The sequence below is a fragment of the Musca vetustissima genome, unplaced genomic scaffold (genome assembly GCF_032173495.1).
Source record: "Musca vetustissima isolate MV318-11 ecotype Yass unplaced genomic scaffold, APGP_CSIRO_Mvet_v1 utg25509, whole genome shotgun sequence".
NCBI lineage: Eukaryota > Metazoa > Arthropoda > Insecta > Diptera > Muscidae > Musca > Musca vetustissima.
This window is the reverse complement of record NW_026885149.1, coordinates 52,403-124,491: the sequence shown is the minus strand read 5'-3', so window position 1 is coordinate 124,491 and position 72,089 is coordinate 52,403. Positions and strand designations below refer to the sequence as shown.

Genomic DNA, 72,089 nt, shown 5'->3' with positions numbered 1-72,089 from the left:
ATTTATAAAGGAATAATAATCATTTAGTAATATTTTTGTTGTGACTTTGAAACTGATTAACACTGTCTTCGGTGTGTTTGTGGTCCAACTTATCGAGTAAGCCAGCTCTGATGTACGAGCTTCAAGAGCATTTATTCCCTACTCGACGATCGAGATAAGCAGCCCAGCTAAATGCAGTCTTCATAAGGAAAACGTTTCACTTATAAAATAATCAAGATAAGTGGACCATTTCAATAACACCTCAGTCACTCTTCAATTTGGATGGCAGGCATCTCTTTGTTCATTGTTCTTAAGCAGAATTAAAAATGAATCACCAATCAGAACCAAAAATTTGTCAAAATTTCCATAACAAAAATAAATATTTGTTTTTATAATAATTGCTGCTATTGAAGAATATGTTGTGAAAAAAATATTTGTTTTCCAAACCAAAAAACTAAATTATCAAAGCCAAAAGCCGTTATCGACAAATTGTTTATCGATTTGTTGGGAGGAATTCATTTACTTTTTTTGTTTTTGTAAACACGAGAGACATACATTGTCATCGCCACCATCATCAACTTTAGTCGTCGTCATTATTATTCAAATCAGGTGCGAAAATTATCATAAGAGAATTGCCGGCAATTTCAACTTGGTTTGTACGACAACTTGTAAACGAAAATAGGAAAGTAGTCGCGAAGCAAAACATTGAAAAAAATAAGGCTCACCACCTAATCTATTTCTACCTACACGAACGAAAATGGCAGATTACTGGTTTAGGTATTTATGGGGAATTGATTGGACGCTGTAGAGATGTCGATTACAAGTGGATTTGAAATTGGTGATATTCCTACGATTTAATAGTGGAACGAACCCAGACTTAAAAATCAAATCCATTGTAGTTATTAGGAACACAAATATACCCATTATAATCTGGGATTTCCGGCAGGATTTCATATAATTGCAAATCTAGTGTAATATAATGTGTATATTATCAACCACATCGAAGCCACAGTCCAATTTGGAAAATATGGGAACGGATAAACATATTGTAATCATTTTATGGATATAGAACAACTGTACTATTCCGACTCCGGTCGAAGGCAGACGTAGATGAAGGTATAAAAGTATAGAATATAGCTGTATTGTCATCCTAGTGCTAAATTAATAATTTTAATTATTTAGTGATGGGTAGACCTCGGATTTTGCATATTTGCATATTTTTTAATAATGAAGATATCGAAATTCTGATTGGACACAAATTCGTTTCAAAGGATTTAGAATTATTTGAAGGGTTCATATTTTTTAATTTTTTGCATATTTGCATATTTTGCATATGCACGAGATATGCAAAAAATATGCAAAATATGCAAAAAATATGCAAAATATGCAAAAAATATGCAAAATATGCAAAATATATGCAAAATATGCAAAAAATATGCAAAATATGCAAAATATATGCAAAATATGCAAAAAATATGCAAAATATGCTAGGTCGATATGCAATAAATATGCAAAATATATGCATAAAATATGCAAAATATAGGCCAAATATGCAACAATATGCAAAATATATGCTAAAATATGCAAAAATATGCAAAATATGCAAAAAATATGCAAAGTATGCAAACATATGCAAAATATGCAAACCTATGCAAAATATGCAAAAATATGCATAATATGCAAAAATATGCAAACATATGCAAAATATGCAAAATATATGCAAAATATGCAAAATATATGCAAAATATGCAAAAAATATGCAAAATATGCAAAAAATATGCAAAATATGCAAAATATGCAAAAAATATGCAAAATATGCTAGGTCGATATGCAATAAATATGCAAAATATATGCATAAAATATGCAAAATATAGGCCAAATATGCAAAAATATGCAAAATATATGCTAAAATATGCAAAAAATATGCAAAATATGCAAAATATATGCACAATATGCAAACATATGCAAAATATGCAAAAATATGCAAAATATGCAAAAATATGCATAATATGCAAAAATATGCAAACATATGCAAAATATGCAAAATATATGCAAAATATGCAAAATATATGCAAAATATGCAAAAAATATGCAAAATATGCAAAAAATATGCAAAATATGCAAATTATGCAAAAAATATGCAAAATATGCTAGGTCGATATGCAATAAATATGCAAAATATATGCATAAAATATGCAAAATATAGGCCAAATATGCAAAATATATGCTAAAATATGCAAAAATATGCAAAATATGCAAAAAATATGCGAAATATGCAAACATATGCAAAATATGCAAAAATATGCAAAATATATGCACAATATGCAAACATATGCAAAATATGCAAAAATATGCAAAATATGCAAAAATGTGCATAATATGCAAAAATATGCAAACATATGCAAAATATATGCAAAATATGCAAAATATATGCAAAATATATGCAAAATATGCAAACATATGCAAACATATGCAAAATATGCAAAAATATGCAAAATATGCAAAATATGCAAACATATGCAAAAATATGCAAAATATGCAAAATATATGCACAATATGCAAACATATGCAAAATATATGCAAAATATATGCAAAATATGCAAAATATATGCAAAATATGCTAGGTCGATATGCAATAAATATGCAAAATATATGCAAAATATGCAAAAAAATATGCACGGTGTGCTAGGTCGATATGCGAGAAATATGCAAAAAATATGAAAAATATTGGCAAAAATATGCAAAATATGAGCAACATATTTCACATATGCAATTATTTTAATCAAAAAAAAAAAAAAAAAAAAAAAAAAAAAAAAAAAAAAAAAAAAAATTTTTCATGGTAGTTTTCGAATTTGTATGCTTTCTTTATTTTTAACCTATAGAAATCTAATTGTGTATGTATGCGTTTCATGGTTCAACTGTTAGATTTTTGGGGCATTATGAAAAATTTGCTAAATATATGTATAAAACATGCAAACATATTTAACCGTTATATGGCGATATACTAAAACGTGGACCGATATATCCCATTTCCAATACCAAACATCCTAGGAGTAATAATAATATATGTGCAAAATTTCAAAGTTCTATCTTTAATAGTGCGACCTAGCATACCGTGCATATTTTTGCATATTTTGCATATGTTTGCATATTTTGCATATGTTTGCATATGTTTGCATATTTTGCATATGTTTGCATATTTTTGCATATTTTGCATATGTTTGCATATTTTTGCATATGTTTGCATATTTTTGCATATTTTGCATATGTTTGCATATTTTGCATATTTTGCATATATTTTGCATATTTTTGCATATTTTGCATATGTTTTGCATATTTTGCATATGTTTTGCATATTTTGCATATATTTTGCATATTTTTGCATATTTTGCATATATTTTGCATATTTTTGCATATTTTTGCATATTTTGCATATTTTGCATATTTTGCATATGTTTGCATATTTTTGCATATTTTGCATATGTTTGCATATGTTTGCATATTTTTGCATATTTTGCATATTTTTGCATATTTTGCATATTTTTGCATATTTTGCATATTTTGCATATATTTTGCATATTTTTGCATATTTTGCATATGTTTTGCATATGTTTTGCATATGTTTTGCATATGTTTTGCATATTTTGCATATGTTTTGCATATTTTGCATATATTTTGCATATTTTTGCATATTTTGCATATATTTTGCATATTTTTGCATATTTTTGCATATTTTGCATATTTTTGCATATTTTGCATATTTTGCATATGTTTGCATATTTTTGCATATTTTTGCATATTTTTGCATATTTTGCATATGTTTGCATATTTTGCATATTTTTGCACATTTTGCATATTTTGCATATTTTTGCATATTTTGCATATGTTTGCATATTGTGCATATATTTTGCATATTTTTGCATATTTTGCATATTTTGCATATTTTTTGCATATTTTGCATATTTTGCATATTTTTTGCATATTTTGCATATTTTGCATATTTTGCATATTTTTGCATATTTTGCATATTTTTGCATATTTTGCATATTTTTGCATATTTTGCATATTTTTGCATATATTTTGCATATTTTTGCATATTTTGCATATATTTTGCATATTTTTGCATATTATGCATATTTTGCATATTTTGCATATTTTGCATATGTTTTGCATATTTTGCATATGTTTTGCATATTTTGCATATATTTTGCATATTTTTGCATATTTTGCATATATTTTGCATATTTTTGCATATTTTTGCATATTTTGCATATTTTTGCATATTTTGCATATTTTGCATATGTTTGCATATTTTTGCATATTTTGCATATGTTTGCATATGTTTGCATATTTTTGCATATTTTGCATATATTTTGCATATTTTTGCATATTTTTGCATATTTTGCATATTTTTGCATATTTTGCATATATTTTGCATATTTTGCATATTTTTGCATATTTTTGCATATTTTGCATATGTTTGCATATTTTTGCATAGTTTTGCATATTTTTCATATTTTTGCATATCGGCAATGCATATTTTGTATATTTTTTGCATATATTTAAGGCATATCGACCTAGCATACCGTGCATATTTTTTGCATATTTTTGAATATTTTGCATATTTTTTGCATATTTTGCATATTTTTTGCATATTTTGCATATTTTTTGCATATTTTGCATATTTTTTGCATATTTTGCATATTTTTTGCATATTTTGCATATTTTTTGCATATATTTTGCATATTTTTTGCATATATTTTGCATATTTTTTGCATATTTTTTGCATATTTTTGACATGACCCCAAATATCGATCAATTAAAGCATGAAACGCCTAAATACAAAATTTGAGTCCAATCGGATAAAGCATAAAAAATATGCAAAAATCCGAGGTCTAGTGATGGGTCATCGAAATCAAAGCGGGGTACACGCTATCACTTTTAAATGACACTCTTATCCAAATGTTGCTTGCTTGGTAGTATGGCCTCATATGTTCGCCTCTATGAGGCAACCACGAACATATTTGAGGTCTTTGGACAGTCAGTAATCAATAAAAAAGTTGACAGTCCAAAATGATAGTGTGTATTCGTATTTATGGATTGGGATTAGGGTATCATTTTTCTTTTGTTTTTTTTTTTCAAAATAATCATGCCCAATACCCAAGACGAATTTCTGAACCCAAATGCAAAATGTGTAATAAACCCGGTCACTTTATATCCATATTTCAATATCCCAGGGGGACGTGATTATTTAGTCCTCGGAAATCCTTTTTTTAAATTTCAATTTTATCTCCTCATTGATATTGATGATATTATATGAAATTTTTCTTAACAGTCCCGGTAATTCCACTTCCATAGTTGAAATTCATACTGGTGAACGACTCCGTAGATAGGAGAATATTATAGCAGTTATTCTTGGAAAACAATTATCGATTCGTTATCTGCCCGCATTTCCGATACGTACGATCGATTTTGAATTCTAACAACTTTTCTAAAGAATGTCATTGCCAATCTGGTATCGCTATTCCTAATTCCAAAACAAGAAATGTTAACAATATTACATACATGCAGCTAACATGTATCGATCGGTATCTGATGTTATTAACTCGATCTGTAATTAAGACACACCTTCCAGTCATGTTAAGGAATCTCGCTTCACTGTTGGTGTTCTTGCAACAACGCAGGGAAGAAGTGCCCTTACAAAGAATAAAGAACAGAAATGTTTCTTTATTCTTTGTAGAGAATTATCGGAATTATCCTTATAATGGAAAATTTCTATATGACTGTAAAAACCATATATAAATAATTTTAAAGCATTTTTTCAATATAGACATCAATTCATGATTCAGAGTACGGAGGAAGTGATCTATTGTATCCCCTTCTCGTAATCTCCTTTACAATGACTTTACTTCTTAATCTTTTCGCTGAAATGAATTTATTGTGAAATATGTATTTTCGTGTTATTTGCAGTCAGTCACCAATAAAAAAATGCCATAAGGGGAATTTCACAAATTTACACAATACTTATGTAGCAGCTAGTATTTTTGGTAGCATGTTTATTGGGAACCTTTAGGCTAGCGGATATTATCAACCATAAACACGAACATAGCTTGTGCTAACTATAGAATTTGCTGTTGGATTTATTGTCGAGTCATCATTGTGTCATCATTGGTGATCGATGATCTGCGAGTGTTTGTGTGTGTGCAAAATGAGCGAATAGCAAAAAATGAAGCTCTTAAGCGTGTCTAGATTCCAAAATGATCATCAACTGCTGTAGCGGCAACAACAACAACGACATAAGCAATAGACGTGTCATTGTTTCCTACACTCAATTCACGAATAGGCTTTCTGATAGGGAATCCAGTAAGAATTATGGCCCCCTTGGCATGTAAATTGTTAAGCAAACAATGAGGGCCCATTCTGACACGGATACTAGGGTTGGGCCGAACAGAACGAATACACGAAGTGCATTCATGGATGGCCGCATTAACATCAAATAATATTTCATTACGTTGTGGTGGCGATAACAATAATGGCATTCCTTTATCTTTGCAGGACAATAAATTGCTGAATAGCTCATTAAGGATGGCGGAGGAGAAGTCATCGCTAACAGAACCCAACAATACGATTGTCTACAAGGAGACAACAAAACCGAAGAAACCAAAGAGACGAGACAAAAGTGATTTGGGACCGGATTTTGTGGCCCCAGATGGTGGTTGGGGATGGGTGGTGTGTTTGGCAGCAGGTTTCAGCAATGTAAGTATTCTTTGCGGTCCATAAAGTGATGTATTAAATGATCGCCTCTCCCATTTTGAACAGTTCTCGTTATTTCCGCCTCTGCAACAATATGGTCTGATCTACAGGCAACGTATGGCGTCCTTTGACTTTGATGCCAAACAGACCACCACCATTGTCAATGCCGTTATGGCCATATCGTCACTTGTTGGTCTAGTTAATGGTGCCATGTTCCGCAGATTCACATTCAGACAGGTCGCCTTGGCCGGCAGTCTTCTTGGATTTGTGGGTATCTTCCTTTCGGCTTTCAGCAGAACTTTTGTTCAGTATTTGATAAGCTTCTCCTGCATTTATGGTAAGTTTGGCATCGATTTGCCCTCTGTATTCATAATTGATGTGTATTTGTCTCATTTCTTCTCATTTAGGCATTGGTTTGGGCTTCTGCATGGCTGCCAGTTCACTGGCTGTGAATACATATTTCAAAAACAAACGGAGAAAGGCCACAGGATTTTCATGGACCATTACAGGTCTGGGTCCGATCATTTTCCCACACATTTCTACACTGCTACTGGGTTACTACGGAGCCCAAGGTTCGATATTAATTTACTCGGCAATCTCCTTGAATGCCTTCCTGTGTGCCATCACATTCCAACCCGTGCTGTGGCATTCACCCAAACCGGAGCAGGATAAATTACAAGAAGCCAATGGCAATACCATACAAAATGGTGCGATTCCTTCGAAGGACCCTGCAGATCATTTTGAATGCAAATATTGTCAGTACCAAAAGAAGGAGAAGCGAAGTATTTTCTCCTCACAATATCTCTTCAATGATGACGATCCAGAGAAACCGGGATATGAGATCATTGAACCTGGTACTCCAATGATGGCTCGTGCCAATGATGGCTGGTATGGCTCAAAGCTGTCGTTGGCAGAGAAGAAAGGTGCCCGATACAGATCTACAAAGGGCCTCAAATACATAGACAGCTGTGAAGAGGGCAACGAACAGGAAGATCATCAAGAGAATGCTCTCTACAAGCCGAACTATTTCAATCGAGAACGTGAAGAATTGGATCGTTATGCAAGTAAATTGAGTATCTATTCCAAACCTGGCACCGAAGGATTCCATTGCACATGTGCCGAAGAGAAAACGTTATTGCAAAATAAATCTGAAGCCGCAAAGAAACAGGAGGAGGCTTTAAGAGAAGCCCAGCTGGAAGAGGAGGAACGAATCAAGAGCCGTATGACAGTGTGGCAACGAATTGTTACTTTCTTCGACTTGGATCTGCTAAAGGACTTTACGTTTGTCAATCTGACAGCTGGCATGACAATGATGATGTTCGGTGAAATGAATTTCTCAGTTCTAACGCCGTTCATTCTGAACAGTTTCGGTTATTCGGATAAACAAATCTCCTTGGCCATGTCATTGCTGGGTGGCATGGACATAGCTGTACGTTTCTTGGCACCCTTCGCTTTGGAAAAGGTCAAACTGGACAATCGGGTGCTATTTGCCTTCGGCATCATTTCGATATCTATAGGGCGTCTTATTGTCACACTAACGGATTCGTACAACGTAGTCTTGGTGGTGTTCCTATTAATTGGATTTGGCAAAGGGTTCCGTACGATATTTTCACCCTTAATTATACCCAGCTATGTGCCGCTAAATCGTTTGCCAGCTGCCTCGGGTATACAATTGATATTCAATTCCATATTTTCCTTTGCTTTGGGCCCACTCTTAGGTAAGTCACCATAATATTTTGAATATCCCAAAATAGTTTCTAACACTGCATTACGAATTTCAGGTCTAATTACCGATGCTTATGGCTATGCGGCGACAATCCACTGCATCAACAGCCTGACATGTATGGCTCTGCTGTTTTGGCTGCTCGAATCCACGATCAGAAAAGCCTTTTGCAAAAAGTCGCCCACGCCTGCAACTTAACTACCTACCAACCCACCCACCGAACTTTAGGCTGTTAGTCAACCTACCGAAAATTGTAAATAAAATATTTAGTTTAAACCTAGTTTAGTGATGACAAATATGTCCTCAAGGGGAGTAATCAGTGACTGGGCTGCTGCTTGGCATTTTAAGGCCTGTATTACTTATTCGTAGATAAAACAAAATGTATTGTAAAGTTTTACAGCTATAATTTATTTGTTTAAATCTTTAAACAGCTTCCTCATAAACTACTTAGTTAGAATTGTAGTTAGTGTGTAGTTTATAGTGGATATGAAATTTAATAGAATTTACTTAGTAGTAATTTAGTAGATGATAAGCGAATGGAAAAGCAGAATGGACAAAAATATTGTAATTGTAGAAGTTCATTCACAAACTGCTGGACAATAATAACGATTGCAATTCAATGAAAAGACCTATTGTGTAGAGAAATGCAATAATAAAAACACAAAGAATAAGCGGAAATAAATTAAGAAATAATTTCAATTGTCGTTTGTTTTATTTTTTGGTTATCTGAAATATTTTTGTCGAATTTTTGGAATCGTCGCACGGGGGAGGGGGTGAAACGTTGCACCAAACTCAAAAAGTCAAAATCGCGTTTTATTTAATTTATTTAGGTTGTCAGTAACATGACAACCATCGCAAACTGCCTGGGCTTAATAAATTCGGCACACCATCTAATTGAACTTAGCGATACTGAGAGTAAAAAAGTACATGTTTTGAAAATTAAATAATTTTTAAAAAAATGTATATTTTATGATATTTTCCGAGGAATACAAGCTCATCAAATGTCATAACATGTTCTGCATTTTAACCATTTAATAGCGGCGCTACATCGTTTTTGGTTTTGATCGAAAGTTCAAAAAGCTCTATAAGAAATGTATAATTTTATAAGCATAAACCTCATTACTAATATCATATATGTAGGGAATAATTTCCACATTTGTGATTTATAATTTTATTTATTAATTTGTAGGCAGATCCAAATCTGGTATTTATATTTGCTCTTGACTCATTTTTATCAAAAGATTTATTTTCATAAATTCAAATCGCTATAATTATACCCTCAGCCTTATAGCTAATGAGGGTATATACACTTTGATACAGCAAAAATGTGTCTCGTCCAAATTGGGCCAATTCGTTTCAGACAATTTGGAGTCGATTTACAAATGTCCGTCCGCCCGTCTGTCTGGCCGGTTGGTGCGCACAATAACTCTCGAAGGGAGTAACCGAATTCATCCAAACTTTGGAAATCGTAAAATTTCTATCAAACTTAGTTAAAGTTCGAAGATGGGGAATATCGGCACAGCCCTTCTGGTATCTCATCTTTAATCACGCAAACGGACTATCCGATTTTAAACTTTAAACTTTGTACAACGTATTATCTTTATCAAGCCTAGATCTAGTCCGAAGATGAGGCCCTTTTTGGTATCTCCCAATTTGTCCCTACCTTATGGTACCTCCCACACAAAGAGTCAATATTTTATAAACTCGTAAATTTAATTTGAAGCGATTTGATCAACATTTAATCGGACACCTCTTTGATAATAACATATATCTTATAAAAAACTGTTAATAAAACCTGTGTGTAATTCCGAAAATATCGACAAACTATAGGCTGAGGGTATATATATATCTGTCTGCAACATTTGGAGGCGGTTCCAAATTTAATATTTATATTTGTCTTTTGACACATTTTTGCGTCTTTACTCCTCCAACTAGTCCACTTTCTATTTAGTACAGAAGGACCATATATCATGCGTAGACAAAGTCTAAAAATCAATAAGTTGATATTTTGTGACTTGATAGGTTATCCGTATACGAAGAATTTCGTCTGATTTGATAAACACGTGTTAGTTAAGCGAAGGCTTAAAAAATCACCATTTTGTAAATTTGTTTTAATTGTGTCCTTCTTGTGAGCCATCCGAAGACGAACTATGACACTTTATATTTCATAAAATCAACCCTTTATATTTTTTCCATAATTGCATCCTAAAAGTAGGCTATATTTCATATTTTTAAACCAGCCATGATTTAACAGTTATATTTACTTCTATTTGAAAAATCAAACTACTAGAATCTCTCAAGTTTATTCAATAAAGTAATTTCAATATTTTACTGAATTGAAATTCTATTACATATTATTTACAAAACTTGACCGCAAATTGTTATTGTGTGCGCAGGTTACATTTATCGCAGAAAACACAGCTTTCTCTTTCGAAAACAACAAGTGTTTTTCGTCTTTTCTGTTTTCGTAAGAGAGTCACTTTACAAAGAGCAGCTCTCTTCTGCCATTCGGTATCGGTGTTTTGCAAATTTGATTTACAATTCCCACAGAACATACGCCACAGTATTAACAACAAACAATCGATTCTCTGCCTTAACTATATAATGAATACGCTGAGAATTAGTCGGTAAATAGTTTTGGCCCGATTAACATGTTCGAACTGCAAGTCGTCGGCGTTTTCTGATACAGTTCGCTGTGGTGCAATATTGTCGATGTGAAGACATTAAAGAAAATTGAATTCATTCATAGATTTTCTTCGGTTTACATAAGAATTATATCGTTGTGGGGATTTATACTAACGTTTGGGGTTTTTAATAACATTTTATTCAAGACAAGGCATGTGATACGCGAATATTTTCTGTGATAAAGTGCAACAATTATCGACTTCTAATAATATATATGGTAATGAAATACATTTTCCTTTTTTTAATTTAATATGCAAAAAAAAAACGAAACCTTGAACTTGTACGTCATTCGAAGAGCATCCCGCCAACATTGGGTGGTAATGGTGGTGGTGGCGAACAACAAACCAAAACAAATTATTCAACAAGTGTGGACCGACAAAAAGAAAAGAAAAAAGTGAAAAAATAGTGAATGTGATTGGCATAGAATGGCAAATAGAAGGCGGACATATGACGTTCTAACAATGAACGCAAACAATGACAAATGTAATATCCTTCATTTTCCTCCTCCCGCTGTCTTGTCATTATAGTGTTTGAATATGTGTGTGTGATAATAAAATAAAATATTTTTTTTTTTTTGTAAAATGTAAATAAACAAATACCTGCATAGAAGCACGTAAATGAAATTTCGCGTGAGAACAGCTGATTTTTGTTGAAAATATAATTAGTCGAAATATTAAATATTTCACAATTAAAAAAACTATTTAAGTATTGTATTAAAGAACATTGCCCCGACAGACAGATAAGGCTATACAATAAGTGGTAAAAGTATACATATCCTAACAACTATGACATACTGCAAATAAGATTAAGAGCTTCGATAAGTATAAAATGGAACTTTTCAATATCGAACTTCTTTCATCTCTATATTCCTTTGCTAATCGAAAAAGTGTTTTCACAACTGGCGCATACTATTATAAAATTGTATATACATATATATATATATATATATGCGGCTGCAAATATATATATATACAAATAAATACATTTCAAAGGTCCCATGTTTTTTTATTATTATATTCGTGTCATTCGGAAGACTAAATTTGATTCAGAAGTCTATTCAATATTTTGTGTCAATAGGGCAAAGGTAGAGCACTTGCTGCATCATTTACATGAAATTGGACATATATATATACATATATAAATCTGAAAAAAATTAAAACTAACTTTTCAATCAATTTTTAAACGGAATTTGTTCTTGTTCGATTTCCCCTTTCTTTTTATATTTTTTATGAGGTTTGAATTATATGCGAATATTGTGCTTATATTGGTAGCAATTGTTGTAGTAATGAGTTATCATTTGTCAATATCAGTAATCACAACTGATACCAATTTTCACAAGTGGTAAGCCTTTATCGGGGTATTTATTGATAGACGCCCTGCTTTTTTTGTTGTTGTTGTAATTGTTAAAACCCCAATAACATGATCTAAATGCCAACAATAGTGTTTTTATAAAAATAAAATATTATCATTAACCCATTCAGTGACACAATCATGTTGTGTTCTCATTTGTAACTGGTCAATATTGCAAAGTCATCATTTTAAGGTTTACCAACAAAAAAAAATATTGCCGATAAACACATTTAAATGGTTCAATGTCCCCCCGGCACTCTCGCCGAACTTGTTAACAAGCCTTTAGTTACTATTTATTTAAACTGTTTTTATTTGAGCAACAATGTAAGATGAGAACCATGGCCATGCGCCAAGTGGATGGATTTTAATTCTACCACAGGCCATACAATCGGTATGAATGACACACCAACACTCGAGCGTGGCGTGGTAAATCAAGGCGCCACTGTTGATAAACGATTGGAAACAAATAAATCCACTTGATTAGAAAGCTTTTTGCCGATTTTTAAGCACATTTCCAAAAAAAAAAATAAATAAATTATAGGAGACGTTGTTTAACGTTCACTATTGTGTTGAATGAAATTTATATATTTTATGTTGGCAAATATTGTGAATTGTACGACCTACCTCACAGATCAGTGATTTGGATCAAAAATATATAATATATAACATACATAGATAAGTAAATGAAATTATTAAATAAGGAAACAATCAGGCATGTCACAGATTCGGATCAGAATGGTTCCGATCGTTTTTGTTTTATCTTCTCCAGATTCCGATCGATTTGATGAATTCCGAAAACTGAATGTTACTAAAATTACTCTATTCAAAACAAAAACTATACAAGATTCATATAATTAATTGCTTTGGTATATCATTCTTAATTCCAGATTATAAAATTCTTTAAAATTATTAATTTTAGTTTGAAGAAAGAAGCGGCAACATTTTGATTGAAAAACAATTAAAATATTAATTTAAATGCGAATTTATTAATAAGTGACTTTCAAGTGTTTTTAAGTGAAATTTTCTGAAAAAAAATCAATTCCACCTACAAAATCAAAAGTGGTTCATTCTGGGAAACAAATTCCGTTTTCTGAAGAAGCTATATACGGAATTAATTCCCCTTTCGATCGGAATTATTTTCTGTGACATGTCTGAATATTTCTCATTTTTAATCTTTAATGATTTTAATAGTCTGGCAAAATAATTATCTGTTTTAATTATCTTTTTTGGTGGCACATGCGATTTCCACTCACTGGAACAACAAGGGAAATCCGGTGAGCGGAGCAGTATAGTCGAATGGGACCGACCATATGATACCCTATACACAACTACCACGAAAATTATACTTTATGCGGTTCTATATTCTCAGCCTAGGTAATATTTCGCAATATTTGCACCCTCTTCACCGATTATAGGTCAACAGCTCCATTTTCTAATCCTGGTATTTTTTGCAATTCTTTTTTTCCCGAGGTGAATATTTACGTTATAAAATAAATATTTGGTCACTTTAGGTTTTGGTTAATATGTAATGTTCTGCATATAATAAAGAACACTAGAGCGACAAGAAAATCTGACAAATATTTATTTTTCGGTTCATTGCTCCCCTAAATATCATCTCAATATCACCGAAAATTATGGGCGTCATCATTGACCATAAATAAATTTCCTACTCATCAGCTCTAGTGTGGTACTGGTGATACTAAACAGTATCAGAATACGTAGTGCCCCTAAAATATTTACGTATAACTCCCACATTCGAGTACGTACAACAACATAATCGTATCAACTTAAAGGTCAACCACTCCTCTAGGATATAATATCAACTTCACTTATCTATGTCCTTCAGAAGTAAATATATATGCCCAGAATTTCATTTCTCACACATTTCCCATTTGAACCGCTAAATATTGACCTATCTTCATCAAAACAGTCATGTATATTCTCAGGCCCGATTCCCTTCCTGGGGTAAAATTTCGACTTTTTATGTCATTGTCAGGAAATTTAAAAATAGCAAATGTTGAGCGGGACCTATGTATGTGTTCAATATAGGCAAATGTTTCGACATATATAATCCCATATATGATTTTCTGGAGAGAAGTATTTTCCTTATTATCAACCAGCAACGCCACATTACAGACTTTTCGGTTCGACAATTCGGCTACAACTTTCAAATTGCGGAAAATATTGCAGGACCTTTATATGGGGATGTCAATACATGGACCAATAATGATGATTTTCTACACAAAATTCCGAAATGCCAAATGGGAGCCCTTTTCGTTTTGGAAAATGTGGCAACAACCTAAAAAATACTGAAAATTGTTCGGAATCGTTATATTGGGTCTATGTCAAAGCATGGACCTATAATGACCATTTTTCGCATAGATGTATGTCAGCCTCAAAAAACTCTGTATGCCAAATTACAGTTTGAAAATGTACATAAAACTTTTAAAATAGCGAAAATTTGGTGATATCGTTATATGGGTCGATATACCCCACTTGCAATACCCAACACCTTAGAAGTAATTGCAGTGTCAGTGAATAATTTCAAATGGTATACATATATTGTGTAAGATAATTCTATGTAAAATGGGAAAAGTCAAAACATGGACTTCCATTAAAAAGACAGTATTTTACCTTCCAAGAATTCGGATTGTCATTTTACAGTTGCTTTGATTTCAAATTGCGTTTATCAAAACACTTAACATGTGGCGGGACTTTTATAGTCCAATAGAGTGTCAATAGAGTGTCAAGGCATTTATTTTAAAATTTTTCTTTGGCACAGTAAACTCTCCAAATCAAATGCAATTCTTCACAAATCCTCCCATGTTTTTCTCTCTTCAAGTTGACGATAAAATATTGTGAGAAACAGGTGAGCAAAGGACTACATGTTGTTCGCACCCAATTCGCTTCTCAATATGAAACAAAGCAACAAACTATAATAAGCGACTTAACGGAATATTCATTGAAACATCGAATTCCAATAAAAATCACGTCCAACCAAACGTGTAGTGTATTGACAAATAACCTGCCGATACCGTTCTTTATAATTAGGTGTCACAAAAAAACTCGTATATTAGAAAAACCAATCATATAAACAAATACCAAATTTAAAGAGTACACAATTTTAAATAGATTAGGCTTTTATCTTTCAGCCAATTTGATTACATGTCTTTGTCAATGAGTTTATAACAATGAATGTATATACATATATGCGTATGTCTGGTTGAATTTTTAGTTTCACGTCGTGGCCTTATCCATTGAATTTGTAGCTGATTTATGAGTTCATGGACAAATCGAAAAGAAATCCCTATGCTTCAGTTTATCAAGCCACCACTGTGCCGCTCAAGGTCAAAACCAAGAAACCGAAGAGGCGCGATAAAAGTGATTTGGGAGAGGATTTTATAGCGCCCGATGGCGGTTGGGCATGGCTGGTGTGCATTGCAGCGGGAGTATCGAATGTAGGTGTACGGCATGGCAGAACTTTTAATTTAGGTTAATTTATGCGCCATTCCTCTTTTGCAGCTTTCCATTTATCCCTGCGTCCAACAATTTGGTTTCATTTTTAGAGAACGTTTGTTGGGACTGGGTCTTAGCAGTTCGGAAATTACGACAATAATCAACACAAATCCAGCGGTTTCAGCATGCACGGGTATGTTATGTTATTTTTCAAACTACTTACGCATAAGGAATTCGTATAACAATAAACTTTTATCGCCATCTTAGGTCTTTTAAATGGACCCATGTTCAGACGTTTCACCTTTCGCCAAGTGGCCATGGCTGGGTCACTGCTGATATTCTTCGGCATTATTTTGACGGCTTTTTGTGAAACATTCATTGGATACATGATCGCTTATGCCTTACTTTTTGGTAGGTAAGAACAAAACACATTTTAAGAGAGACTAAAACACAATTCCGTTTTTCTTTGTAGGTTTTGGCATGGGTATCAGTGTATCCGCCTCCTCGCTGGCCATCAACACATATTTCAAAAATAAACGTAGAAAAGCAGCGGGATTTTCGTGGACAATAACTGGAGTGGGTCCAATTGTTCTACCCCACTTGGTTACGTTTCTGCTATCTGTGTACGGCGTGCAGGGCACGGTATTCATATTTGCCGCCCTTTCGTTGCACACCTTTATGTGTGCCCTCATCTACCAACCTGTTCGATATCATGCCCCGAAAAGTAATGTCACCGACACACAGCCAATATCTGTGCTGGAGGACAATACCCAGCATCTCTGCAAGTACTGCGAAATGCAGCTGAAAAAGCAGAAGGGCATATTTTCTTCGCAATATCTCTATCAGGATGATGACGAAGACAAGCCGGGCTTCGAAATCATTGAACCCGGTACACCGATGTTGTCACGCGCCAATGACGGATGGTATGGCTCCCGCATGTCCTTGGCATCTGGCAAACACCGTTTACGCACAATTCCCAGCACCAAAGACATTGAATCGTCCCATCGTTTCAGTCGCATGATTAGCCAAGAGGAAGAACTCAAGCAAAAATCAGTTCTAAAGCCCAACAATTTCAAGAGGGAGAGAGATAGCGCCCTTAACCAGGGTATTTTGAACTCAAAATATGGTGGGGCTGCATTGAAGTGTACGTGTGCCGAGGAAAGAGCTCTACTGGAACTGAATAAAATTAACGCTTTCGACGATGATGCGGGTGAGCGCAAAGACAATGACCAAGACAAGAATTCTGATGATTCGGAAATAAGCGCTTCAGATATGACATTTCTGCAAAAAGTAGTGGCCTTCTTTGATTTGGGTCTATTGCGCGACTTTACATTTGTGAATTTGGTTATTGGTTTGACCATCATTAACTTTGGCGAACTGAATTTTTCAATTCTGACACCATTCATTCTGAATGATTTCGGTTTGGAGATTTCCCAAATAACCCTCTCCATCTCAGTACTGGGAGGTATGGACTTGGCAACGCGTTTTCTTCTACCCTTCCTGACCGAAAAAGTGCCATGGGATAATCGGGTATTTTTCCTTATTGGAGTAGTGGGAATCGCTTTGGGTCGCACAGTTATCGCCTGTACTCGCTCATTTCCTGTGATCATCAGCACATTCGCCGTCACTGGCATATTTAAGGGAGTACGCACAATTTTCTGGCCACTAATTATTCCCAGCTGTGTTCCATTAAAAAGACTGCCAGCAGCATCGGGGCTACAGCTCCTAATTTCGGGGCTATTTACACTGGCGGCTGGACCCTTTGTTGGTAGGATCATATAAATATATTTACATTTAACTTTGTATAATAAAACTGAATTCATTTGCAGGTCTTATTCGAGATCGTTACAACTATGCCATAGCATTGCACTGTCTCAACATAATGACATTTGTTGCAGCCATCTCATGGACGGTCGAAGCTTTAGTTCGACGTTATTTACAAAAGCCAAGTACATTAAATTGTGATTGAATAACAATTTTAGGTACAAGACATGCACAACTTTGTATATTTTCATTGTAAAAACATGAAATAAATTTCAATATTTTTTATGTACACACATTTATATTATAATAATGTAGAAAAGGGTGGACTTTTCGTCATTCCAATTTTGGATATTAGGACAGTGATGCGCAAAACTTCCCAAATTAATCGTGAGCGTAAATGGTTAAAACGTAATCTCATTTGTTCTCTTTTCCTCAGTCATTTTTGGTGATGAATTCTCACTAACACTCAATTTAGGTCTGCACAACATTGTATTTGGGGAAGGATTGTTTTCCAAAAGAAAAAAGGTTTTTCCCATTGAGTTCACTCAATGTATGAGTGTGAGTCACTGCATGTATAACAATTATGATTTGTGTACAGTACCATACAACGTTATTTATTGCATACTTTTAGGATGACTATTTTATTGACTTGCTAAAACGTAAAGGGTTGCCAAGCCAGTATTTATTTGTTTTTCAATTCACTGTTATCCCAAAAAAATTCATTATTAAATATTGGAAATTGTTCTCATTAATAATTTTGAGCCATTCTGTTAAAATGTGTGTTTTTTTTTTTGTTCTTCACGAAAACAATGATATATGAGTTGTTAGGGTCGTACCTAATTTATTGCGCTCCGTACAAAAATAATCACCTTCTCACCTTTATAGGGTTTTTTAGACGTCCGTATTACCCAAATGCGCAAGGACTTTATTTGCATCTGTGCCAATTGAAAACGGCGAAAATGTATGAAAATATTATTTTAATTGGTCGAAAAATGTTTACATGTATAGAAAAACTAATTTTTCAATGACTGAAATTCTATTTTCAAAAAAAAAACAATGTTGAAAATTTTCAACTTTATATTTTGATACGCAATGCGTATTTGGGAAACATTCATGGAAATACATGTATTTAACTTTTGAGGTGAATAAATTCGTACGCATACGCATGAATTTAGGTACGACCCTCATATATCATTGTTTTGAAAATACATAGGGTTTGGGGTTGGGAATTCTCGTTGTCGGGATTTCCCGACATTATTTCCCGGGAAAAGGGGAAGTAACATATCTAAATATATACACTTTTTACCAAATTATAGTTCCGTTCCAGAATCTTAAAGAATGTACTAATTTTACAAGTTTTGCACTTTTCACTCGAAACCCGTCCAATGTTTTACCACAAAACTGGTAAAACATTGAACCAAATTTAATAGTACACAAAACAAAATGGCGTTCTCTTTGTAAACTTTTTACTCGAAAAATTTGTCCGAGTAGAAATGGTAAACAGGAATGCCTACTTCTGATTGGCTTTTATGTTGATTTTGAAGCATTGCTATTTAATTTTTGGTAAGAAGCTTTGATTACATGCCAGATGGCGGCGTATTTTGGTAAGAACTTGCTCAGAATACCATTGAATTTATTAACAATTTATTTTAGTAGCCTAAGCAGAATTTTCTAAATAAATTTGAAATCTCAATCGAAAGAGACTCGGCGTCGCCCATTTATCAAGAAAATGTAAATGTGTATGTACGTATGTATGTTATCAAATTAATATGTCAAAAATTAATCTAAAATTTATGAAATCGACATTTTTACGCTAAAATCATAACATAAAATATTTCTTGGAAGCACCGTAATCAAATAATTGATTTCAAGGAAAGAAAAAAAACAATTTATGATGCTCTTAGGCCCATTTATTTTTTGCACGACATTTACAGGTGGTGGGTTTTATTTAATGTATATCAGGAATGTGATTATTTTCATGAAGCATTCCTTAATTTAGAAAATCACAGTGGTTTAAAAAAAAAGAATTGTCAAATATTGACATATTAAACGTATGAATTCCCTAGCCTCTTAAAACTCAAAATAATGCATTATAGTAAATTGAATCCCGTCGAAATTGATAAGAATCTATTCAAATTTATTTACAATGCTGTACTAAATACGTTATGCCTGTCTCTAAATTTGTTAGAATAAAGAGAAGTGGATGGACCTTACAAAAATATTACTGAAATTTCTATAATAGTGTGTGAACGAATCAAAGTGAATCACAGATCCAAGTAAGGAAAAACGCTGTCGTTGTATAGGATTCTTGAAAAGTCCACTATAAATGGAAGGCAATGATATTTCATATTTCGAACACTAGCTTAAAGATTTAAGTGAATTCCCCTTTAGCACGTACAAACAATTTTTACTGGTCAAATCAAATGTGAATAGCACTAAATAAGGGGAAATCCCTTTTTTTCTGGAACCAATCTACCGTGTAAAAACAGACTTAGGTGTATATTGAAAGTTGTCATGAACACTATTCGGATTTTTGTTGCATAACCTCACATGAAATCTCAATGAAAACGGTTTATTGAGAAATACTCCTAGCGTTATTATAACTATTAACTACCTTTTATTGAAATTCCATAAAGCTGACCAGATTATTGCTATTTTGAAGTTTTTTTATGTAGTGTTACAAAAAACTGTATCCATATTTACTTACATTTCACAACATTTCTATGTGTACGAATAACATATTCAAAAACTCTAACGATAAATAGATTTTCGATCGATCAATTAATATTCCTGATGATGGCATAGTATTAAAATGTCTTAAAAAATATGTCCAGATATTTTCATATTTTTTGGTTGTGGAGCCACTATATGAATATTTTTTATATGAATCATTCTGAATAATCACAATTTCGATAAGATAAGAAGCTAACATCAAAAAATTAATCTATACCTAAAGAAATGGGCTATAAATTTATTTAAAAAAATGTATAAAATTTAGGTAAATCTTGTGGGATTAACTCAGGCACTCAGGCACAATATTTTAAAATAAATAACACATACAATAACTTTATTGTATGTGTAATTACATTCAACATATGTTGGCAACAATTTTGAACTCTATCTCTATCTATCTATCTCAGAAAACTAATCGACTGTTTTATTTTGAGGTATTAAAAAAGAAAATTTTTCTCATTTCACAGCACCAAACAAAACACAATTGTTCAACACTCTTTTGCGAACTAGCAATCGGCAAATCTAAAGAAATATGTTTATCGGCCAAATGGCGGTCTTAGGCCTCGATTACCCCCAACAAAATCAACGTCAAAAGGTGATAAAAATGCCAATGCCCAAGCACATTGGGTAATCAGCAGCGCCACTACAGCCAGTGCCAGCCATCACCTACAGTTCGGATGAAAACAGGGCGCGCATGATTGTTTGGTATGATCAACAGCAGCAACGCAACTGAATTTTAAAGACTTTGGTTTGGCCTAATGGAAATTTATCGGCGCTGTTTGTTGGCCTAACCAAAAATATGATCAGTAACTACGAAGATATGACAATAAAATAAGTCAAAGAAAAATTGTGGCCAGATGGTAGAGGCAAACCCCATGTAGACCAAGTAGATGTGTTGTCCGCAGATTTCTGTTGGATGTTGATTTAACCTCTGCCCGAAACTACGGTAACACCGGGCACAACCTTTAAATTGAATTACCACGCACTTGACATTGTCATCACGTTCAAATGCCACATAAAAATGCTCTGCTCTCGTTGATTACGTAGTTGGCAGTGGCAACAGCAGCAGCAATAATACTGAGCGATTAAGTAATAGCTACTCGAACTCAGACTCGGCTTATGCTGTGTGCTTTTCTTCCAATGGACACATTTTACCAATGGTCGTAATAGTCGAATACTCTCCGAGGCAGTACGGCACGAGTTGCGGAGCTATGTGAACGTGTTTAGACTGCACTTAGGTGAGGACTACGCCGTAGCAGAGGATCGTTTTGCTTGGTTTTTGCATTTTAATAGAACTCCATTAACTGAACAATTTTTTGGGCAGTTTCTGGCATTTATGCCGGCCGAAGAGTCATTTGTTTGCTTGTTTATCTAGTTTGGACTAATTCGACGAAGATTGTGTTGCCCCGACGTTTTGTTTATGCAACCTCCAACAATTGCCGTTAGGATTTGTCAAATTGTCTGCCATCGTCATTTGTCGTTTTGTTATGCGATGATGGCTTTCTCCGATTACGGTACCATTTGCGAATCATCTATTTTTACAGATATGTATTTGTGATCTGTTATTGATGTCGATTGTATAATCGCAGTGATTGGATTCGATATGAACAATACCTTTGGAATAGAAATTAGATCGATTGCGGTATGAAGACAGGATTAGTTAGATTGTATCATCGCAGCCCAAAAATTGCTCTAATTCCATATTAATAGCTAATAAGAGTATATTAACCATATTGTTAGTTAGTATGCATAATCAGTGTTTGCTGCTGTAAAATTGCAAAAGTATCGATATTTGGTATTTTTGACAAAACAACTATTGTGCCAATATTATAAATTGATGTTGGAGTAAGATATCAGTGATATCCACATCGACATAATTATTTTCTATTATATATCGAGCATTTGCTGCAAGATTGGCATAAACACAAATTTGATTTTGCAGAAACTGCGTTTTAAGTTCTCACCAGGAACTTATACCGCTTCTCTATCAGAATGCGTAAGAGATATTCATCTGATTTTTATACTAAACTGATATAGCAAACAATTCTGCATCATTAACTTAAAAATCACGATTTTTTTATTTATGTCGGTCTTACAGCAAAATCATAGTCACAAAAATTAACCAACTGTATTTTCAATTGGTTCCAATTGTAATCGCATGCCATAAAGTACCATACCATAGCACACAATTTTCTATGAATATACAATTGGTTAATTTTTGAGACTTTGACTTTGTGGTACTATAACGATGTGAGAAAATCATCCATTCCTAACAGGGGGTTTTATAATAGATGTTTGTTTTTCCTTGACTATGTTCCTGTTTTATATTGTTGGTCGAATTAATAGCGAGTTCTAAACTCAGAACGAAAAATCATGAAAAAAGCTTCGTAAATGTGTGTTTTTACCGTTGTGCCATATTGAGTATGATGTTGGTTTTTAGATTTTATTTCAAAGCAAAATTTTTAGATCTTATTAAGGGGTGAAACATTGCTGAAGAGTGGAAATCAATTTTTTTAAGTAGTTCACGTGATAAGCGGTATGTATTGTTTGAAAATCCACCCAAGTTGAAAAAAACCCAGCTATGGCTTTTCTTCTACCATAATAGGCTTTCAGATTTTAGCGGTCCCGGTTGGTTCAACATTTACAAGTTGAAAAATGTGTCACAGTGTAATTGGCAGGGATGGCCCGTGTGACGAATTTTTAGGTTTTCGACTGTCAAAAAGTTATAAACGTCGAAAACGTCATATACCTGTATAAAATGTAATAAATGTAGTAAACGTCATTTATTTCAATATTATAAGCATATACAGCTATTTTCAAGAATATATATTATTTTTACATATATCTGACTATTTCTTAATAGAACTGATAAAAAATTCTAAATTTTTTTTGGAAGAAAATTTTGAAATTTTTTATTAATTTGAGTAAAGCATCCAAATTGATTAATGGAAATAGCTATTTTGTCAAAAACCTAATGGATTTGGGTAGGTTTCCGACGTTTTTGACGTATGTATTATACGTCGGAAATGTATGTCATTTACGTCACTGTTTCTTACAGGCCATCTCTGGTAATTGGTATTGAACAGACGAATAGAGTTACAATATTAAAATTGTACTGATTTGTGATCGCTAGTTTTGGCTTTGGAAATTCCAAAAAATAATGATAGATACTTGGGCTTTGCTTTAAGCTAAAATCTTGAAATTTGGTATGAGAATTGCTGTATATAGATGAAGTAAACAGTTGGTTTTGGAAGTTAGTACTTTAAGTGTATCAACAGTTTTTAAAGAATCTTGGTTTTGTGTAGAAAAATGTACAATAATCGTACGAAAAATTTTAAATGCTAAAATAGAAACGAGCAAATTTTGTGTACGAATCTGCAGCATGTGTTTGGTATCTCTATTATTGTGTACATTTGATATAATGAGGTGATTTTTAATAATCACTCTCAACGTTTACGAAAAGCAACAACTTCTAAATGTTATACAATATGCTAAATTATATACCATGGTTTATCATCGATGGAACAGAGCTGAAATTTTTAAATTTTATATGGTACGAGTTTACTTGATCAATGAAAAATTCTAAACGGAACGATGTAAAAATAATTGTTTGCTCCTCTTTCTTAGAAATTAACGTTAGGAACGATAGTTCACGATTTCCATAGGATCGGTTGTAATTTTCTCAAAACGGTATTAAGATAAATAAGGAAAGATGTTCTCAACCTATATACAATTCTTGTTAATTTAATAAATATCCATTTTATTAACTTCTTCAACTTAACTGTCAACTGCATATATACATATACAGATATGCGTACATATCGTAACTTAATTCCTTGAGCTAAATAATTAATTATAATAACAAGTATTCTTCGCAAAATATGATTATAAACACATTAGCATGTAAACAATACACATTTACACGTATGTCACTTTATAACAGTTTACTCGCCCAAGTGGGTGGCTGAGGGTGCCTAAGTCTACGAATTGTGTTGTTTTGTTTGTTTACATTCGTAAATCTGCAATTGCTGTGAGTTGCATACTCTCGCTCTCATTACTGTTTTCTCAGCCTTTCTTTGGCCAAACGAACAACACACATTTTACCTGGAGTTAGGCGGCAGTGATAATCCAACAGTAACATCAATTGTTTTGGTATTTGTCGTTCGTTCGTTTGTTTGTCTGGCTGGCTGGTTGGCTAGTAGTAGTTACTGTGGCTAGGCTAGATACCTGTAACAAATCCCTCGAACGCTTCAGTGTAGATGCGCATGCGCGCTTGAACGGTTCATTTTCATCGGTGGAAGTAGCAAAAACGAGAAAATACGTGCGAAATAGTTTTGGCCAACATTCGAAACGAGTGACAAAAAAGGAAAAAATATGTGCAAAAAATAAACTCGAAATAAAATAAATATTCGATCAATTGTAATAAATAATATCTTGTTTTTCGTATCATTGGATTATTGTGTATAGAGAATTTGACAAAGAATAACCCAAAGGATTACGCTGAAAAAGAAATCTAACTATAGAAATGGTAAGCACGATTTATGTGCCTGCAATTGGTGCTAATTTGTCCTTGGATTTCCCCTGTCATTCAATGAACACCTTGTGTGCCTAGATGAAACGGAACTGAAATGGTGATCCGCGGATAAACCCACAATTAATATTTCAAGGACACTGACATGTGTTTAAACAAAGTGTGCAGTGTGTGATTAACGAAAGCAAGGATTCATACAAGACAAATCTATATTTCAAAGAGCAATACGAATAAACGTGATATAAATGCAAACATGAAGTTAAAAAAGGACACTTTATTGTTAATTAGCACAATTCAATGGAAAGTAAAAGTTGAGAATATTTCTCAATTAAAAAAAAAATATGAAAAAATAATGTTTTCAATTCAGTCTTGATATAGTTAGAACAGAATATAGTTTCGCTGAAAACAAATAATTATAGGAACAAAATACGTATATTTGGTGTTATAATTTTCATTAATAGTGACAAATGAAATATTATCTCCTGTTTTTAAAAATGGAAAAATAAAATGACGCTGAGGCATATTTGTAATAAAATAAATAATATTAACAGTTATAAAAATATTTTTATATTAAGAAACAAATGTTGAAATGCATTCATATGAACTAAAAATGCATGTATATACAGAAAAAAAAATAATAATTTCGCATTTTTGTTAATCCAATGAGAGGTGACAATTTCCCTGGCTGACATCGAAGCTCATTATTTGTTTATTTAAATATTGTTGTTAAAATGTTCAATTGCAAATGTTGAACTTATTTTTTTGTGTAAGTCCAATATGACATCTTCACTGTTGCAAAAATTCCGAGGTGACCTGGACCCCGTTCATGCATACGTTCCTGATTCTATGAATAGAAAATCTCCCCATAAAAGAAGTCTTTAATTTTGCATTTCGGGTTCTTGGGGAATGAAGAAATCTTTGAAGATTAATGTCAATATAGGTGGCCTATGTTTTGGCATATAATCCTATTTGATTTGTGATCGCTAGTTTTGGCTTTGGAAATTCCAAAAAATAGTGATAGATACTTGGGCTTTGCTTTAAGCTAAAATCTTGAAATTTGGTATGAGAATTGCTGTATATAGATGAAGTAAACAGTTGGTTTTGGAAGTTAGTACTTTAAGTGTATCAACAGTTTTTAAAGAATCTTGGATTTGTGTAGAAAAATGTACAATAATCGTACGAAAAATTTTAAATGCTAAAATACAAACGAGCAAATTTTGTGTACGAATCTGCAACATGTGTTTGGTATCTCTATTATTGTGTACATTTGATGAAGAAATCTTTGAAGATTAATGTCAATATAGGTGGCCTATGTTTTGGCTATAATCCTATTTGTCAAAACACTTTTGAAGCAATTTGGTTCTAAGCCTCCAGTCGAAGTGACGGTAATTTGGCCTTTTTTGTTGGTAAAAAACCTAGGGTTGTCAGATTCCGTTCCACAAAAAGCTAGAAATTGTGGTTTAAAAGGCTGGACACAAAACAAAAATCTGGACAAAAAAATAAACAAGTCAAATGTCCCGAAAATTGATCGGGCACATTTTTGTTAGTAGGATTCGACACCTAATGAAGGTACCGTATATTGGCGCTACCCAAAATTACAGCAGATGAAAAACATAACAAAAACACCGACTATTTGGTAATACCAAAAAGGGGGATCGATATATCCCCTTTTCATTGCCGTCATTCTGTCGGTGGTAGTTACAATGTATATTTAAAATTTCAAAACATAAAGGCCAATTGGTCTATACAGGGACCGATGGAAAGTGTATAAAGACGGGTCTGAAGAGACCAAATGAGAACATAGGTCTGCGAAGAAACCACAAGTCTGTATAAATACCAATTAGTCTGTATAGAGGACATAGTGGTTTATATGAAGCAATTAGTCCGGTCTTTAAAAATTCCAGATTATTATTAAAGTAGGGGAGACTGGGACATATAAAAAACTTTATGACTGATTATTGTAATCTGATTTTTAATTATAAAAACTAGTACCAAAAAGCTTTATTCTATGCTTATAATGTTAAAAGTAGTATTAGTTAAACATTTTTACAGTTTTGTGAAAAAAATCAAGTTCGCCGAATGTGCCCCTACCCGGGGTAGGTTCGGCATTTGATGGGACACATTCAGCAACATAGACATAGCCTGGTAATTATCACCGCTATCAGTGTGGTTGAAATTCAGGTCCTCTAAATGTTCCATTTTGTTTAAATATGCAACTCAAGGTTTGACTTTTAAGTCTATATTTTCTAGCGGCGGGCGTTGACATTTCAAGGTCACACACACTCAGAAATAGCTTTTTTATATCGCATTTTCGTCAATACAAGCACGTTTGGTCTTATATATGTAATTTCAAACCATATTAAAGGATTACTTTTAAAGACAAACTCAAAAACATTTTAAGGAAATAATTTTGCACGAATGTGCCCCACTTCAAAATTCCGAATCTATCCCCGAAGGTACTTTTTATAGTTTTTTTTATTTCTATCAATCTTCTAAAAATATTATATTTTTAATTATTTTTTTAAGAATTCACATTGTAATTAACTACTTTTTAATAATACTGCCTTAAAAATTTGAATGTTTTATACACGAAATACTTACAAAATGGTATGGAATTTTACAAAAACATCTGTAAAAAAATACAAAAAAACCGTGCATCTAAATAAGTTTTTAAGCTAGGTTATTTATTTTAATATTCGATACCTATGTATCGAAACTAGTGATGAACGATGAGAGCTTCACATCGAAAACGCGAATGCCGAATGTGCCCCGATGCCGAAGGTGTCTCAGTCTCCCCTTCCTGCATTATTTTTATTTTTATTAACAATAATTAATTTTAAAACATATTAAAATTATATTTTAAGGGAGATTTAAGACTCAAATTTTAAATTTAGTTTTTAGTGGTTAGACTGAAATGGTTTGACAATAATAATGCCCAAGTCATCTCCAATTTAGCTGGACAAACTAAATTTCAGCTTGATACTAGACTGCTGGGCAATCTATCCAGGCCCTTATATACAGGTCTCTTGAAGTGGACTGAATTCAATTATACGTTCTTTGAGGGTACAATGCTCTTCTTCACAAATAATTGACATAATTGTTGCATAGTCACATTCCACAGGTATGCCGCAGGAATTTCCAGCTTAAATGTCTGTAAGTTGGTATTTTATTTTCTCAGAAGGTAATACACACAATTTACAATATGAAAAAACTCTGCCGATTTCCGAATCTATAAAAATTTGCCGATCCTGCATTATTAACTCTGAATACATGGATAAACACTAATTCGTATTGCTTTTATTGATCATCGATTACAGGGACATATGTTCATATGCGCAGACATTTCATCCGATCTTATATTTTTAATTCTCATTCATCGTACATAAAATCACCGACATACTCATACATATTTAGTTTACATGCGCTTAAATTCCACTGGCTGACGACAAATAAGTTTCTATCACAAAATCTCATACAAAAGTGTAGATTTTCTTCTTGACTTGCTCCTTCGTTTTTTACCGCTTGGAATTCCCACAGCTTAATAACAAATTCAGTCCAGTAAATTACAAATATAATTAAAACGCTTTGCCAGAGTCACACCACAAAAAAACACACACACAAAAAGAAAATGTAAAAGAAGTAGAAGAGAAAAAAAAAACAAATCGGAGACAAGGCGACCGACCGGCGTAATGTGGTGTTATTATTGAGGAAGTGGTGGAACAGCCCAACATTGCAACCTAATACGAATGAGGCACACAAAGTGACAGCGCTAGCTGGTAGCAGTGGAGGCGGCATATTCCACTCCTTCACTGCTGGGAAGCTCTAATCTATAAAATCTTTGAAGCGTAAACAAAAGATTTTCGCACTTTTTTTCGGTAACAAAATAGAGGAAAAATGAAACAAGAAAATACGCTTTTATGTAATATTATTATAATTTTAATTGTTGTCCAAGAAAACAAAAATAAAAACAACAATGTAATTATTTAACACTTGCCCCCAAGTTCATTTGGCGATTTACGCAGCGGGGTGGCCGAATTGTCGTTAGATGTTGGCTCGTCTAACTGTCTTACGATTACGATAGAGCTTTTAGGTAATATTTATGTGTGTGTGTGCTTTTTTTTAATTCGAGAAAAATATGAAATGAAATATCAAATAATCGAGTTAAATTGAGACTAGGCAGAGTGTGATACCCAACATTATCATTTCGAACCTATGCTAACAAAAACTCAATTTTTTATTGGTTAAAAAGCACTATGTGATACCGTACATCACTTTGAGTATATACTACAAGTGATATATCAAAGTCCATTTGTTTGAACATTTAGTTTGATAAAATTAACACAAATTAAACGAAAACTCAATTTCGAATTTTAGTTGATAATTTGAACCTTCTTCCCAGACATTCCATGTATTCTTATTTTTTAATAATATGAACTCCAAATACCCACAAAAGTCTCATTAGAAATGTGATAGCATTTGCTGTAGGGTATTTCAATGCAAACAAAAATTTGCCGTATAAAAATCTCTCAAGCGTTCAAGACGTCGTCGTAAAAAACATTAATGCAACATATCACACATTTAGCATTTGTATTATGTGCGAGCGTTTTTATTTGAATTCGCTGGCAATTAATGAAGACGATGACCATTCGTCTCACAGGTGTTAGCGTAATTCATAATAATGCTGGCAAGATGTGTGCGGACGGTGGTAGTTGGCTTAAATTACATCTGACGATTACACCATATCGGATTGCATATTAAATGATGAACATTAAATCGCTTTGGACTCGATGCTACCCCCCAGTCATCAGAGTCAGGCTAATGGGCCGATTGCACATCGATTGATTACCTGGCAGCAAAGTGCCACGCATAGCGGGGTGATGACAACAAATAGACGATTTAATCGTCAAACGCATATGCAGCCAATAATGCGTTAAGCGTCAGCAACGAAGGGGCGAGGGGATCCGTGAGATTGCTTTGGACGTGGTACTGGCCGGCTATGCAATGCATTTCTTTTCAATTTGCCCTCTTCTTGCATTTTCCCGATTTCGTTCAGTTTGGCTTTATCAAAAGTCTGTACATGCATTTTATTGTCATTTAATTTTTTCCATTGTCGATTGTGTGTGTGGTTTTTGTTTGTTGTTGTTGCTGTTGCTGTTCGCCACATTGTGGCCACTACATCATGGCCAACATTTCTTTTGCTGCTACTTTTTTGCTCATTTAAAGAGATTCGTCATTCGAAAAGTCATTGACTATTTAATACCAATGCATGTTCGGATTACAGTAATGACTGCCGCCACTTTAATTAGCCAAAAGTAGGGAAGTATTCACACGTCTTAATACACCATTTGTAAGTCCCATATTCGCTTTTAATGGGTGTCTGAGTGAAGATGGCCTAAATGAGTGACAAAAACACACAGAATTGTATGAATGTGATTTTTATTCGTTATACATGTGTCCACATACTCGTATTTATGTAGGTAGGTTTAGATTGGAATTTCTTGAACAATTTTGACATGCCATATTGCAATAATTGATGTATTTTTAATGTGTTCGTTTGTTTGTTTACTTTTGTTTTTAAGTGTTCAATTAGTTATTATATAAAATGTAGTTATATTTGTCAGAATTGTATTATATAATCATATTAAATATGTCAAGTGCAACGACTTTATTAAATGAAATAATTAAATCCTATTCTGAAATATATCACACCTATATTTGCTGTCGAAAACCCCCCTCTAATAGTCAAATCCTACAACTCTCATATTAAACATAGATACTACCCAATTTGGTCGAAAGTTTAAACCACTTCCACTCCAGACAAATATTTTAAAAAATTACCCTGATATATTATTTTGGTATCAGATAATTTTCACCTCACCATTATGTGGAAAGCATACTGTACGTTCACACATGATCAATTTGTACCAAATATAGGACCATTTAATACACATAAGTACTATACTTCCATATATCAATTCTTCACTCCATTAACAACCATTATTCCAAATTTTAGGTTTCCACCCCAATCCAAATTGTACCAAATCTAGAGTCCTTTTAGTATACATAAATACGAATTTCCAAACAGTCTCTATAGCTTAATCCTCCACAGTATTCTTAATTCCAAATTTCAGGTTTTCAGCTCCATCTGTTCACCTAAATTCAACTTATACCAAATTTAGTATCATTTAGTACTTTTCATACACATAAGTACGAATTTCTAAAACCATTTCCATACATCAAGACCACTTCCCAACCTGTATTGAATATAAAAGTTCAAGACTCTTGCTATAAATGTTTAATGTATATACAATTAGAACTAAATTTCGTAAAGTTTAGTACTTTTCGTACACCCTTTTGTACATCGTTCTAACTTTCCATCAGTGAGCTACATTCCAAATTTCAGCTCCGGTTATCATGTTGTGTACGACCTTTCCACGAATGTAGCGTTCCAACATAAAGTATCTAATCATTGTTATATAAATCTGAGTCATTATTATATTAAATCGTGTAATATCGATCAATTTCAACAATTGACCTTGAGTTTTTAATCGGTGGTATTCACTTATTGATATATTTATCAGTAACTGAATTGGTCAAGAAATAAATTATGGAATGTTTGTATTTTCCTTCTGCATATGGGGTTACATTCCCCTGAGTTATCGCTTCATTATTATGCTGTACTCGATTACGCGTGTTTATTACATCAAGTAAATTGTCAACAACAACAAACAACAACCACACGTCAAACGAAATGAAAACTGTCTAGTATTTCACTGCGCAGTACAGCAGTTTTTTTTTGTTTATTTTTGTCGGCGAGGAAGAGACGAAGAGTTGAAGAATTGGCAATGGAACGTAAAATCGGAAGGAAGCCAATAATGTGGGAAATGGAATAAACGGTTTGTTGTCAAGCAATTAGACGCAACAAGCGATCATACAAATGCGGAGCGCGCTATTTTGCATAGCTCCAAAGAGCTTAAATATATTTATGCCTCTTTAACGCTAATCTCGGCATAGAAGTCCGACGACCTATCATCTCTTGGCTAGGGTAAAACTTTTACTTTTTATAAATTGTTCACACATCCAAGCAGTTCAAAGTATCCTCAACACTGTGGTTCAAAATACCACATAATCATAATCATTTCCCAATGACAGTGACGTCGAATACACCAAGAGAAAAATCGCACACACACACATAAAACAAATAACATCACCCTCAAGATGACGGACATGAAGTTGAGTCACAAGCATGCGCCAAAGCGTCAACGGAATAAAATACAATGCCACAAACCGCCACTCTGTGGTGCTAGAATTGGAAAGGTACCACACCGTGGCGAAGCTTCAAACAATTGTAAATATGAGTTTTTATGGCATTTTTATGCGTAGCAAACTGATGAAGACGGGAGAGATATAGAGAGTGACTGAACGATATACAAGCTTGGCGGACGATTTGAAGATGTTGTTTTGCTGTTTTTATTTTGCACCTCACAGAGATTTTTTTTTTTTTTTTGCAAAGAGCATCGAGGGAGCATAACAAAACAAACACAGAGCGATGATGCAGATGAGGAGGTCGTTCTCGTAAATTTCTTTACCTCGTCAGGTTCACATAGGTCGTCGTATTGGCTGTGAAAAGTATATAATTATGTGGACGAATTTTCACTTTTGTGTTTGCCGCAATTGTTTTGATCTGCCACTACACCACACGTTTTTTTATTTTTCTTTTTTGTTTCAAATAAGCCGTGTTTGCCATCTCTTTCCGTCTTTTGACGAGTATTTTGTGTCATTGCATGTTAAGAGAAGTATAACCTCTAATAAGAAATAAGTTCGGATTTCGGATTAGCAAAGAATATCAAACATTAAAAATTTTTAATTTTTCAAAATTGTGGGAGAGTTTCGTGAAGAAGTAGACCGATAGGCTTTATCGTCGAATATGTTTTAGGTTTGGTAAAAAATTATTTGGTTTGCAATTTGTATCATCATATCGAAAACACAATTAGACTCACTTAAAATTTACAAAAAATGCACCATTTATTGAGTAGAAACTTTAAGAAGTGGCCCAATATACCCCATATTCGAACATGGTAAAAATATTATGATTGGTAAATTCTTGAAGGTTCTGCATATATGTTCATAATTCTATGATAATTGAACAAAGTAATACAACTATCTCCACATCAACCGCATGAGGAGAGACTTCTAAGTCCAGTAAGTTTTCTCGGGCATGTTCACTATATTCTAAGGACTGTGTCCGACGAGTTAATCATTCCCCAATATTTTTCAGATCAAATCATGAACCCTTTGACCTTCAAATGTTTTCTTGTTCTTAAAACTATATGCAGAATTAATGATTCATGTCATGGATGTTGCACAAAGGTTATTTTGAATAATGTTCATGTCTCACGATGGTTGGTCGATATTATGGTAGTTCCCACATATCTATAGTGCATTTTTAATTCTTATTGGGTATAATAATTCTTCAAAGATTGAAGATTATGACAAGGAAACCAAATCAATCTCATGATGACCATAAAATTCCAAGCCAATGGTATTGGTCAACATCATTAATGCTATCTGGTTTTAAAGCAACTTCTCATGGTTGTTGCGACCAAGGTTGGACATTACAGCAGTACAATTTCGACATTATTAAAAAAGGGTTAGAAACAGATGCCTCCAAATCATGCGATGACACCCAACGGTGTCATTCACACAACAATTACAATGTAATTGCAACAGCAGCTGTTGCTTACTCCGGCCGTTACTAGTTAGCATTTGTCGCGGTCGCCGACTGTCACTGCCATTGTCGCCATCACCATTACCAACAACAATAACAACGTGATGGATGATATACGAAGTAGTAAAGAAACTAAACAAGATGCCAACCTGCCAAGATAGTTCGTCATGTGATTGGGTTACCAAGGCGTTAGGAATTTGTATTTCTAGAGCTGTGGCACTGACTCGCTTGGTGTCAGCCATGACGTTGATATTGTGGCGCAGTTCATTATTCCACTGACTCTTAAAATCCAAAAATCTCATTTCAATTCGTTGCATATCGAGTGTGGGAAGATTTTCGTAGTTGTTGTCTTTGTTTTAAATGTGGTTGTTGTTCGTGTTGCAGCAATTGTTTCATTGTCAAGATTCGGCTAAGGGGAACAGCAGCAGAAATGTTTTTTTTCACTTCGTCATATACCCTAATATAGATATGTATGTTCACAATGATGAATAAACATACAGCCAAGTGTGACATGATCCAGAGGACTGATTTTAAATTAGGGAAAATAGGTTTGTGGTCACTGTTTAAGGTTTTCAAACTTGTAATTTTATAAAAAAAATTCTTTTTATAGAAGGTCGTACGTAATCCTTCAGTATAGCCAGAAGACAAGTTGTTAAAATATAAGCAGATTCGGTACAGAAAGGCGGCAATTGATATTATTTACGAAGAATTTAGTTGATTTTAAATGTTGTATATTGCTGGCTTGTGTTTATTTTGTAGTAACGGGTAAAAGCGCTAAGTCCAATTCCTCACATGTCGCTGGCTGCTTTTATTTCTCCTGTAAAATTGTAAAATATGGACTTATCTATCTAGTTAAGGATAAATCATCTCTCAGAATACTTTTTCCGATCTTTCAAAAAGGATTGCACGATTTTTATTTTACTTTTTTTTATTGAATTTTTTGAAAACAGTTGGATCAAATAAAGTTTTTATTTTGTGTTATCTTTTGAAATCCATAACTACTGTTTCTTTGGATTCTAAGTTCAGATTTCCCTCAGATGTTTGTCTTGCATGTCTAATAGAATGATCGTCTGATGAATTTTAATTCATGACTGTGACTGTGATTGTTTTTTTGTTTTAATTAGATTTTCCTTTTTTACAAAATTGCATTTTCACTTTTCATTCCGAACCAGTATTTTACCTATCGTTCGTTGGTACACATGCTGGAGAGAAAGAGCCTGTCAATGAATATGCAGTGAACACGCGCTTCTTTCACCCATTACCCAAAGCCCCACTTGATTTACAACCAGAGCTGGGGAACACCATACTTTTCATACATTGGTGGACGAGTTCAAGTTATTGACGGCGGTGTCTTCTATTTTTTAATTTTTTTCTTCATGTCTGTGAATTCCCACAACTAATCATTGAAATATTTATATGGCCAACATAAGCACACATGCAATGAGAGGGGAATAATTTGTATCAAGGCAATTAAGGCTGTTGTGAGTACAGGCCAGACAATACTGAGCGCCCCCAGATAAGTTTTGGAAAAATGTCACTGTCAGAGCACACCAATAGAATTCAGTAGTTCTAGATGTACCTCAAATATCAAAGCATTATACCCTACGTCTCAATCATTAGAAAGGTTAACGTTCGCATCCACATTATCCCGACAGTTGCGTGCAAATGTTTAAGTTTTCATTTTCTATTAACGCGTCAATAACAATGTTGCTCTTGCTCGTATTGGTTTAGTTGTAGTTATTTTTTGTAATGTTTTATTAAAAAAAATTGAAGATCGAATAGTAGTTCTGACGGAAATTTGACAGTTATGCAGACAAATAGCTAAATACTTGAAAAATAGCTCATAAATGAAGAAATATATCATCGAAATGTATCACATTTCGCCACTCAAGATTGTTAACTGACGCATATGCTCGACATATTGAATGTACAATAAGGAATATAGATACTATGTAGAGCACAAAAAGTAGGCCATAAATAAACACGTCAGTGATTGGACTTTTTGTAAAGGTCTTGTTGGAGGACATGATAATTCCTACTGGAACATCAGAATCCGAAATTTCCAACGGTGTTAGAAAGATTACATGTCTGGCTCTCGTGCGAACTTGGATTATTTATTTCGCTCAAAAATTAACAAAATGGCGGACGTCCACTATTTTGGACCACAAACTAAGTTAGAAAATAAGGAAGATTTTTCATACGAGAGAGACGTGTCAAAATACAGAGAAACGTGTCAAAAATTAGTTTTAGTTTTTGAGTAATCGTGCCCGCCATTTATAAAAACACTTTAATTTTAAGCAAACTAAAGTCGCTGATGATGGGTAATTTTCTTGATAGAAATTATAGAATGTGTAATAAAGAAGGAAGAAGAAAAATTGTATTCTATGACGTATATATTTACTTCTAAAGGACACGGATTTGGAAGTTACACTTAATTCTGATATTATTTAATAACCGATTACCACACAAAAATATAGCGCTGTTCGTTTTTTCGAGTCCACAATTGAAAGCCGAACATCACAACACAACCCACGGTGAAGGGAATCTGGACAACTAATTACAAGGGATGTACTGAATATTAGTAATATTTATTGACCTCAAGTCGGTCAAGAGGGTGCAAATATCGCGAAATATAGAACCACCAGAAGTTATAGTTTCGTCCGTCCGACTATACTGCTCCGCTCACTGGTTAGATATACCTTAGAATATATATTATTGTAGACTTGTACTTTTTTTTTAATTTTAAAATTGTCAATTATCTCATGGTGTTTTTTTTTTATTTTCCATATTTCTATAGATTAATTAATAAAAAATAACTTATGCCTTATTGCAACACCGGCGTGTGCGTTGAAGGGCCCTCTGAAAATTGCCACAGCCTATAGCTAGTCCGACCTCGTTTCAACGGCATTTGTTTGCTAACAATGTTGGTATTTTATTGCCCATTCATATTCCGGACAATGACAACACATAACGACGAGTTGCTGTTGTTGTTGTCGTCGTCGTGATACCAGGGTGCAGCACACTTACATCTCAGCTTGTGACTTTGGCCAACATCATCATATTTGGCTAGTTGTGGTCTCTTTATGACTTTGCCTCAGTGGATTACATTAACGAGAGAAGCGAACTTACCCAGAAGCGGCAACATCATGCGTTGCGCGCTGTGGCAGTGCAACAGAGTTAACACAAGCAAATGGTGGGGGAAATTTTGTTGTTGCCTATGGTTCAGGTTTTGGCAAATGACGCTTTTTACATTTGTAGTGGAGTGTCTATTTGTGTTGGCGGGTGTTTGTTCGGTACAACATGTTTTAAATGAACAACATGTTGCTCGTTGCTTGGCTGTTTGTTGTGATTTTATTTTAATAACCACGACGATGATGAGTGGCAACATTCATTCATTCGTTCGTTCGTTTTACAATGGCCAAGGAAATTCAGTCAATGTCGTGTTCGAATGAGTAAAACGTGTACATTTCTGTGTGTTGTTGCTGTTGCTGTTTGACTATTGACACAAACTAGTTTCTTCCTTTGCCCCCAACATGGGTTTCCTTTGGAGGTATTTACCCAGCAACAACAAACCAGACCCGGTATTGGCATAAGGCCAATAGCGTAGAGTTAATGCTTTACAACAAACGAGTATTTTTGCTGTTGTTGTGGTTGCAAACATCCACATACCAATAGCACCTCGATAAGGCTACAGTTTGGAGTACGGGTTGACTAGTGGGTTTATGCGGACAGTATTTGGTGTCTTGGCAGATGGTACTCACCATGGCCAGCTAGTGAATCCTCGTCGTTTCTTACACACGCACGCATCCATCCAATAAACAATTTCACTTTCTTTGTGAATAATAATGACCCTATTCGTGGAAATCTTCGTTGCGATTAGTAGTACCTAGCTACCACGTTCGTACCCAGTTCGTAACTAGCAAATGGTGACAAAACCAGAGCATTTTCGGATATTGTGGTTTAGCCACGCGAAGTTGAATCTGAAATATGAATTATGCGCCAAACAATATTTTCGAAACCAATTTATTTTGCTTTTGTTTCTTTTTTTGGCAAAGGCGAAAATTTCTCCACTATTTACCATTGGCATAAAATATCTTTATAAAAATTAAATTATGTACATATGTATGTACCATTGTCTATAAGTCAACGACTAAAGTTTTAATATTATTTCAATTTTAAATATATGAGTTTAGATGTTAATGGAGTCGACTGATGGGCTAAGTGGACCATTTCTGGAAATTTTTATAGCAGATGTACATGTACCACAAGCGCTATTAGCTCCACAGTAACGATTTATTTAAAATACAAAAATAGGAATATATTAGGGTGGCTGTGGCCATGACCTCCCAACAAACCGAAAAACTTCCAATTTCGGAGTCAAATTTTGATCGAGTTCGGTGATTTACGTACACCTTGAGTTTGATTATTTTATAAATCGGCACTAGTCAATGGTCCACATCTTAGGAAATTGTGCAGATATTCTGATAAACATATTTATTCTCTTTTCTAAAAACAATTTCCATGTCTTGTCTACAAAGATCAAAATTTTGGGTCAACTTTCCCAAAAATTACACACAAGATTTCTATTTCACTGTGAAAAGGATTATCTATTAAATGTTGGGTCTGCTTACGACCTAGTCTGTATACTTGAAATGTTGTGTGGCAACGGTGTAAAGATCACCCTTTCATCCTTACACCACTGCCCTCACACCCTTTGGCGTTGAATCTCAGTTCTCAGGCATTGAACAAATACTAAATTTGTCGTCCATGAGACAAATATCTTTTCACTCGTGATCGATGTGTGGTTATTTCTGATGAAATATGAATTTTAGTTATTATTATTTTTTTTTTTCATAATACGAAGTCATTGTCTTGCAACGATTGCTAATTGTTATCGTCTGCAAAATAATAACCACCACCTCTTCGCATTAATCTGCATTTTTATTTCCATTAATATCGCTGCCCGTGAGACATATAATTTATGGGTAAGGATAACACACATGATGCTAGGAATATGGACTATGGATATCATGTGCATGTCAAAACTAGACCAACCACATTTTTTGCATTGCCAAAAGCAATGAGAAATGATTATGCTTTACGGCTGACTAGGACTAGTTCCCGCCATCACCCAAGCCAAACAAAATGTTACAATGCTAAAAAATCACTTAATTCCATTGTGATCCAGTTGTTTGTGTTGTTGTTGTCGTCGTTGTAGACAAAAGTGAAATTGGAATTGAGACAAGTTTAAATTGGTCCAGTTTTTCGGTTTGTTATCATGACTTGTTTTGAAAATGAAATGCGGTTGCATAAATCCGTCACACGGGGTTTTCCATTTCAGTACACAGTGAATTTAGTGAGCACCAATAAACGTATGTGAATTGTTTATCAAAAGTCGATTCGATTAAAAAGAGAGATCAATGGTCAACATGATATTAGCCAAAGGCCACTAAACGAAAATATGAAATATTTATTCAGTCTTTTCGGCCAGCCTGCATTCACTTGGCAAGAACATTGAAGCGTATGATTGAATGATTGAATCGAATCGAATCGAATCAAATCAAATCTAAAATACTCAAATAGACAATATTTAATAAAGAAATCAAAAATCCCCCTCGTCACATGTACGTGTTTTATTGACATTCATTGCTTCGCATTAGTTGCGAAATAATAATTGCTGTTTAATTTGTTTGGTCTTTGTGGACATTTCTATCAGAATTCCAGTTCCAGATAAGATTATAAATATGTATTTATATTTCTAATCAATGACACATCATTATACATAATTATATATATTTTTAAGTAATCTGCTAAAAGAAAGTGTCATCATCGACATGTACACAAATACAACTACTCACACACACACACACTTTGATATGCTAGTATCTAGTATAAACTCTTATGGAAGATTGTTTAAACCAAAGGCAACTGCCACCGAGCCAAGTTACCACCAAATGTGAATAACAACAAATAACCACAATGGAAGGCAATGACTTTTTCAAATCCCACGTACTGAGACCACAAAATATGCATATTTTCTCACATTCGCATATAGCTTCTGCAGGCAACAAAACCACTTAAATCATTCATTCGCCCATTCATAAAAGAAGCAAAAACATTTCTCCTCTGCCCTGCATCAGCAATTGGATTATGACAATTGATAGTGGATTAAAATGCAATCCTTATCATCGGTCGGCGTTATCAGTAGTTTTGTGAGCTAAACTAAGGTATTAAGCAGTAATTCCTCAAAAAAAAATGAAAATATTCAAATTTTTACTTGCTCCTATTTACTGAAGTTTTGTGATATCGAACAACAACCAATAACAATTTGTACAAATTGTTACAAATTACACTGTTCAGCTCTAAAATCTTGAACCAATCGGAACCGCCAACATTTGAAAGCTAAGAAAAACCTTAGCTGGATTTTGAATTATTAGGTAAGGTTTTTGACATATTAGCTAATGTATGGGTTTTTGACATATGTGCAATTTTGAGTATGATGTTGTTGTTGTATTTTTTTAATTCTATATCAAAGAAAAATTTGTAGATATTATTAAAGGGAAAAACATTGCTAGAAAGTGAAAATCGATATTTCGAGTAATTCACGTGATAAGCGTACATATTATTTCAATATCCACCCCAAATCGACAAAACAGGTTTAAACAAGAACCTTAGCCAATAATTCAAAACCCAGCTAGGGTTTTTCTTGTACCATCATAATTCGGGTCTTATGAGGTGAGCCGAACATATTGAAACTTGAACTATTTATGCAAAGGCCGTCTCGACATTGAATTTAATGTTGGCGATACTTAATAGCCTCAAAAATGGGCGATGCTCATCAAATAATAAAGTATATTGTTTTATTCATTAATAAAGTATATTGTTTATGAGGAGAAAATTTTAAGGGGTAGGTAGATGGCTAAATAATGGTGTCATATGTTCGGCTTTGCCCGCTAGTAATCGGTTGTTTTCAATTTGTTAATATGTATCATACTTGGGAATTATTTATTAGGCTAAATATGTATTTGGCCAACACCTAATAAAGATTTAATAGAAAATTTAAAATGTCTACACTACAAGAATATACCCACTAACCACCTTCCGAAACAAATTGCCGACACATGCTTGTACTAATTCGTAACATATGTATGTTGAACGTGATATAATTCACCCGTATACAACGTGTGTATGTCGTCAGATTATGTCACATAAATACATAATGTATAAATTATTTACATGTGGACAACAACTACCGGCCTAGCTAATCTCATATATGTACATATAAATACAATTAATATATAAATACAATTAATTTGCCAAAAGTCATAAAACAAATGCAGGCACATCAACATTATCACAATTATTATTATTATTGTTTGACATTTATAGTGAAAGCATGAAAAAAACGCTTTTGCTATGGACAAAAATTATTCGGCTCTTGGAGGAACATCTTGTCGAGATTTCTTCCATAGAGTAAAACGAATTCCTAGATTTATGACCCCAACATAACAGTGGAATTGGTATATCTGTCTGTCAGTCAGTCAGTCCGTCTGTTTGTTTGTCTTTCATGTAATATGTGGAGGTTAATATGCAACGCACACACTCACATATGTCAACATAATGCCACATCTAATATTTATTGTTTTATTACAGCGATTATTACAACAATTGCAAAAACACAATAACGCAAAGCACTGAAGATGTCAAAGACTCCGGTAATCTTTGCAGAAAAAAAGGCAAAACGATGCCAAGCGCTGTGGGAAACCATTGCCAAATGCATTTCTTTTAGCATAGATCTGCATGTAAGCGCACAAACACAGATGTTGCCAAAGCGAAACTGATATAAATGTGGGTATGCAAATGAGATATGAAATTTCATTGGGTAGTCCAAAGACGAGCAGAGACTGATGATTAAGTTGGTGGCCACATCCACATGCCTATATTACAATATAGTGTCGCATCATCGTTGTTGTATGTCTGTCCGACGTCCAAATGCCAACGACGTCACGTTACGCATACTTATGACGACCACATCCATGGGGTTATGTCGCCGCTAATCATTCATATCGCCATACACATCGCTACACCGCAGCAAAACAATGATAATTTATGCTTTTATGCCACCATGATCATCGTCAGCATGATCAGCCAGCGAGCGATTACCTAACAATTTGCACAAACGTACATGATAATTGTAACAATTGCCACAAAAATATGGAATGTTGTTCGTTGTACTCCAACAATCTCTTCACACTTCTTTATATTCATGACAGTGGTCAACTACAAATGGCCATGGCCACAATGCAGCGATATCGGCCTTCTTTTTATTTATTGACATGCACACATACACACATGCATATTTAAAAATGTATCTTATTGTATTGCATTATTAATCCCTCAAATAGCTGCCAAGTAAAGTAACGAATACGTTTGTTCTAGCGGATTGGCCAAATCAACGGCCAATATACATTATTATTCGGGGCACCAGGACAATGATTTGATCCATTATTTACATGTATTGGGTAAAAAATATACCCAGATCATATATAGAATCAATTGCAATTTAGGCTCATAGCTAAACAGAAATATTCAATCGCTAATTTTTATTTCACAAGTTTAGCTCAATCTAATTACTTCCTCTCAAATATTTAGAATAACTTCTCAAAAAAATTATTTTCTTTTCAGATTCACCAGCATAGAAAATGTGTGGATGTGAGACAGAGTTGTTTGCTCATAATGTGCCTAATGGTCCATCATATAGCACTAGGGGCAGCTCCACCGCCATTAGATTACCTAGTACCACCGCCTCGACCTGCAGTAGCATCATTGCCGTCTGCCGCCACACGTTTGCATTCGGCTGTAAGACCTGTTAATTCGTTACCCAGTGAAAGCCGTACTGTACCACACTATGCCTTTCCAAACAGTCAAGCCTTTGCAAAGACCGTGAGTGAGCCCGGTCTGATAAGTCGAATGGCACGATGGTTTGGCTTTGCCAATGAGAACTATTCTCAAGATCCCCAAGCTAGTGCGGCGGCGAGTACAAATAATCACCTCTACTATTATCCAAAACCACAACAGCATAGTTCCGGTAGCAAGGAACCATGCAATTTATGCAATAAATATCCTTGGGTACCGATGATGCACAACAGCGTCCAGTATCCATGGGATCCCAGCAAACAACAGCCACAGCTGTACAAGCAACAGGCAGTGCCACAATTGCAACATGCCGCATCTAGTGTAGTAAAACAAAGAGCAGTTCAATTTCACTACCCTCCCGCCGGACCATCGGTATCCTCTCACACCGGTCAGTCGGTTCCGCCACAAGTAGCAAGTAATGGAGGTGCGGGACAACATTCACCCAATCAACTACAATATTCTTCTGGACCATTCATTCCAATTCCTATACCGAATTTAAGTAACTCTGCCCAACTCCCCATTTATAATGCCCGACCATTCCATCAACCTTCGTCGGGCCAATCCACACAATTCACTGCTCAAACGCATCATCATCAACAACATCAACCAACCATCCCCACTTCATCGCCGCCAATTCACCAGCAACTTCCTTCAACGGAGGCAGCCCACTTTACAGACAGCATAGCATCGGCCCATTCCGAAATCCACTTGGACACCGTAATTCCAACTCAAATCCCCCCAACAACACAAAACAATGATGCCAGTTTTGAAATCATAAAAAGCCACCAAGTGGCCGATTACGTTTCCTCTGTCGAGTATCCTGCTTCATTCGTGCAAACACAAGCCTTCGATATTCAATCCACCAGTTCAAGTTTGCCCAGAGATCAGCAATCGGACACCAAACCTGTGGTCAATACTGGGCGGTATCAACATTCAACATTGAGCCCATATCTCAATCAGCATATACCAGCCTCGCAGATTCTCACTGAACCAGGAAGTTTTGTCATCGACAATCAATACCAACCATCCACGACCTATCCAACACAGAGCTATGAGCAGAGCACAACGATTTACGAATCCCAGGATCAAGGCTATGATCTTGACAACTTTGTTGCCGCTTCGGTTAAAAACAATTCAATTCACACGGATGGCAATGCATACGACTCGTGGACACTTGAATCAAATGATTTCGTATACGCTACCACCACGCCCGAAGTGTACATCAATACCGAGGCGGAAACCACCACTACTATTAGACCAGACTTTTACTCATCGACGGAATCGCCACAGAGCAATGATGTGGAGTTCATTGCATCCGTGCAGACCAGCAAACAGACATCGTCAACTAAACTGTGGCCTCAGAAGCCACGTGACCGAGAAACGCCGAAAAGAATGTTGGATTCTCCAATTCAACACCTGGGTGGAGGTTTGGCCCAACCAAGGCCCTTTACAAGGGATCCCGCCGATCTGGGCCTAAGAGTTGGGGCTAAAAATCATAAATTTAACGAACAGGCAGGATATCAACAAAATTCAGTATCGCCAGCCTCACCCACGCCAACATCAACTTATAGTTCGATAGATGCCAGTGGGCATTATGCGGGCATGTCACCTCCTGCTTTGCCCACTCAGGGCAACAGACAGCCCCCCTTCATACCATTCACTACCAAAGTTCAGCCACGCCCATTTGAGCCAACAAAAAATATCACCACAAAACCTCCAGCAACACCATCCTTCGCCGATTGGATTCAAGCCCAAAATTCCGATCTACACACGCCGGCGGAGACAATGTTGGTCAACGTCAAACTTAATCCGATTACGACAACGACAGTCAAACCTCGCCCTACTAAATATTTGACGAAGATTCTTGCCTCCAATCTCAGAGAACTGCTACAGCGGGAGCACACTCCATCCACAAAGCTGAAACAGAGTCCCAATTCATTGAACTTCGACTTGCAGACGTTGCAGAAAAATATCGATGACTGGACAGAACAAGAATACACCTCGCTATCCCATCGTCCCAGTACGCCAACAATTTTAGGTCGATCGAAACACATACCAAAGGAATATTTGCCGTCCACAGCAACAACTGTGACGACAACAAAGCCAACTGTAAAGCCACAGAGGCAATCTAAGACCACGAAGGGATTTCTGGATACGTCAGAACTGTCGGCGTCCGTCAATAGCTTGGAGCCTTTGTACGAAAGGAAACATTTCCAGTTCACAGCCATAAACGACAATCACTTGCAGAATGCCTACGACGACGGTCAAGAAGTCTCAAGGCATAAGACAACTACCATCACACCACCTTCTACACACCCAACAACCACAACAGTGGCACCAACCACCACCCCCACCACATCTTCCAGTTACTCGACAACAACAACACGTAAACCATACTATCAGCAAGATGTAGAAGAGGTGGAGCCGGAGGAACTTTGGCGTAAGGCCAAGGTTTCAATATCGCCAAAAACCAAGGAGAAGGTCTATGTGGTAACGCCACAGCCCGTATTCTTTCCCCAACGACAAATCTCCTCGACATCGACGACAACGACTGAGAGACCATTTAGTGGATTTGGAAGTGGCTTTAAATCGCCCAGATTTTTAGTAAGACCCACCCCGGGAAATGGTAAGTAGAGATTCCACTGTTTCGATTGTTTAGCAACCTCTCAACAAACCCAGTCCCTTACCTAACAACCCGATCCATTTTCCCTGTTCTCTTTATAGTTACTGCCAGTAATCTTTTGAAAATTCTAGGTACTGACAATAGCAGCAAAGGCAAATATCGTTTTGATCTCTCCCAGGAAGTGTTCAGTAATGCATTCTTCTTGCCCGATCACGTTGGCTTGAGAGGTCTTTCGGCATATGTGCCCTCGGAACCGGTGGAAATAATAGACGGCAATTCCAAAGTAAAGCATTTTAAAGCGAACTGAAGTCGTTGATTTATTCCTTCATGGACTGTTACTAATGATTGCGTTTTTTGTACACACATCCATCACCAACACACAACATTTTATGCACAATCACCTACACACACACACCAACCCACACACACACACATTCCATTGCAGGTTCTAAAGACTGTCAAATCACCGAAAAATCTGGAAGCTAGTGGCTCAACATCACACAGCATTATGGATCTGACCAAAGACCGACATCCTGCAACCAAGAAGAAATCTATGGAACCTTCGCCGAGATAAATTTCCTCATCTGCTACTCATTTTACAATTATCCCGTTATTCATCCATTGTATTATAATCCTCCCTCGTGTCCCCGCTATATATATTTAGGATTTTGTTTCTAGCAGATGTGCAAATTATCATTTTCGTAGTACATTTTCTTTGATGTTCTTCACCATGGCAACCTTCCGATTACTTCTCCTTATTGTGTTTAGCTTTAATTGTTTCCATCTCCAGCGAGCAGTTCGTTAGTATACGTTATGATCCTGCTGATGCTGCTGTTCCCTCGATGCACTGAATGCCTGCCAATGTATATGGAATAGTCATCATAAATCGACATAAATAATAATTATTTATGTAATTAATAATTAATTATATTTGTATGCCTATAATAATTATTTTTTATTCTATATCGATATTAAATTTTGTAAATAATTTTTTAAGAAAAAATATAAATTAAAAACAAACAAGAAATGATTATAATAGCTTTAGGTAATTATTAGGTTTAGGGAAAAAGAAATCCATAAAATCGGAGAAATGATCGAAGATCATAGGTATGTTAGCAGTCGAAACATCGTCCAGGACCATAAAACTGTTTTAAACCATTTACACAAAGCTGGACTCAAATGTCAGTGACTCGCCTGAAACTTCGGAAGCTTGATGGGAAGTTTTTATACATCCGCCATACAGTCCGAACTTGGCACCAAGCGATTATCATATTCTTCTTGCATTGCAAAATTTCTTTAATGATAAAAGATTTGTATGGAAGGTCGATTGTGAAAATCGACTACTAGGACTGAGAGAGGCATTGTGAAGTTACCTTTACAATGGCAACAAATCATACAAAAAACGGTGCATATATGGCCCAAATCGGACATTCCGATGCTTTTTAAATAAAATCCTATAGTTCATATAAAAATAATGGATTTCTTTTTCCCCAACCTAATATATAAGTTATTGGTTATGAACAAAGAACACTTTAAATCTGGATCACCCATCTAGTTAATAATTTGCATTTCGGGTTCTTGGTAGGTAAAAACGTCTTCGCAGAAAATCGTCAGTATGGGTCCATGCTATGTAATGTCATATCTCCCAAAGGATCCTCTCCAATTTAGTTAAAAATTCGTATAAATATTGTCACGCCTGAACATGGACGTGTTTTTATTTGGTGTTATTGTCGAATTAAAATGACACCAAAGGATGTATTACAGCTGACCTCTTGAAGCTTCATAGCTTGATAATACATAAAAAATAAGTAAAAACTTCGATCGATTTTTATAAGGTAGGGAAATTTTAAATTGTATTGCAATGTGTCTGCCAGGAGGTTATTGATTTTGTAAGAAAACTGACTATCAAATTCCAGACCGAAAGTGGGGCAGAACATTTATAACATCATCAATACCAAAATTCCTAGGAGAATTAGAACCGTATGTGCAACATGCCATAGATCAATTTTAAATATTGAAAGGTCTATCGTGACAAATGGACAAGGCTAAATTGACATTATGGGACAAAACAAATATCTTTGAAACTGAAATTCCTTGGCAGAGAAAGAATCGACTTTGTATTAATCTCTACAGTGTAATACGGAATATTAATGTAAATAAATAATAAGTTGAAATACAAACATTAACTGTAAATTCATTTAATTCTTCCATTTGGAAATTATAAATGTAAGGCGATAAAATTGTTGTTTCATGATTAATAACGAAATAAAAAAACATATCTCCATTATTGTTCAGTGGTTGTTATTGCCATTGTTCATCAAACTATAAATGACGAAATTTTAAAATGGCAAAAAGGCTCTAAAATGTCACTTGAATTCGGTTATCATCATAAAAATACTGACTTGCCGACCTTATCAATTTTAATGAGAATCATTCACACAAACCCACAACAAAAACAACAACAACGGCAACCACAAATGGCGAAACTAATCAGTCAACAGAAGGAGGTAAGTAAAACTTAATGAATTTGGCCAAAAAGCACGTCAACAACTGCTGATAAATAAGCCAAACAAACAAACAAACAAAAACATGGAGAAAACATTAGAACAGCAGTGCCATTCAAATTCTAATCTGCCCAAATGGAAAACAATTTCGAAATCGTAGTGATTAAAATTTTCGTTGAAATGTTTGTCATGCAGACAACTGAACAGCCAACAGCCTGATACGTTCGGCATGTAGATAGGGGGTTGTATTTTTCTTCTAGCGAAAACAACGTTTTATACTGATAAATACTTTTAATTGTTTATTAAATACTAATACTGGACTAAAGAATAAAAGACATACACACACATACATTTAAAATCATTCTGATTTTTAATTTATTCAAATTCATCATAATTATCAATATTTAGCTTGGAGGGGATGATTTAATTTAACTAGTAGGCAAATCGTGAGTTAAGGAGACCACGACCAACGCAGGTCAGGGCTCCTTCGACGTCACATTCACCTGTCAAAATGTGATACACTTCACCGGATGGGCACTGCATCACTTCGGCCAGGTAGTCTTCCATGCGTGAGTTCCAGCTACATCTGTAGTACTTGGAGCAGTCGGAGTGATAGGCAAAGGTTCCTTCGACCAAACACACAAAGTTGTCGGCCTTCAAAGTCTTGGTTTCATCGCAGCTGAAATCTGCAGTACAGTAGCCGCCAGGTGGGAAGAAATTCTGACCTTCGGGGCACTCTCTTGGGAAGGCTCTCACGACACCTTCTACTTCAGCACACAAGTTAAATTTGTTACAGCTGCCATCCTGAGGGAAGAAACCTGTTGTGGGACAGGTGAAGGCATGGCTAGGAGTCGTTGTTTCTACTTCGGGCTCATCTGTGGTAGTTGGGACATCTTCGGTGGTAGTATCTTCGGGGGTTTCGGTGGTTTCATTGTCAACGGGTGTGGTTGAACTTTCTTCTGGTTCTTCAGTTGTCGTGGGTTCAGTTACGGGTTCTTCGGTGGTGGTTTCGTTGTCCACTTGTGTGGTCGTAGAAATTTCTGGTTCTTTAGTTGTCGTATCAGCTTCAGTGGTTTCATTGACCACTGTTGTTGTAGTAGGTTCTTCGGTAGTGGTTGGGACTTCCGTTGGTTCGAATGTTGTTGTATCCTCTTCGGCCTCAGTAGTCTCGGTGGTCGCTTCGGTTGTTGTGTTAGCCTCTGGTTCATCAGTAGTCGTCGGAACTTCTACAGTGGTTGTAGGTTCTTCGGTTGTAGTTTCCTCTGGCTTAACAGTAGTTTCTTCGGGGATTTTAGGTGTGGTGGGTTGTTCCACGGGTTTGGATTCGGTTGTGGGTTCTTCAGGTTTTTCGGTTGTGCTCTCTTCTGGTTTAGCAGTTGTTTCTTCGGGAATTTTAGGTGTGGTGGGTTGTTCCACTGGCTTGGTTTCTGTAGTGGGCTCTTCGGTTGTAGTCTCCTCAGGAATTTTAGGCGTTGTTGGTTGTTCTACGGGCTTAGTCTCCGTTGTAGGCTCTTCTGGTTTAGGTGTGGTTGGATTTTCTTCAGGGACTTTGGGTGTCGTTGGATTTTCCTCGGGGACTTTAGGGGTGGTTGGATTTTCTTCAGGAGCTTTGGGAGTTGTTGGATTTTCCTCAGGAACTTTAGGTGTGGTTGGATTTTCCTCGGGGACTTTAGGGGTGGTTGGATTTTCTTCAGGGGCTTTGGGTGTGGTTGGATTTTCCTCAGGTGCTTTAGGTGTGGTTGGATTTTCTTCAGGTGCTTTGGGTGTTGTTGGATTTTCTTCAGGTGCTTTAGGTGTGGTTGGATTTTCTTCGGGGGCTTTGGGTGTGGTTGGGTTTTCCTCAGGTGCTTTAGGTGTGGTTGGATTTTCTTCAGGGACCTTTGGAGTGGTGGGAGATTCCTCGGGTTTTACGGTGGTCTCAGTATCAGGAATTTTAGGTGTGGTTGGAGGTTCCTCGGGTTTTACGGTCGTCTCGGAATCAGGACTTTTAGGTGTTGTGGGAGCCTCCCCTGGTTTTTCCACTTTTGGTGTTGTAACTTCTTCTATGGGTTTAACTGTGGTTTGCACTTCGGCAGGAGCCTCCGTGGGAATGGTTGGACTTTCTATATCCTCCTCATTGGCCACTTCGTTGAATGCTTGTGCCATGCATAGTCCCTTTTGGCCATTGAAAACTTCACCTTCCTTGCAGCTCAGGTATTTCATTGTTAAGCCTCCATTTTTATTGGCATAGCAGCCATAGTAGTTGCGTGAATTATCCAATATGGCGAAAAATCCGGGGCGGACACAGGGATGCTGTACGGCAACGGTGCCAGCAGAGCACGCTACAGCACCAATGACCAGTGCAGTCAGTACGCAGAAGTACTTCATCTTCAGAAATCGGCTAGTGGTGTGAGCGATGTGAATATTGCGCGCGTTTAGGGAAACAACCGTTATTACCAAACGAATTGAACAGAGTGATCGACAACACAAAAGCTATCTGTTGTTTTATATCGCATACATACATGTATGTGACTGAGCTAGACATTTTTCAATCGCATTCATAATTTAGATCGGCCCTCTGGTCCTGTCCCACACCGTCCCGCCCCTTCGTCGCAGTTACTAACGTCTTTGGTAGTATTACTAAAATTTCGTAATTAACTGATAATTTTTAAAAAACACGAAATCGTCAAGGTTCTTATCTGAGTTGTCGATATCCGTCAGTTGGCGCTGTCGGTAGTGGTGGAATATTTTCTAGCGTTTTTGGAGCCTGGGTAGTGTGTGTGTGATTAGGCTTGTCGCCTTACCCCCATTGATCTGTTGCGATTGTCTTCAATTACCAATAATTAAAGTTCTGGGAATTTAATTTTGGAAACGGAATTGTCAATCAAAATAAAACGGATAAAGATAGATTGCATTGAAATTCAAAGAAATATCTGTAAAAAAAACTTCTTAAGTGGTGTGTAAACAACAAACTGGAATTCCTAAATGATTTCAGCCATCTTTCATTTTAAACACGGCAAAATATCCTGAATTAAAATATACGACATATTACACAGATTACTCGAAAGGAAACATAAAAAATCCCAACTGAAATATATGAAATACAAATTGAAGTCTCCAATTACAATTGAAAGGTGGAGTTGAAAAACTGAACAGATTCGAAATTTGTTTAAATTGATTTTCCAAACAAAGAGAGGAATATCGATTTGAAATTAAAAAAAAGCGATTTGAGATTTCCATAATATTTCAGAAAAGGGATTCGAAGGAAAGATTACAAATGTATTGGTGCCGACAGGGCCTGGATTCGGGACAGACATATTGATATTCTATTAACCCATCTGCACATGCACCAAGGACCTTCTATAGAATATCTTGACTCAACTTATCACACGAGTAACACGAGAAATTTTTCCCATTTGATCGGTGAAATACTAAAAATGAGGCCATTTCAAATACAAAAATCGGAAAGTTTCGCTACTGCAAAGGACAATTCCTTGGAACAATATAATTATTTGTGAAATTGCAGCCGATATGATTTACAAAAGTAGTTGGAACCATTAGAATACCTATAAATGTTGTTATTTTCGTTCTAATTTGAACGTGTTTGTGCAACTCTAAAATAATGAAAAGCAATTATTTAATTATCCAAATTTAATTCTTTATTAATTCAATATTTTAAAATATAACACAAATATTTATTCGAACACACCGAATTTTGATATTCTTAATACAGTTGTCGTCTCTTTCTCAACTTTAATCATCGTCTTCATCGTCGTCATCATCATCGACACTGGCGTTATTCAATGCTTGGTTAAGCAGCGTGTTATCAATTGCACAAAAACCAATGTCAGCATTGTATTTCGAACCAACTGGACATTGGACCACACTAACCTTAGACTTATCCTTCTTGCTGACACAAACAAAGTAAGCTGTCTCACTAACGGTTGACGGGTAGGTGCCATCCTGAGGACATACAAAAGTGGCGCTCTCTTGTTTCAACAATTCCTTTTTCAATTTTTCTTCTTGTTTAGCCCTTTGCTCGGCTTCTTTTTGCAACTCTTTTTGCCGCTTCTTCTCAGCCTTCAGAAGTTCCTTCTCCAATTTCAATGTGAGCTTATCCTGTTCCTTAATTAGTTTCAGTTCTGCCTTGACGATGTCAATATCTTCGATCGGATTCCAATAGTATGGAGGAAAGCCGGGATAAACGGGGACTGCGGGCAAATTCTCCAAATCCAGGAAACATTTTCCCAACAGGGGGTAGAATATTTGGTTGGCCGAACATTGAACATGGAAGACATGAAAACCACCACCAATCAAACGAGGTTCGCACAGATAGTACGATGTGTTGCTGAGAGGATCTGCCACCCCACCCTTGACTTGACAAACTACCTCATTTGAACATGACGAAATGTCACGACTGCAACGTCCCAACTTGACATTAAAAGCTTCGTTTGAAGCACAAAACTTCGTTAGCAAATGGAAACTGCCATCTGCCGAGCCTGTTGCAGTACAATCACGATAAAGGCGACAGTCAGATGGATCTACCTCAACACCAGGTGTATTGCATGGTGGCGGGGGTGGAGCAGTCGTGCTAGTTGCTTCCGGTGGTGAGGTAATATTGTTTTCTTCCTTTGGACCAGTTGTCGATGCATCATTTTCGACGTTTGCTTCAGTTGTTGCTGCTGGTACATCTGCATTAGGATTCGTTGTTGTATTATCGCATTCACGTCCTTGGTTACGACAATCGCAAACACACTCAGTAACACCCTCAGCTGTTGTTGTTGTCACTACAGGTTCAAGCGTGTTTAGATCTCCAGCATCATCACTTGTTACAGGTTCACTCAATGCTGGTTCGGTTGTAACCACCGGTTCCACATCAGATACCAAGGGATCCAAGGTCGTTGTCACTATATTTCCGTTCACAATTCCAATGTTAGCCACGATCTACAATATTGTTTACAATATTATTAATATTGTTATTGTTTTCTAGTTCAATTCGCCATTGCATTTATTATTATTCTTCTTGCACTTATTCGCAAGTATCTTACCACCACGTAAATGCCGAGTATAGTTAAAGCTAATTTCTTTGCCTCCACCATGGTTGTGGTCGATTCTAGTGTCGTTGTATTACTTGGAGACAGGGCCGCACTACTTGGCATTATATAGACCAGCACAGCAATGGAATAATGTGTCACCCTGATCAAGCAGCCGTCAACCAGCATCGTTTATCGAATTATCTTGGTCAAATACAATTATTCGTGTAAATAGATGTGTCATCTTGATTCCTTTTGGCAACTAAAGTCAGTACAATACTCTGGACAGATAAGCAGGCGTTGCAGCCGATGTGGGTGGGTGGGTTGATTGTTTGGTTGGTTACTGATACGTTCGTTCGGATGAAAAACAAAATAAACATTATTTATCTGGGACAGGGGCGATCGTCAGCGAGCGAATCTGTTAATTGCTCTGCGACATTTACAACGTTATTTTTTCAAAATCTTTTTGTTGTTGTTATTGTTCTGTATTTGCAACAACATCCGTTTGAATGGAATTTACCATCTTAGAACGGTATCGCGATAAATATTAGCCATTAAAAAGGGGCCTTATAAATTAAAAATATATATTTTTTAAATTTAAATTAATCATTTGTAATTATTAATATAGACTTGCAATGGCGACCTGCTACAAGATTTAAATTATATTCAAAATAATAGCTATACTTATCCAATAACATATACTCTGTAAGAATATACTGAGAGTAAAATCGAAAAAGAGAGAAAATTGTAAAAGGTAAACGAACAACAGTTGTATCGATACAGTATTTGTACTTGCGTTTTCGTTGTCCACTTTAATGGCTAAAAATACAAAATCGGATTGTAAAAAAATTGTTTTTTGTACATGTAATTTTCTTGGTTTTAGGTGGTTTGTTTTCCCCCTTTTTAAGGGGAAATAAGAAGAATAATTCTGCGGAATTTAATTGTTTTAATATTTTTAAAACATAAATAACATCCCAGAAAGTGTAAAAAATAAATTCAATAAAAATTGCGGACAATTTTTCATTATTGTTTATTTGTGTTGTAACATCAAAAATGTAAAGAGAACGCATCAACGCTGGTGTGCATGGCTGCCCAAAAAAATAAAATCCTTTAAAAAGGAAACCATAGATAAACACAAACATCGGTTATAACGCCGGTATCCAAAGGTTCTACCTTTATTTGATATCAATTCACAATTTATTATTAGAAAGTTTCATGCAAGTACATGGCCATGGCATAATTACAGAAGGTAGGATTGAGAGAATTTGATGTTGGCAAACCTTTTTAATTTGGAACTCACCTATCAATTTAAAATATAAAAAATAAATTCCATAAAATTGTTTACAGCCCTACCTAAAATTCAACTAGCTCGTTCGACGTTTTTCACCACAGAAGTAGAACATATGTATTTATATGAATGTTACCGAAATACGTCGAGCGTACATAATTTCAAGTTGAACAATTTTAACTTTGACAGAGCGTATTTTTTGTTTTTTTTTCTGTTTTTTTTTTTTTTTTGATACAAAATCAAAATAAAATTCACAAAACAATCAATTTTTTTGAAAAGAAAAACGAAACATTGAGAAAAATGAAATTTCGAACGTGAACATAACATATTTGGATTAATTTAATAAATTTTCAATTTTGTTTGGCGGTTTGTATTATTCGCTTGAACATATGGATACGACGTATTTGGGTAATACGGCCGTACACAACATTTTGCAAAAGTGGGGAAGTTGAATTTTTCTGTACGCCCCGTCGGATTATAGGCAACGTTGTAATATGTCGATTGGCATATTTTCAATAAATTAAACAAAATATATTTTCTAAAGCTGAACATTGCTCTCATGATTTAACCATCTTACATGTATAAGTTTTAGATGCAGGGAACTTATATATATATATATATATATGTATATATATATCAATATTTATACATATAAATTATTAGAAATTTTTGGCACAGAACACATGGTATGCGTGCATTTCGAAGGAAGATATTTTCATTTAAATTTTGAAAGCTGAATACTGTCAAAGGCAAATTTATGAAAAAAATTGGAAACATATGACTTCATGAGACTATATCTATATATGTAATAGGTACCATCCAATCAAAATATTATAAACAATAACTTATTGTGATTTTCGAAATTATTTCAAGGCCTAAACTCCTCAAATTGGATGGAATGGATTAGTAGATTTTTGCATTAATGGTGTATCGACCACAAATTGTGAACGTCATTTACTACTTATATCCTGATAAATGTACGTAGCTCGATTCTAATGGTGTATCGACTCTAATTATGGAGTCATATTTATCTTGCAAAATCAAGGAATCTTTAGCCAAATGTGACAAAATATCATCGAACATTTTCGATTTCACTTGAAAATTTAATTTGAAATAAAAACTAATTTTGAATTTTATGCTTATCAATTCTCCTATTGGATCATTTTTATTTAAAACATAATTTGTCTTTGTATGTAATTATTTGAATAACAACTAAAATTCATTGTATTCCAATCAGAATCCTCTAATATTATTTTATATGTTTCTTAATCAATGTGATGAATTACCAGTTGTAATCCGAAAAAATTCAAAATATTAAAAGTGTAACGTCCGCCTACTTTGATAAAGTCCACTAAACTTTGAAAGTCATTCATGAAGTTACGGTAATATTTCCAGTCCTTAACTGTTTACACGCACTTTCACTCAAAATCTGTGATTTCCACTCGACGAGTGAAAAGTACTCCGAAAAACACTGACAGTGGTTAAATGCATTCAGTGAAGTAATCTCAAGATATTATCAGCAGATAAGACTCTTATCAGAGTATAAATTATATTGTTGTTTATAGGTTGGTGTGCACACCGTTGAAATCTGACATTTGCGATTCTACAAGTTTACCAGCAGTTCATATCGGATTCAAGCAGCAACCAAACATCGCAAGGCTATAATCGGATTTTCATTATAATAAAAGCGGTCAAACGCAAAACAATTGGCTTATTATTCTTATTTGTTTTTCACTATTTGCGTAGTAATAGTCGTGGTATTTGTCTTCGGAAGACAAAGTAAAAAAAAGCAATAACAACGCATTGGAAACGAATATTCGTTTTCCTCAAATGGATGAAGGATATTCGAACAATGGAGCGTTTCGCGATAACCGTGACTCGGTAGCAACCATGGCCAGAAATCCGCTAGAAGCATCACTTCTCGGACCAGGGGCAACAGCGGCCGTGAGGCGTCCCGTTCCGACAGTGGCAACGGCCGGTATCCAACGCAGACGTGTGATAAAGAAACATATCCAGCAGAAGTATATGTTGTGTGGTTTCGTAATACATGTACATACATAAGTACAAACAAAAGAATTAACTATACACATACATATAAACATACCTTTAACGAATATACTATTAATCCCAACAACTGAAATATTTATAATAAAATTTTTGGTAACAATTAAAAAAAAAACAGCTAGCAAAATTTTGTATTGAGAAAATCAAATAAATGGAACTCCAGTGTTAAACATTAGAAAAAAAGCTAAATAAACCATTCATTAGTATTAGTGGTTTTAGATATACGAGTACATATACATGAATTGATCCAAAGTTGTCAGATTTTAGGTTTGGTGTGTCGAAACTGATATAACCGTTGGTATTTACGATTTAGTTCCAGTTGTGTTTAATTATTAGATTATATGTTTACAACCACAACAAGGTCCCAATGTGTCTCCATTTGTGTGTTTGAATTTGACTGAATTTGACTAAAGTCTTTTAATATGTTTGATATGATATACTTGCATTGGTTTCCCGAAAATATAAGGAGGGATGCAAATAATTGTCCCAATTTTAATTATGGGAAGTCAGTAATCACATGCACATATCTGTTCCAGAACCTGCATCCTTATATTTTAAACGACGACGATCATTGCTACTTCGATATCTTAGTGCTATCAACATTAAAATTCATTTTCGGAACTGCATTAATTATTAAATTTTGGGGTGAGCGGACAAAGAAAGCTCTTATCTTTAGCACAAAGATTACGATAAATGATTCAGATGAGATTATAATAAAAAAAAGTTCCATTAAAAATCTATATTTTTATATTCTTCCCTTAAAAATTGTCTTGCCTTTTGACAATTTCAACCATAATTTGAACCAAATATATACATATGTTTTTTTTTTTTCAAATATTTCAAAAATGTATTTTTTTTATTTGATATCTTAGGCATTCCTCGCCACTCCTGCCTATTTATACGGTAATGTTGTTGAGTCAGACAAAGATTTAGTACTTCGTATTTGGCCAGCTATTGTGTACATGGCTACGGGCCAACTATGCCGCAGCATCCTCGAACATTTGGATACGGAGTACCATGGACGCACAAGGGAAACAATCAAGTATCGAAAAGTTTTTCTACTGGCCACCTTAATAACATTTTGTTCCCTAATGATAAGTGGAATATTCTTCTCTTCGGCTTGGATACGCGTTACAACAACAACCCAAATTATAGCCATTGTATTTTATGGTTTCTTTGGTGGTAAGCTCAATATAATTATAATCACATCGAATTCGAAATAATCTCTGAAATTCATATCACATAGGCATTGGCGCCAGTCTCTTCATTTGGAAGACTCACGTCATACTGGAAGCTGTTCGTCCTCGAGAAGACAAATTTGTGTGTAAGACTATCCACCTGTGTGGTGAAGCCTTCTGTCAGCTTTTCTTGTCCTTCGCATTTACCAATTTACGCACCCTGTACGGCACTGCACAATCTATAGTTTTAATGTCTGCCTTATTAGTGAATCTCATACCCATAAGTTTAATTATAACGAGGCACCGTGAGGGTGCCATAACTCAACGTATATCGGTCATTAAGGCCGAGGCCACTTTTACGCCGTTGCACCATCAACTGGGGCGTTATGCCAATACCTTTGCCGATCAATTGGATGGCATAGAGTTACGCACATGGAAAAATCCTCTAATGGAACACCATAATAGTATGGCTGCCATGACATTGGCAGCAGCTGCAGTTGATAATCACCAATATATGCTGCCCACTGACCAAGTGGATGTAACATTCATCAATCCCAATGGTGTCGAAATAATGGAAATTATACCAGAAGAGGACGAAACTGTGTCGGTGATGCGCTCCAGCTCAGCAACAATTGAGAATTATGGTAGGACCAACAGTATGAGCGCCTCGCAACAAATGCAGAAATCCACTTCCAATGGCTTGCAAATGAGTCGGGAAGGTGTGGTAGATTCTGGTTACAGTAACTTGGTAAGATACCGGCAGCGCGAAGACAACTGAATTTGGCTTATGTTTACCTCTCTATATCGTGCAGGACAAATTACAACAGTTTTCTAGGGACGTCACATCCCATCTATGGCTAAATCTTTTGGATAAAATAGCTGTGCCTTTGAAAAGGGCATTAATGGTACCTCAATTGTATCCAACCACATTCTTGTTGTCGGCTGACATCTTCTCCTATGTTATGTGCCTTACGGTACTACCCGGACTGGCTGTTAGTCACCATGCCATCAAAAATGCCGAGATACCTTTTCTATTTTCATTGTTGGCCTTTCCGTGGATGTGTTTTTCACTGATGACACCCCGTTTTGGGAATAGTTTGTATAAGAAAAAGTTCCAGTGGCACACATTGGGTTGTCTTTCAAAAGGATTAGCATTAGTATGTAAGTATTAAAGAAATTCAATTTCATTTAAAAAAGTAAGGAACCAATTTCAATTCTTTCAGTTATTAGCTTTTCCACCTCGAAACTGTTGCTGAGTGTCTCAGCTGCCCTATTAGGTTTTGGCCAATCGGTAACATTATTTCTACAGGATTGGGTACTACAAATGTGCATGAGTCGATCACAGTGGTTGGCCATACGATACCCCGTCCATTTCACAAACGGACTTCTTATTCTAGTTTGGGGTGTACTTGCCCATTGGGTTGTGGCTAACTTTACGTTTCAGGCGAGTGTCGGTTTAGCGGCTGGATTATACGCTATCAGCATAATTTTATGGAATTTAGTATATTTGTGTATTAGTTGTAGAAATTAAATAAATTTAATGTTATTATATAGTTAGGTTGGGTTTTATTACAAAACGTGTAATTGGGGAATTGATCTGGTCATACCACCTTCGTCAATAAGCAAATCAACAATCACGTATACAAACATATGGAGGAAGAACCTAACCTTTAATAAAACAAAGTCACAAACAGCCACCAGAACCGATCTTTGCCTCTTTGAGATGCATGCCCAAAACCTCGTGAAATACAAGGCCCACATTGGCTAGTTTGTTCTAACAATAGGAAGAACAAATTACAAGAAGAAAAAATCAGTTTGCAATTACAAGACTCCAGCTCAATCTGTGCAACTTGTACAAAATTGACTACCATTTAGTACTTTTCATACACATAAGTACGAATTTCTAAAACAATTTCCATATATCAACACCACTTCCCAACCTGTATTACATATACGAATTCGAGATTCTAGCCTGTTTAGACAATTACCCTATATGAGATACCGGAAACCAAAATCCAATCTTATGAGAAATGCTACACCATTTTCAAATGTTATTCTAAACAATTTAATTGCAATTCCAGAATTTCATTAGTAATTCGAAAACGCAATTTGCAATTCATAACATTTCATTTGTAATTCGAGAATGTAATTAGTAATTCACAACATTTCATTTGTAATTTTAAACATTTCATATGTAATTCAAATAATTCCATCTAAACTTAAAAAAAAATCATTTGTAATTATTATATATCCATTTGAATATTCTAAGAAATCCACTTAAAATTCAAAGAATTGAATTTGAAATTCATAACATTTCACTTGTAATTCATAATATTTCGTTTGTAATTCGTAACAATTCATTTTAAATTCGTACATATTCTTTGTGTATTACCTTTAATATTTTTCGAATTTAAAATTAAATGTTATGAATAACAAATGAAATGTTATGTACTTCAAATCAAATGTTATGAATTTCAAATGAATTTCTTTGAATTTCAAAAGGAACTTTATTAATTTCAAAAGGAATTGTATGACTTTCAATTGAAACCTTTGGAATTTCAAATGGAAGTATATGAATTGCAAATGGAATTTTCGAATTGCAAATTATATGTTTTGAATTACAAATGCAATTATCGAATTACATTTGACATGTTTTGAATAACATGTGAAAAAGGTGTAGTTGGATATGCAAATATCTGGAATCATTTAATTAGAAAGAAAGAAATCATCCGATTTATGAGCTGGGTGTGCTTGGTACCTCTGTCTCGCGTTCTGTGTAGCGGTAGCGGAGACCGTACTGCCAATTGGACCATTTGGTGGTTCGTGCGTGGGGTTAGCTTTGCCGTGGATATATTCATCCCAAACCAGATTAATTTACCATCTAAAAAATGTCAAAGTATATGGAAAAGACAATTACCTCTAAAGTAATTCAAAAAAATGTGGTTCCTGTTATCATTTACATCCTTGTATTTAATGCATTTAAACATAATTCAATTAAATTAAAATAATTTTTATTTTGAGAAAGTAAGTAATCTCGCGCCTTTTTCAACGACTTGAAGAAAAACTGAAAAACGTTCCACCTGCTAACGAATGACAGGAGAAAACAAATTGGCCGATAAAGATGAACTCAAAGTGGTATAACGGAAAGTTTACGAATGATGTGGGAGAGAGACACTGTGTTGTTTACACACATACACTCACAGCAGCTGCAGTCAGAGAACCGAGCCATACTGAAAAGTTAATATGTGACGGCGTTGCTAACGAAAAACCATCAGCTGTTTTCCCCAATTTAAAAATTGGGATTTGGAATGTAATTGATTACAAATTAAATTGCATTATCTCCTCGGGGGATAGATTGCTCACACTAGCAGTCATTAAAGCACAAAAAAAAATGAATTGCATTAGTCGGTAAAAGTCGAAAATCGATTTTGAGCCGGTTTGGCAAAATCGAAAGAACGAAAAGTCAACTTTTTAGTCAAAAATATGAAAGACGTCTTTTCGGTCAGAGGCAATAATCGAAAAGTCGACTTTTACTCTCGACTACGTGCCCCTAATTCGTATGACAAATATTTTTCGTTTGTCGTTATTATCGAATTTCCCATATTTCTATAGATAACAATGACAGACAATTGGTCTGTTCCCGTACTGGAAGAATCTACTCGATTATACTATTTTCTTCGATAGCATAAAGAAAAATTCGTTATCGTAGTACGGGAACAGACCAAATATTAGCCGCCGTTGTTTTCATTAGTCTGCTTTTCCACAGGCAAATTTTTATTTGGCAAATACTGAGTTTGTAGGCGAGAGGGGTGCGAGGAAGAAAAACAAAAATTTGCCTGTTCAGAATTTGGCGTACACGCAAATTCTGCTTTGCTCTGTTCGTTGAAAACAATTTTGTTGACATTTCCTTTTGAACCTATTCGCTTTACTGACACACAGCCTGCTTTTGTTTACAAACCTGTTGCTTTAATTTGTGCAAGTGAAATTTAATTTTTGCAATTTATATAATAAAATATAAAAAAATCTTTAAAATGCAAACACTTTTGACTTTTATTTTCTTTCTTTTGTATATTGATTCGCAAATTTGACAAAAAAATTTGCTAATGGAAAAGCAAGCGAAAATTTCAAAAGAGAAAACAAAAAATTTGCCAAATAAAAATCTGCCTGTGGAAAAGCAGACTTATACCATGGTACAATTATAAAAGGTAACAGCAAATCCCTGCTGATTTGATTCCAACGTAATACTAATGTCAATATAAATTTGACAAATTATGTTTTTAAAAATCACCCAACAGGAAAATTGGGAACGCATGCAATTTGAAATTGTTCTTTATTAATGTGCTCCCGTATTCAATTTACTTAATCTGCCTGCTGGGAAAGTTTGAGGAAGCAAATCTTTCTTGAGGGAATTACTCGATATTCCCTATTACAACAACAAATTTCCATGTGGTTGTTGTATCGTTTGTTGCACAACAACACTTGCTGTTACCTTTTATTATTATACCATTTGTTCATACTAAACCAGTTTGACACTGTTAACTTTAAACAAAAACTAAAGTACGTTTATATTTCAAATGTCAATTCCATAGCGTAAACTTCAAATATAGTCTATGGGATTTGTGAACAGGATTAACGTGACGTATACGCTGTGGAATTGACTTTTGAAATCATGTGGATTTAGTAGTCTAAACGCCTTGTCAGACTGAATGTTCAGGTGCGTTTAGACTATACCGTCTAAATTAACATGATATATAAATCGAGATATGAAATCCCAACTGTTTAGACTAGTATTAAAATGAAATGAGTGGATTTATCAGTTGTTTTTTTTTACCTTTCCTGATTTTATTTATTTTATCAATATTTTCATAATTTTGTTAGAAATTGCACTCCATTTATAAAAATATTTATTGATATTTCAAATCGAGTGGGATTGGTAAGTCTAAAAGCAGTTTTATGAAATTTTAAGCAATTTTTATGATGTTTTGGGACATATTTCAAATATGTAAAAAATACGATTTATAAGTGGACTAGATTTGAAAAGTTGGCGAAATATCTAGAGAATAGATGGTTTGACAGAACTTGGACAAATCTACATAGGATAATTTGAAAACTTTCATCAACGTTATTTTAAGTACTAAATCATTAAATCTCATTGTTATTAACCCAGATAACGCCAGATATTTTCTTGAATCGAATTTTTCAATTTGAAACATAAATATTTTATTAATATTCAAATATTTTTTAATAAAATTAGAAGAGTATAGAAGAAAACACAACAGTAATATAACAAGATTTAGAAACATCCATCGCATTGCACATCCAATAATCTGCTTTATTTCTCAAAAGCAATAAGCATTCGATGTGATACAAATTAGTAAAACACACTCTTGTCTAAACGTAGCTTTATATTTTTACAGATTTACGTCGCTTCTAACGCCATACGTCGTGCGTATTACGCTATGATTTAAATAACGTAGTACAGCAAAAGACTAACGAAGTTGGCTGCAAATCGCAAATACTTCGTGTGTACGTGTGTGTGTGTAATAGCGGCTTTTTCTTTACGTGAATTTTCGCAAAAATTTGGCCCAAGCTTTCTTTTTGGATAACAAAAAAATTGTTTTTCTTTGTCCAGTATTCGTAATAATATAAATCCCATGTAATACGAAAACTAAGGCCACTTTTTCTGGGAATATATCCAAGCTAATCACACGGGTTCCAATAAAGGGGAATTGCAGACGCTCCTCTTGCCAACAAGCGGCCATAGTGAATTGTAAATTGTGTGCAGCGAGTCGAAACGACGCAGAGCAGGCTAGGGGCGCTCAAAATTGACAAAATTGAGGTGAAAGAAAATAACACGGATCACAAAATTCGAAAGGAGGTGCTGAAAGTAAAGAGACAACAATATCCTGGGGTTTCGATTGTCGATGGATAATTAGGCTTTTAAAGCCGTTCCAAGAAATTTACATTGATGATGTACATTGAACATACGGGCCTGGAAGATAATCTACATCACATAATTACTAATCGGGTACCGACCTCGAGCAGCCCAAGCGCCGCTGCAGCATCTGCGCTATTGTTGGCGCGTGTGAGGGAGGCGGCGCATAGCGCATCGTCGCAAGTGTCGAGGGAGGAAGATAATCAAAAGTGCAATAAGGAGTGGGTAAGACGCCCCGAACCCAAATTGGTGCCGGTTGAAAACCTAAATACCTTGGATGTTGTAAAACAGTTGGCGAATAAACCTAAGGAGCCAAACGGTGCTTTAGATCATTTGGCAAAAAAAGAGCCACAGCTCGAAGAAGAAGAAGAAGAGGAGCAATACGAAATATTGCAAATTGAAGACGTTGATCGAGTAGAATCTGAAGTACCATCTAACCTTAAATCCGTAACAGAAGACGCGAAACAACAGTACATAGCCACTGAGGAAAGAAAGCCTGTTGCAGATACCACACATTTCGTCATTGACATTCACAAGGACGAAATACAACAAAAACAAGAAGAATCGGCAATTGTGGACGAAGACGAAGAATACGAATACGTAGTGACACGTGTGCCCAAACGGAAAAGTCTATCAAAGTCCCTACATCCCCGTGAAGAAGATCAAAGTACACCTATACAGGTGAGATATATCTTAAGTTGTAGAACAAAAATCTATTTGTACAACCCCAATTTTTAAAATTCCCTACGTTAATATGGGTATTAATTTGAAGTTCTATAAATTGCAATATTATTTTCAGCAAAAACATATATACAGTCGAGTACGCTTATAACGAACTTTTCTTATAGCGAACACATTTCCGGGTTCCAAAGTTGTAAGTCATATTTTTCATACAAATTCTTACTCGGATATAACGAAATTTTTTTATGACGATCTATTTATTGGTTTAGTTTTCATATATTTGAATTTGATTATAACGAATTTTTCTACAAATATACATAATACCGACGATGACAATCCTCACAAAAGTTAATTTGTACATTAACGCTGCAAACTTTACAAAAGGATGTCAGCTGTAATGTGGGATTCATTAAAGAAAACGAGAAACATCTTAAGAATTATCAGAAAGTACACAAACCTACCAATTTCTGCAAATTTTCTACTAAGCCTTCTTCTATAACGAACTAGTTTGCTTGGTCCCCACGAGTTCGCTATAACCGTACTCGACTGTATTATATTAATGCACAAAACTCGAATTATCATACCTTTATAAGATATATTCATTAAGATTTAATTATTACATGGGGTAGTATGGTTTGCAATTTATCTAAAATCGGTCTTTGAGGCTTCAAATTGCATTTTGGAAATAAATAAAAAAAAATTTCCTCAGTTTTGGGCCGAGGAACAACTCTAGTTTAGTAAAAACTGAAATGTTTTTCCAGAGTTAGATATTTTCACCCTAATTATGGAGATGTTTTTTTTTCTTGGGGGCCGTACCCTGTTGTTTGACCCGGAAGTTCGGGTATGGCTATAATTTTAAAGCTTATAAAGATACCTTTCCATTGAAGGTTATTCTCAACCATTTTTGAGATACAGTCAGAAAAGCTGCGTTTTTTGAAAACTACCTAAATGTCGAAAATGGTTCCATTATCCTGACTCAAGTTCGGGAAGTTCGGATACGGTTATACCCATAGAACCGGGTATGTCCCCCAAGAAAAAATATATTTCATAATTAGAGTAAAAATACCTACCTCTGAAAAAAATCTGATCGTTTATATTAAACTAGTTATTCCGCACTTTAACGATTTCCGCATTTTAAACCATTCACCAACCCAAGTGCAAATTTTTTTATTTACTACTACGATTCAATAAAAAATTGGTAAAAAAGTGGTGCAAATTGACAATTAGGTAAAATATGTTTTTTTTTTCAATAGTCAAAAGGGCCGACTATTGATTCCACTTGTCAATAATTATATATTTAAGGGGACCCCCCCCCCATTCTCGGTGTCAAAAATTTTTTTGTTTTAATTCGAATCTACTCTAATTCTAGAATGTTCCTACAAAATTTCAAGTGAAAATCTCAAGAACTTTGAAGATATAGCCGATTTATTGTGTCAGCATCAAGTGACGGCTAAAGGGCTTCTCAAACTTTAAACGCGTTTTTCTCTTTTGCGAATGGCGGGCACGATAACTCAAAAACTTAATCCAATTTTCAAATTTTGACACATTTCTCTGGCAGTGTGAACCTCTCGTATGAACTAGGATAAAGCCAATCGGTGAAGATCTTCCTTATTTTTTAACTTGGTTTTTGGTAAAAAATCGGGGATTTTCCAAAAATATTTTTTCAAAGGTCCGCCATTTTGTTAATTTTAGAGCGAAGTCAATAATCCTAGTTCATACGAGAGCCAGACATGTACTCTTTCTAACACAGTTGGAATTTTCGGATTCCGATGTTCCAGTGAGGAGTTATCATGCCCGCCATCGAAAATATGGACTTTTCTTTGAACCCAAAAAACAACAACAAAACAATAACAACAAATTTTGGTAAATTATTTTTCTTCCTTTTTAAATCTTCAAATATATATGTGCCAAGTTACAAACCTTTACAAGCATTAGTATTCATTTACCAGCCCATTTAAAATCTTAAAAATAAAAAATCGAGAATGGGGGGGGGTTCCCTTAATAGATTTTTGTGTTATTTTCATTAATAAATTGTTATTATCGGTCGTTTCTATCAGTGTCGCATTGCAAAAGTTATATATAATTAATTTTTCTATTAAAATATTAAAATTATAAAACATGGTACCGACTTTGCGAACCTGTTATCCAATTCTCGGCTAAGATTACAACCAAGTCTTCTATTATGAAAAACCACTTAATACACACTTTTTTAATTTAGTCGGGATTCAGAGCACTTATTTAAGATTTTTCCAATTTCGAGACGACTATAGGAAAAACTTAAACATATTTGTCTTAAGGACGATATGGACATTGAAACCCCTCATTGACAATACAAGGATATGAAATTTTGATATGTTGCAATATTATTGAGGATTATTCAGGGTATTTTTCATATTTGGTTATAGATTTTTTATTTATTTGAAGTTATATACAACATGTTCCGAATATTGGTGCATGCCGGCATTAGGATCACTTACCCTATAAGTCCAACTCTAGATATTTATGTCATGTACAGACGAGCGTCATTCGCTCTCTCATTCGTTGTTCGACCCCTTATCAGGGATGGAAAATGAAAAAAGGTACAAAAGAGTACTTTTTTTAACAAAAGAGTACTTCTTTCAAGAAAATACAAAAAAAAAAATCAGTTTCATGAAGATCGATTTTCAAGATATCACTTAGTGTATCTTTCTGATGGTAATAATATGAGAATTGGCTTTCTCGAAAGCCAATATACCCCAAACTAACATGAATTACTTGGAACTGTAATTCAAGCTCTTGAAATTATGGAAATAATCACGACGACTAGGAATGTCATCAATTTGCCAAGCTCAGGAGATAGCACAGAGTATGCCAAATTGAGTATCTGACAGACATATCCATTTAAAAAAAAATTAGAACTCATTAACTTATTTTAATGTTTGTAATTTTAATCATAACTGAACAGTTATCAGTCGTAAACCTGTTCATTTGTTCAAGAGAAATATTGCAATCACATCAATATCTTTATCTGCATACTTTTGTCGGTCAAATCCATAACAAATTCCAATCCAAAACAAATATATATATATATATATATATCATTGTTTAATGAAGGATTAGAATGGTACTGAAACGGTCACGGGGATACTACGGTACTTTTTTGGGTAAAAAGTACTGAAAAAGTACTATTGTACTAAATTTTCCATCCCTGCCCCTAATCATGAACTAATTACTTAGTTCCCCACACAAATTTTTCTGAGCGAACACCGATTTTTGTACGTAGTTCAATTCGAATCACTCTCTAAACAACAAAGAAATTCGTCCCATCCCTAACAATTGGGAGCATTTATCGAAAATAAATTAATTTTGAAAGCATGAAATAATTTCTAAAATTTACAAATTTTTTCAGGAAAAATAGAAATCATGAATGAAAAGTATAAAAATGATTAGTTTTTATACATGTAGGTGGAAGTAAATTTAGTTTTCTACTTATTTTGATATATCTTTCTTTTCATTGGATTCTAATTAGCGTACAAAACAAGAAACAAATGTGGGATAAAAAAATACTCATTTTTTCTATTTAAATTCATAGGTAATATACACAAATAAGTTGAGATTTCGGTGTAAAAGAATTCATGTAGGTAATTCTGAGAGCGAACTACGTTGTTCGAGTGCTCGTCAGAACATGGTATTATTATTAACATTATTATTAACAAGATGTCGAGTAACGGATACAATTGATTTTTTTCCTAGTTTCGGGTCTTTGAAATCAACAAAATTTTGGGCTAAATAAATTGACTCAGTCCAGATGCACATTAGACATTAGTCTCAATCCTATACTTTGTATGTGAGAGTTGAGAGTTCACCTCTCTCGCCCACAAACTTACAACTGATACAAGTAAAATTGCCTAATGTAACTTTGGTATAAGTTTAATAACATTTTACACATATGGGCACTTCCGCAAAAAGGTAAACCATCGTCGAAGAATTTGTTTATTTAATTATGCTTAAATACGTAAAGTAAAGGCAAAAAATACAAAGAAAGACCACATTTGTCATTTTTTCTACTTGTTCTTAGCATATGTACTAATTTAAAGACTATAAATGCAGAGACTATTCATGTAAAGAATATTAAAAGTTTAAAATATTCACACAATTCGAAAGTTTTCCCATTTTTAGTAGCGATGTCTAAAGTCATGTATATTTGATGTCGCGTGAGTTACCGCTCTTTTGTGGCTTTTTTCTCAAAAGTTGAAAACGAGAGGCTCTCAATTTTTTTACCACTGATAATACTCCTAAAGTTCTACAAAAAAGTATTAAAGGAGAATTGTAAAAAATGTATTTGTTTTCGATTTATTTAAGATTTAAAATTTGATTTTGCCTCTGAAAGTCGTGGAAGTGACTGCGGAAGTGCCCATATATACATAGATGTTAGGCATGAAATAAATTAAATTATATATCCAAAGAGAACATGCCCTATATAACAAAGACATAAAATTAAAATCGTGTATTATGTTATTTGTATGTCTTTATATTATTACTATTATTATTATAGGTTTTCATTCCAATATTTTATTCGTAATAAAATTTGAGAAATAAAACTTTTTAATTCTACTTTAAATACATTTCTATTTTCCATAATTATATATGTATGCCATATTTATATATGTTTTAAATGCTTAAGAAATATATTGGATCTTTTATTTTGGAATTAATGAAATCTGTATAATTGTTAATATGCCTAGTTTGATGTTATGGTAATGTTCAGATTTTAAACTGCATAGCATTGAACAAATAGATCTTTTGATAATTATATTTCAAAAGGTATGATTCCGGATATATTTATGTTTCGTCCACATCAATATTATAATCATTCACGACACTAAATCATGCTCTGTTTTTTTTTTTTAAATTGTAGGCGATTTTACCACAACAGACTAAACGCAGTGTTCGGCCTGTTCCCGAAGCAATTCCAATTGATATACATCAAAAGAAGATATTGAACGGTAGTTTACCAATCCCGGAAATAAGACCACTTAGCCCAAGAAAGGCAAATAGGATAAGCGTACCCACTTTTGTCGAAGATTGTGATTACAATTCGAATCAGGATACTGTGGAAGCTGAGCTGCCCCAAGGCTATCGTACAGCTTCGCAGGATAAAGACGTCCAAATGGGCCTTGATATACTTAGTAAAATAGGACAATTTTTCGGTTGGATACCATCAAGTCAATACGATACCACTAGTCCTGATCATCAGGGAGGCAAAAGAAAAAGAAGGTAAAATTATCTATTTGCTTATGTCATTGAAAAGTAACTGAATTTTAAATTTTAATTTCCAGATCGGAAGATTATTGCGAGTCCGCCAGCGATCGACTAATTAAGTATCGCAAAGTGGAGAATCACTTTCCTAAATACGTCGCTCAAACGAAGGATGACGACGTAATTGAATTCTTGCCACCAGCACCACCCCCACAACAACCGAACAAACCATTTTTCTCAACTAATATGTCATCAGGTCGTCGCTCGTTCTTAGGTACGGCGGGCATCAAAACATCCTTATTTAGCACTCCAGTTATACGAGATTATCGATTATTTACAGATAAGCCACCCTTGCGGAAGTCAATGTTTTCAGTCCCACACATAACCACTCACTTGATCAAGAATACCTCATATGCTGATATTGAATTTTCGGATGACGATGAACCTCAATTGGTTTTTCCATCCACGTCAAATGACATTAGACGCATGCACGAAATTCGCAACATTCCGATTATTCAAACAGACGAACGCGGTAATTCGGCCAATCAAAAACCTCCACCACCTCTCCTCGAACCCCGTACGGGCACCATATTGACTTCGGGAGAGGAGTCGTTGCGAAAACCATCCTACGCTGATGCGCTGCGTCAACGAAATCCACGTGTTTCTACCATTAGGTCTGGAAATGTTTTGGGCACACGCAACAGTAGCATTTCATCGTCGGGTGGTGTATCCACATCGGAATCGTCGCGTTTTCTTAACGGATTTAGCAGTCTCCGCACAAACAATTCATCGAACATGGCTCGTCCGTCAATACTAGCACAAGAGAAGGAGAGTGATGAACGCGACAAATACCGACTACTACTGGAACAGGTGGCACCTCGTGTATATGGTTCCTTGTCCGAAAATAAATTGCCCACATCATCGCAGCGAAGGCGATCCGGTTTTATGTCGGCAGCAGCAGCCACCTCCTCAGCTCGAAGCTCTCCAGCCAATACAAGAAGGTCTGTAGGTTTAGGTCAGTCGGTTTTGAAGCGTCCTCCTTTGTCGTCAACTATAAATTTGGATGATGAAGATGACGACGATATTATTTTTGGAGGGGTCTCTCAATTAAATAGCGCATCGAAAGCATCCAGGCCAAAGACAAATCTTGGCACTGTAGTTATCGATGATGATGTTGGCAATGAGATATCCGAAATAATTGATTTGGAGAGTGCAGCCGATCGTCATGTTTTATCTCAATGTGCTAAACTAAAACAGGAATCCAATACCACGAGCAAATCGGAAGCGGACAATACAAGTTCTCGCAAGAAAATGTCATTGTAAGATGAGGAAGACAATAATGTTTTAAGATCAGAGTTGTTTTAATTTACATTTGCAATTATTACCGTTTCAGACCATATGTAGAGCCAGTCAATACATTTAAAGAGAGGATCAGTTCGTGTCCACACATCAAGGATAATTGGTTGGAGAATTTACAATCGAAATGGTCGATTCGCAAGAGGAACAGACTTGATGAAGTTAAAGAAACAGCTAAAGTGTAAGACAACCTCTTCATATTCGTTCGTTCGGAAAATATTAAGGCATTCCTTTTATCTTTAATAGTGTTGAAAAACTTGCCTCAGAACGTAAAGCAGCTGAAGCAGACATTCAGGAACGTTTGCGCAACTTCCAAATTGTGGATCCAGTACTATTTGTGGTAGACGACTTCGAAGATGTCGAACCAGAGCCAGAGTTTGTTGAGCTGACTCCAGAGCACAGAGCACGTATAAATGCTTCCATATGTGGTCCACTTGATCAGGTACACATTTCCATAATCTACAAAATATTGGAGCAAGTGTTGCATTGTGTTTTTGTATTTATATTTTTAGGTGTTGGTGTCAAAATTCAACTTGAACATAACACGACGTGACATTCACACTTTGTGTGGCCACAATTGGTTGAATGACGAAGTAATTAACTTTTACATGAACCTCCTAACCGAACGAGGAGAAGTCAAAAGCAAATCGCACGGTCTACCCACTGTCTATGCAATGAACACATTTTTCGTGCCCCGATTAATGCAGGCGGGTCATGCAGGCGTCAAGCGCTGGACGCGTAAAGTTGACATATTTTCAAAGGATGTTATTCCCGTGCCCGTTCATGTAGGCGGAGTTCATTGGTGCATGGCTATAATACACATGAAGAATCGTACCATTAAATATTACGATTCGATGGGCACCCCCAACCCAAGTGTGCTCAAAGCTCTGGAACAATATCTGAAGGACGAGTCACTCGATAAACGTAAACAACCCTTCGACACCAGCGATTTCCAAATAGAATCGGTACAGGGGGTTCCACGCCAAATGAACGGCAGCGATTGTGGTGTCTTCAGCTGCATGTTTGCCGAGTATATAACACGGAACAAAGAAATCACCTTCTCCCAACAGAACATGGAATATTTCAGACAGAAAATGATTCTGGAAATCGTTACCGGGGAACTTTTGCAGTAGTGGGTTGAGTTGCTGTCCCACTCGGCACCAAATTCAGATTCGTTGAAATAGACACAACAAACTGGCATTTCTGCTTTCCTAGTTCATAATTTTTGTACGTATCACAACTATCAAGCCCCTCACTTTCTTTCCATTTGTATCGATATTTTTCATTCATTGAATTAAATTGTTATTTTCGTTTTCTTTCATATTTTCATTTTATTTCATTTCGTATCGCAATTAAGGTTACCCAGAAAATTGTGTGTAGCGACTTTTCAGTTTCTTTGGGCAACTCTCTTCAGCAGCGTATGCACACACATATATATTTAGAAACATGTTTATTTTTTAATTTTCAACCTTCTCTATACACTCTGAAGTATTTGAGAATAGCAATTACAGTAAATAAAAATATCTTAATTTATTTCTAAACATTAAATTGCATATACATATAACTAGAACTACATACTACTACTTTACTAT

The 72,089-nt window shown here is 35.0% G+C and overlaps 7 protein-coding genes across 7 annotated transcripts; 5 read left to right on the top strand and 2 right to left on the bottom strand.

Moving 5' to 3' along the window:
- Positions 1-6,328: 6,328 nt before the first annotated feature.
- Positions 6,329-8,653, top strand: LOC133332248 (uncharacterized). Its single transcript, XM_061540632.1, has 5 exons — positions 6,329-6,416; positions 6,535-6,735; positions 6,799-7,069; positions 7,140-8,450; positions 8,514-8,653. Exons 1-5 carry the CDS (start codon positions 6,387-6,389, stop codon positions 8,651-8,653), a joined length of 1,953 nt encoding a protein of 650 aa, XP_061396616.1. The 5' UTR covers positions 6,329-6,386.
- A 7,097-nt stretch (positions 8,654-15,750) lies between these two features.
- Positions 15,751-17,915, top strand: LOC133332268 (uncharacterized). The gene is made up of 5 exons (XM_061540654.1): positions 15,751-15,948; positions 16,013-16,139; positions 16,214-16,357; positions 16,419-17,714; positions 17,776-17,915. Exons 1-5 carry the CDS (start codon positions 15,775-15,777, stop codon positions 17,913-17,915), a joined length of 1,881 nt encoding a protein of 626 aa, XP_061396638.1. The 5' UTR covers positions 15,751-15,774.
- Positions 17,916-42,438: 24,523 nt separating this feature from the next.
- LOC133332247 (mucin-2) lies at positions 42,439-45,567 on the top strand. The gene is made up of 2 exons (XM_061540631.1): positions 42,439-45,244; positions 45,343-45,567. Exons 1-2 carry the CDS (start codon positions 42,439-42,441, stop codon positions 45,546-45,548), a joined length of 3,012 nt encoding a protein of 1,003 aa, XP_061396615.1. The 3' UTR covers positions 45,549-45,567.
- A 2,610-nt stretch (positions 45,568-48,177) lies between these two features.
- Positions 48,178-50,112, bottom strand: LOC133332246 (proteoglycan 4). Its single transcript, XM_061540629.1, has one exon. The coding sequence runs from the start codon at positions 50,110-50,112 to the stop codon at positions 48,178-48,180; it is 1,935 nt and encodes a 644-aa protein (XP_061396613.1).
- A 1,365-nt stretch (positions 50,113-51,477) lies between these two features.
- LOC133332245 (uncharacterized) lies at positions 51,478-52,946 on the bottom strand. Its single transcript, XM_061540628.1, has 2 exons — positions 52,773-52,946; positions 51,478-52,668 (listed from the first exon to the last, which is right to left on the bottom strand). The coding sequence occupies exons 1-2, from the start codon at positions 52,944-52,946 to the stop codon at positions 51,478-51,480; spliced, it is 1,365 nt and encodes a 454-aa protein (XP_061396612.1).
- A 2,929-nt stretch (positions 52,947-55,875) lies between these two features.
- On the top strand, positions 55,876-58,818 carry LOC133332244 (uncharacterized). Its single transcript, XM_061540627.1, has 5 exons — positions 55,876-56,094; positions 56,982-57,291; positions 57,356-58,035; positions 58,100-58,448; positions 58,511-58,818. Exons 1-5 carry the CDS (start codon positions 55,876-55,878, stop codon positions 58,816-58,818), a joined length of 1,866 nt encoding a protein of 621 aa, XP_061396611.1.
- A 4,440-nt stretch (positions 58,819-63,258) lies between these two features.
- Positions 63,259-71,652, top strand: LOC133332243 (uncharacterized). Its single transcript, XM_061540626.1, has 7 exons — positions 63,259-63,903; positions 68,801-69,159; positions 69,222-69,415; positions 69,482-70,460; positions 70,535-70,678; positions 70,744-70,939; positions 71,010-71,652. The coding sequence occupies exons 1-7, from the start codon at positions 63,259-63,261 to the stop codon at positions 71,628-71,630; spliced, it is 3,138 nt and encodes a 1,045-aa protein (XP_061396610.1). The 3' UTR covers positions 71,631-71,652.
- Positions 71,653-72,089: the final 437 nt, after the last annotated feature.

Coding starts and splice junctions, on each gene's coding strand:
- LOC133332243 (XM_061540626.1), top strand. CDS start 63,259: ATGTACATTGAACATACGGGCCTGGAAGATAATCTACATCACATAATT. Junction 63,904..68,800: donor ATCAAAGTACACCTATACAG/GTGAGATATATC, acceptor TTTAAATTGTAG/GCGATTTTACCACAACAGAC. Junction 70,461..70,534: donor TCTCGCAAGAAAATGTCATT/GTAAGATGAGGA, acceptor TTACCGTTTCAG/ACCATATGTAGAGCCAGTCA.
- LOC133332248 (XM_061540632.1), top strand. CDS start 6,387: ATGAGGGCCCATTCTGACACGGATACTAGG. Junction 6,736..6,798: donor TGGCAGCAGGTTTCAGCAAT/GTAAGTATTCTT, acceptor CATTTTGAACAG/TTCTCGTTATTTCCGCCTCT. Junction 7,070..7,139: donor AAGCTTCTCCTGCATTTATG/GTAAGTTTGGCA, acceptor CTTCTCATTTAG/GCATTGGTTTGGGCTTCTGC.
- LOC133332246 (XM_061540629.1), bottom strand. CDS start 50,112: ATGAAGTACTTCTGCGTACTGACTGCACTGGTCATTGGTGCTGTAGCG.
- LOC133332268 (XM_061540654.1), top strand. CDS start 15,775: ATGGACAAATCGAAAAGAAATCCCTATGCTTCAGTTTATCAAGCCACC. Junction 16,140..16,213: donor AGCGGTTTCAGCATGCACGG/GTATGTTATGTT, acceptor TCGCCATCTTAG/GTCTTTTAAATGGACCCATG. Junction 17,715..17,775: donor GGCGGCTGGACCCTTTGTTG/GTAGGATCATAT, acceptor ATTCATTTGCAG/GTCTTATTCGAGATCGTTAC.
- LOC133332245 (XM_061540628.1), bottom strand. CDS start 52,946: ATGCTGGTTGACGGCTGCTTGATCAGGGTGACACATTATTCCATTGCT. Junction 52,669..52,772: donor TACTCGGCATTTACGTGGTG/GTAAGATACTTG, acceptor ACAATATTGTAG/ATCGTGGCTAACATTGGAAT.
- LOC133332244 (XM_061540627.1), top strand. CDS start 55,876: ATGGATGAAGGATATTCGAACAATGGAGCGTTTCGCGATAACCGTGAC. Junction 56,095..56,981: donor TGTGTGGTTTCGTAATACAT/GTACATACATAA, acceptor TTGATATCTTAG/GCATTCCTCGCCACTCCTGC. Junction 58,036..58,099: donor ATTCTGGTTACAGTAACTTG/GTAAGATACCGG, acceptor TATATCGTGCAG/GACAAATTACAACAGTTTTC.
- LOC133332247 (XM_061540631.1), top strand. CDS start 42,439: ATGTGCCTAATGGTCCATCATATAGCACTAGGGGCAGCTCCACCGCCA. Junction 45,245..45,342: donor AAGACCCACCCCGGGAAATG/GTAAGTAGAGAT, acceptor TTCTCTTTATAG/TTACTGCCAGTAATCTTTTG.